Source organism: Salvia hispanica, chromosome 2, assembly GCF_029641045.1.
Source record: "Salvia hispanica isolate PSC_SH4W2 chromosome 2, Shi_PSC_v1, whole genome shotgun sequence".
Lineage (NCBI taxonomy): Eukaryota > Viridiplantae > Streptophyta > Magnoliopsida > Lamiales > Lamiaceae > Salvia > Salvia hispanica.
Window position 1 is genome coordinate 3,723,296 of NC_142693.1, and position 72,089 is coordinate 3,795,384.

The 72,089-nt window shown below is 34.4% G+C and overlaps 1 protein-coding gene, 1 long non-coding RNA gene and 1 pseudogene across 8 annotated transcripts; 2 read left to right on the forward strand and 1 right to left on the reverse strand.

The window, feature by feature from the left end:
• Positions 1-424: 424 nt before the first annotated feature.
• On the reverse strand, positions 425-3,001 carry LOC148931418 (putative pumilio homolog 10). Its single transcript, XM_089063548.1, has 6 exons — positions 1,741-3,001; positions 1,549-1,656; positions 1,263-1,475; positions 1,085-1,195; positions 932-1,006; positions 425-849 (listed from the first exon to the last, which is right to left on the reverse strand). The coding sequence occupies exons 1-6, from the start codon at positions 1,957-1,959 to the stop codon at positions 652-654; spliced, it is 924 nt and encodes a 307-aa protein (XP_088919674.1). The 5' UTR covers positions 1,960-3,001; the 3' UTR covers positions 425-651.
• Positions 3,002-11,293: 8,292 nt separating this feature from the next.
• On the forward strand, positions 11,294-14,783 carry LOC125193635 (uncharacterized). 6 transcript variants are annotated; one of them, XR_016135095.1, is made up of 6 exons: positions 11,294-11,708; positions 11,817-12,980; positions 13,076-13,133; positions 13,358-13,415; positions 13,832-13,870; positions 14,595-14,783. It is a non-coding gene; the product is annotated as an uncharacterized LOC125193635 (long non-coding RNA). The 6 variants fall into 6 exon arrangements; XR_007171608.2 differs by having other exon boundaries at positions 11,299-11,708; positions 11,817-11,894; positions 12,538-13,133; XR_016135093.1 differs by having other exon boundaries at positions 11,299-11,708; positions 11,831-11,894; positions 12,538-13,133.
• Positions 14,784-21,987: 7,204 nt separating this feature from the next.
• LOC125224253 (G patch domain-containing protein TGH-like) lies at positions 21,988-26,165 on the forward strand (annotated as a pseudogene). Its single transcript, XR_016135190.1, has 13 exons — positions 21,988-22,041; positions 22,242-22,345; positions 22,896-22,957; positions 23,037-23,111; positions 23,268-23,416; positions 23,502-23,577; positions 23,669-23,734; positions 23,828-23,902; positions 24,265-24,409; positions 24,529-25,015; positions 25,098-25,373; positions 25,462-25,589; positions 25,937-26,165. The product of XR_016135190.1 is annotated as a G patch domain-containing protein TGH-like (transcript).
• Positions 26,166-72,089: the final 45,924 nt, after the last annotated feature.

The following is a 72,089-nucleotide window of genomic DNA, read 5'->3' on the forward strand; positions in this document are numbered from 1 at the left end:
CTTATCGTGCACAGACCAAACATTGACTGGTACTCACGGTTAGTTGCAACTTCTAGGCTGTTGTTATTATACATATTGTTATGAATACCATTGTTGGCTTCATTTTCATATCATTTTCTTCTAGATTGCAGCTTTTTCATGCTATCTTCGGATAGAGACCGTGGAGTTATATCTCTACAATCTTAAAAGAACTAAAAGAATATGCTGTTTCCAGATGAACATAAATAACAAACGTGATAAATATAGGGGCAGAATATGCTGTTTAGCAACGTACGATAAATTTTTTTAATATTCCTTTTTTAATATTTATAAAAAATATATTAAATAAAAGATACTATTAACTAACAAAAAGTAAATATTCAAGAAGGCAGAGACACTCTCACAACACAGAAACAAATAAGTGTACAATACAGAAGCTCGATATATCAACAACCAGACACCTTCGTTTGACAAAAAATAAATGGCATAGGATGCCATTGAATTGTATGAGATATTATATACACTTGCAGAGAAGATAGAAGTATAGCATGAGGATATTTCTAGACAAAAGAGGAGCATTCATATAATACAGGCTCCCATGTTAGTTATCATTAGTAGCGTATGTTTAGCTCTACAGACAAAATTCAATGGTTTGAGATAAAACCATCACAGCTACACCATCTGCAGTAGGCATTTGCTTGCTTTGTCGAGCAGGAAATCGACACGATCCTTACGTTCACGCATCTGCGGCTCAGTTGATGAAGTAGCAACCGCGGAGAGGTCCAAGATAAGTTTGTCAAGCTGTACTTGATCACACTTATTTATGACATCCACGTACAAAAAGTTGGCAGTCTCTTCATTCATCAAAACCTAAACATTTTGTATCAAATACAATGTTAATGATGAGAAAGGTAATAAAAGATGGGTATAAACTGGATGGACGTTCACTTACCCCTACAACTTCAGTTTCCAGCAATCCATCCAAGATGACAGCAGACAAGGGGTGGCTGACATTATTCAATGCTGCCTGTTAAAATAAACAATGTGTTCAATAAATAGAAATCTGAAATAAAAAAAAAGATGTGAAGAGCAACAAAATAAGTACCCTAACAGAATAGCAACTGATCAAATCAGAAGATAATGTCACAAGGTGATCAACAATGACTTCCATAACCGTGACCACACTGACAGGGCAGATCATCAGTTTTAATATCTCCTACAACAAGTGTTTTAAGATTAGGTGATATTTCATTTATAGAAAACAACTACAAAAGCTTTCTAACCTGGACAACAAGGCAAGCATATTTATCCTTGATTATTATAACTGGATTAGCTTTAATTTCAGCAAGGACAACTTTCAGATGTGTTTCAGGAATAGTATGGAAACACATCTTCACAAAGCGGAAAGCGAACTGGTCTTTAAGGAAGTCAGAAATAGGAACAGGAAACAACTCGACCATACATTCCATCTGAGGTAGGTTCATTACACCTAAAGCCTTATACATGTAAAGGAAGAGATAATAAGTTTTAGTAAACCAAAAGCATATTTAATTTGCTATGATTTAGTACCTGTTGCAACACATATGAACCAGATTGGTTAACGCCCAGAAAACTAACACGATCTACAAGGTAATCCACAAGCAATGTCACTTGTTTGGACGAGCCATGGCTAAGAAGCTGGTTCAGCAACATTCAATATGCAGTTGTAAAACTCAATATTGATATATAAAGAAGTAAATAAAATAAAGGGAAAAAGACTACCTTCCTAACCACGAAGCTTCCAAACATATTTTCCGCCATTTCAAAGATATGTATTTGAACCTCTTTAAACACAGTATCAAGGTGAAAATCCTTAAGGTAATCAACTTTAGCCGCTTCCTCTACAAGTTCCTGAATACGTCGAGATCCAACTTGACTCTTACTGTTAAGAAAAAAGAGGGTCCATATTGTGGAAAACTTAGTCGAAATCAAACTAAGCATACAATGAAAACACTATTGAAAGAACAGAGGTACCTCAACATCTATATTGAAAAAGCAGAATCCACACAGAGAACAAAACCCATTCTCCCATATTGTGGAAAACTTAGTCGAAATCAAACTAAACATACAAAGAAAACACTATTGAAAGAACATAGATACCTAAACATCTATATTGAAAGAAGCAGAATCCACACAGAGAACAATACCTATTCTCAACTTACTAAATAGAACAAACATATATCGTGCATATTATTGAAAAAAGAAGGTCCGTATACTTGTTTACAAAGTCAAAAATAAAACAGACAACGACAAACAAGATCCTTATACTTGTATACACTGTGTAAAACCAGGATACATATACATAGTGTAGAAAACCTATCTTCAACCGATAAGTAGAACAAACATATCTGGACCATATCAGACAAAGAAAAACAGGATTCAAATACTAAACAAAGAGTAAAAAACCAAATCTCAACAGATTAAATAGTACGAACATATCTCAACCATATGTTGAAAAAATCAGGATCAATATAATTAAAGACACAGCCGAAAATACAACTAGTCACATAGCGTAAAAACCTATTCTCATCCGATTAAATAGATTAAACATATCTCAACAATATTAAAACCTAATCGCACAGAAAAAACAGGTTCTACTAGAATACATATCTCAACAATATTAAAACCAAAAACAGGATCCTACTAGAATACAGTCAAAAATAAACCTAATCGCACAGAAAAAAACATAACCTCAACCAATTAAATAGAACAAACATTCGTCCATATTATTGCAAAAAACATGAAGTTAGCATAATCTAAATCAGGATCCATACAATTAATACAAAGCAGAAAATACATCTAGTCACATAGTGTAAAAACCTACACACATCCGATAGAATAGAACAAACAAATCTCATGCATACTACGAACAAAAACATGATCGTACTTGATTACACAGTAAAAAATAAATCAAATCGAACAGAAAGTTAGCATAATCTAAACATGATCGTACATGATTCGTCCATATTATAGAAAAAAACAGGAAGTTAGCATAACCTAAATCAGCATGTTAAATGTTTTCACAGTTGTTACCTAAATACTTAAAAATGAATCTAAAAAACAAAAATAGAAGGCTAAAATCGAATTCCTATACCTGACGTGGCGGATAATGCCTTTAACATCACCAATGTGAGTAACTATACTCGGATTCTGAATGATTTCTCGCACCTTTTCAGAGAAGATCTATTGAAAACAAAAAGTAAGAACTAAGCAACATCAACTGAGAATCAATGGAAAAGTTAGAGGCATTAAAATCACCTCGTTTGCCATTCTAGAAAGCTTGGGAGAAAAGACAGAGTTTGAGGAAAAGAAATTTGAATGGAAGAATTTGAGTTTGAGTGGACTAATAAAAGAAATTTTGTTGCGGTGCTTAAGAAGAGATTAAAATTTGATTAACAACGCTGTTAAAACTAGCGCCACTTTCAAATATTGGTTCGTGGTAAGAATTTTACCACGGCCAGCTGTAAGAATACTTTTAACCGCGCTAAGACGGACAGCTGCACAATTTCTTTAACCACAAGGTCGCCAGCTGGAACTCCACGGCGTGGGACAGTGACTAAGGTCATTTCTTGGCCATGATGTGCGTAGAAATGAAAATTGTGTGTAAAATGGTATGGTGGAACTCGTCAGTAGCCAGCAAGAACTCGACGGCGTCGGAGGAGGTGGAGGGACGGCGGTTGGGAGCATCTCTTGACCTTGGTTTGTGTAGAATGGAAGAGTATGGTAGAATGGGAGAAAGTGCGAATATTGTGAATGCTAGTACTATTTAAAATGTGATGCAAGTGGAGTTCTAAGAGTCATAATTGAATTTTCAATTTTGCCGCCAATATATTCATACTATTTGAGGCTTTATAATTAATAATCACCTACTCCTACAAAATGTTCTTCCCAAAAATATTACTACTCCCTTTTTGTCACACACGCAATAAATGAGTACTTTTATTATACACCACCTATTCCATATATTCCATAGTACTTAATAAATACATTTCTTTCAATATAAAAATGAAAAAATAGAGAAATAAAGAGATAATAAAATAATAGAGAGTAAAATAATAAGAAGAAATGTATTAACTTTTACTAAAAAATGGAAATGATTCAACTATTATGGAACATATAAAAAATGACAAAATGACTTCACTACTATAGAATGAAGGGAGTAGGTGATAAAAAAAATACTACTAGTAGTACATTGAAAAGAATATCAAAAGTTAATTAATAAAATGTGTACAAATTAATTAAAAGTGAATTAGTGAAATATGAAACCTATTTATAAATTATAGTAAAAATAAAGTGTGATTCTTATTAAGAAATAGACCAAAAATAACAAAATATAATTGTTATTATAGAATTGGAGAGAGTACATTCTTTCATTTATTTTTGATAGTGTAGTTATTAAAGCATTGCACTTAAGGAGAATGATCCCACGACTTTTAGATGTTGTGACGTTCAATGTCGATTTCAATTTTCGATATTTGGCCGTTCCCTATTTTCTAGACTTTTAAATTCAATCTTATATAAAAATTAATATAGTACTAGTATTTATTAGTAGTCAATAAATCTACTTTTATGTTTATTTTTGATAGAGTAGTTATTAAAGCATTGCACTTAAAGAGAATGTTTCCGCAACTTTTCGATGTTGTGACATTCAATGTCGAATTCAATTTTCAATATATGGCCGTTCAATTTTCTGGACATTTTAAATTCAATCATATAAATATTAATCTATATTTATTAGTAGTCAATAAATCTACTTTTATGTTTATTTTTGATAGAGTAGTTATTAAAGCATTGCACTTAAAGAGAATGTTCCCGCGACTTTTCGATGTTGTGACGTTCAATGTCGATTTCATTTTTTATTCAAAGAACTGCACTATTTTTTATACTTGCCCGTTCCCTATTTTCTAGACTTTTTAAATTCAATCTTATTGTATCATTCCAATAATCTACTTTTTGGATTGATCAAATTTATGAATAATCTAGAATGTAAATAGTTTATTATTCATTCGGTTGTTGATTCATGGTCTATTACACTTATACACGAGACGCGGCTGTAGGGGGGATTTCATCTAAGTGTTTTAGTAAATAAAATTTTTACGGCTGAAAGGTTACACTGAGTATAAAGAGTAACCGATCGACGTGCAATTTAGCCGACTGAAAATCATAGAACTAATATTTTTTTATAGAAACGATAACTCAATTAACAAAGAATCTCTAGAATCATGGTAATTGAATTTATTTTAGGTTTTTATTATACAAACAAAAAATGATTCACTTGAAATTCAAAAATAATTCTAAGATAAACACTTTGTTAATGATAACTAAATACGATGATTTATATACATTAAAACATCACCATTAAACTGTGGATCTAATAATATCATTCAAAATATGTCATTTAAAGTTGAGGTCGTGTAAACAATATGCATGCATATCATATTGCAACCACTATTGATAGAAATAAAGAAATAATGATTATATTGTGTGTTTGAGTTGCCAAACAATAAAAAGGTAATGAGACTAAAGGTATGAGATTTGAATTCCTTATGACGCGACCTTGTTTATTTAAAAAAAATTGTAAAACTTATCTATTGCAATTGATCAGTCTATTCTAACACTAATCAAATATAGTACACTGATTTAAATTGATCAATCGGAGCTAATAACATTTAAATCTACTAATTAAATTTATCCAAGAATAATTTGAATCTAAGGCCATTAACAACTAAGTCTCTTATTCATCTCATTCTTTTACTACTATTCATTGGTCTCACACTACTTTTTTTACTTCTCTCTCTTAATTTATCTCTTTCCTACACCATTCATGGATCTCATTATTTTATTTTCTTTCCATATTCTATTTCAATTTATTTATTATAAAATTTAATTAAATAAGTTCTCAATTTAATTAATATATGAAATTCATTAAAAAGTAAAATATTCACATATACAGTAATTTTGATTGAAATTTCAAATTAATATTTAAATCGAATTGTTGTGAAACCATAGTTTTATTTTATTTTGAAAATTTTATCTGGAAAATAGATTTTTAAAAAATATATCAATTTTTTTATAATTAAAAATCAAAATTTCTACTCCTTCCATCCCCTAACAATTGTCCATTTTGATTCCGCTACGAGTTTTAAGAAATGTAAAGGAAAGTGAATTGAAAAGGTTAGTGGAATAAAAAGTGAGACATACTTACCATTTATGGAAAAAAAGTGAAAGTAGACGATTAAAGAATGACGGATGAAAATGACAAAAGTGGACAATTAGTGGGGGACGTGGGAGTAATAAAAATTTGTTTATAATTTTTTTTAATTGAATAAAAGAAGCTCACTCACAAGCGGCGATAAGATGGCTCACCATCTTTCTATCCAGAAGGAGACACTCCACGGAACGAGACAAGATTTGTCATCCACAACGTCAGCTCGTTGTTGTCTCGTCTCGGCTAAACAAGCTCGGGATACCGACGAGTTGCGTTGTGGATACCCGATGCCCTAAGATTTAATGAAATGTTCAGTTCAATGGCGTATATGCTTATTTGAAAATGTACTAATAGTATTGTTTTGATAATTAAAAAAAAACTTTCTAAAAATATTACTCCATATTCTTTCGTCATTTATTTTTGATAGAGCAGTTATTAGAATATTATGGCAGGCAAACCATCCAAGCCAATACTATCTCAGTATTTTTAAAATAGCAACTCTTTTTATTTTAATCTCCCTCTTAAAAATAGAAATTTTCAAACTTTCTATTTTAAAAAATATTTAAATCCATATACATAATTTATTTAACACTTATACCACTACTATAAATGGATCCTACAATCCACTCACATTAATTTCATTATTTTTTCTCTCTTTCATTATCAATTTTTCTTTTTTACTTTCTTATTTTATTAATTACACCCTCCGTCCAGAATAATTCATCTCACTTTGACCGAGCACGAGTTTTAAGAAATGTAATGAAAGTGAGTTGAAAAAGTTAGTGGAATGCGGGTCATACTTTTATATATTAGTTTTATACTCACTCCGTCCGCGAACAGGAGTCCCTTTTTCCATTTTAGTTCATCCGCGAATAGAAGTCCTTGTTCACTTTTATCATAAATGGTAATAGGGTCTGACCTTCCACTAACTCAATCTACTCACATTTCATTTAAAACTAATATATACAAGTGAGACCCCTATTTCACTAACTTTTTTCCACTCACTTTTCTTAATATTTCTTAAAATCCGTGTCACCTATGAATGAGACTCCTAATGGCAGACGGAAGGAGTAATAAAATGTGAGTAGGAATAAGTTAGTGAATAATGAGGTTTACTACCTAATATGAAAAAAAATTAAATGAGACAAATTATATAAGACGAACCAAAATAAAAAAAGAGATATATTATCTGGGACGGAGAGAGTATACTAAGCTTTGTGCCGTTTTAAAATTTGTATTTTTAAAGTACGAGTATGAAATAAGTACTCTGTACTCCAATCACATCCCTGCATAAACGACATGACACAATTGGTCACTAAAATTTAGATTTAGTGATTGGTAATGACTGCATCTTACTGAAAGAGAATGTTCCCGCAACTGATTTTGTGACGTTCAATGTCGTTTTCATCAGATTTTTTATTCAAAGAACTGCATATTTTCAATATTTGGCCGTTCCCTATTTTCTAGTCTATTTAAATTCAATCTTATTGTATCATTCAAATAATCTACTTTTATGTTATGAATATAATCTATATCTTTATTATTAATTTTCATATAAATATTAATATATATTTATTAGTAGTCAATAAATCTATTTTTATGTATGATAATAAATTAATAATCTACATCTCTATTATGCATTTGCACCAATGACGGAGGTTGGGTCGCGCGATTTTGCATAGAATATTGTACTTTTGTTAGTAATAAATATATCCCATGTAGTATATCATTGTCTCATTGATTACGATCACAGAGAATGAAAACATGGACACATTATTACATTGTTTAACGTATTACTCCATCCATCCACTAACAAAAATCATTTTTATTAATCTACCAATAAATATTTCATTTGTTTTTTACAACTTTTGGGAAAATAACCCACATTTCACTAACCATTTTCATTCATTTTCCACTACATTTTTCAAAATTTATGTGCGATCAAACTTGACTTTATATTAGATCATCTCTAACAAGGAAAGGTAAATAAAATATGTATCACTACACAAAAAAAGCGTATATTTGCTAACAATTGTAGTTATATGACTGCACCTTTCCATTTAACTCTCCCCTTGAAGATACTCTTAGAGAACGAAAGATCTATTAATAATTTTTTTTTGAACACGCATAGTTGTTTCACGTGTTTAAACACGTCTAGCCCATTTTCAATTTTTTTTATTTTGTTTTTTTAATTCTTTTAACTTGTTTCCATATTTTTTGGCTAAAACTAGAAAAAGCATATAAAAACATTTTTATTATAAAAATATATACTAAGTATTTTCGTTTTGAATTTTAGTTGAACGTAATATTCTTCATTCTTTAATTAATATGAGGGGTTATAATGTAAAACTAAGATACAATTAAAATAGGCAAGTTCCTTAGTTTTTGCATAGGATGGAGAATGACAAAAATACCCCAATTTTGTATACAATTTTATTAATTTATCATTACTCTTTGAAAATTTATAATGTAGAATCGCCCTAGAGTAGCAAAACATCAATGCAATGGCACAATTAAGTGCATAACACAGTAATCTTATCCAATTTGTTACTGTTCCATCAAGTTATATTTCGTCTGATTCTAGTGTTCAAGTTCTCACGTATATATCAGGAAATGGGTTTTTCATTTTTTTTTTTATTTATTTGAAGGGCCCCATCTTCTATGCTGCTCCTTTCTAAATTGCCCTCTCCAGTTAGCGGGTGATTAAAAAAATTATAGGGGCGAAAGGGTAATCTGAACTTCATCTGAAATTCAATGCAAGAAATGAAAAGCAGCTCATGCGGCAGTTTTGAATTAGGCCGTATTCCACACACAAACAGTGCGGGTACGTATTTTATCATCGGGCTCAACTTAATTAAATGTTGTAACTTGCACAGGTTAATCAACTAATGACGTAACATAGTATAATTTTTAAAATGAAGCAACTGACATATATTTATTACTGTATAAATATCAATCGTAGAAAACAGTGCAATTACTCTTTAACATTTCATAATGTTCAAAATATCAATATAAAATCATTATTACAGTATATAATAATAATGTTCAAAAATCAAACAAATAGCTATGCAACTTTACAAATTAACATCTTTAATAGTCACCAACCTTATCATTACAAATTAATATATTTAATTGTTCATACTCTAATCCAAAATAATACTCCGTAGTGCGTAAAACCACATAAAAATAGCTTAATTGTGAAAAAATATTACTATTAAAGCACAAAAATTTATTATTAATAACGTGGACCATCTTTGATGCTTGAACATGTAACTGTCACTAAAGCACAATTTTATTATTAATAATGATGCGTAACCAAAATAATAGTAATATAAACAAAAATTAAATTAAGTGGAGCAGAAATTATTCTTGAGTACGATTACCGAATTGCTAATAAAAGAAATCCTAATATTAACAATATAATTAATATCCATAACATAAAGATATAATACAACTTTAATTAACAACAAAAATCACTGATAATTATTGGACATCCAACTAATCCACCTTGCAAGTCGCTTCGTGAAAAAGAAAATAGAAGACTTCATATGCATGGTTTTACACATGCATGCTCATCCAACTTAGTGTTATTTAATACAAACATTACCTTCTTTTCTAGTTTCATTTACTTTTTCAAATCGCTAGAGCAGTAATACATTACCTTCTTTTCTAAAAACATTTCAAAGGTTTTAGTTTTAATCACACTTCTTGTCTTCTTGATATGAATTAACCATCTTTTACAGAATACTACCAAACCGGGATTTTTGTGATTGGGGCCAAGTTAGTGTAATAACTATAGGATAATTTTTTTTTATGTCAATGACGGATGTTCAATATAATCATTAATTTCAATTTTTACGTAAGTTTTTAATGGATGGAAATAATATTTTTATGATGTTCAAATGTCTAATTTACATTCTAAACGTCAATGCTTACTTGTTAAGTATCCATCGACGATGTATGTAGGTAACGACTCTTGTAAAATAGAAAATATAAATTATGTTAATAGTGTAAAATAAAATATAAAATGCAAAATAGATAAAAAAAAATAAAATTATAAATATAGAAAATGGGAACTTGTGAAATTTAATGAAAGGAATCGAACTTGGGTATTGCATATATTATACAGAATATAGAAGAAAGAAAATAGCTTGGGGCCCAGTGACCCTCCTGGCCCTGGCAAGGGGCGGACGTAGAAATAAATACTGATAAGGGCTGAAATTTCTAAATTTAATTTAAGTATATTTTCAGGTGTTTTAGATTAGCTATAAGGGCTTTTATATAATAATTTGCTTTAAACTTGGATAAATTTTAAAAATTTATATAAGAAAAATGCTTAAAAAATAATTTTGGTAAGGGCTTCAGCCCCACCCTAATTGAACATAGGACTATAACGCAAATCCACTTTTCCCTCTATTGCATTTTCGGTTTTCCTATGAAAATTATCTCTAAATGGCACGTCCAATAAGAGAGATTTAAGAAAAAAGGGGTCCAATACACTCACCTTTCGAAATTTGGCATTCAATTCGCAGACTTTTTGAAATATGGGATAAAGACAGCCGAATTTTTTAGAATAAGAGATTTTTATTTTTTTATTTCCTGTCTCTTCTTTATTTTTATTATTCATCTCCCAACATTTATATTTCCTGTCTCTGTTATGCATCCCAGATGGTTATCACTGTCTCAATACAAAGCAAGTATGAAAAAGTTAGCTGAGTTTATTTTGTTTTTGGGCCTCTAAAACAGGATGAACAAATTGTGTTGCTGCTAAATGATGTAAACACAGACTCTGACAGCTCAGGGAATGCTTGTATGATGACGGTACAAACATTTGTTTCCACATCAAGATCGTCCCCCCTTGGAATCTACACGAACTTAAGGTATGCGTGTGTGTGTCCACAACAACAATTATATTAGTACTCCTACTATATAAAGAGGCAGAATTAGAGACGCAATAAAAAAGAGACAAAATTAAGGACACAGACTAAAAGCGTTGACGATTAAACTAGTGCGTCTTGGAATATTTAAATTAGAGATGCATTCAAAAATGCGTCGTTAATTAAGGACACATTTTTTCCCATCTTTCATCTTTCGCATTCATTGCTCTCAAACAAACTCAAAAGTCAAAACACAGTAATTGTTCTGTTCTCCGGCGAAAGTTCGCCCCCCTCAACCGCGGTTTATCCTCCTTCCACCCTTAACTTCTAATTCAATATCTTTCTCATTCACGCAACTCTTCCCCAAATCTGCCCTCATTTTTCCTTCATTCATCTTCCTCAAAACCGATCAATTCCTCCTGAAATTCGGCGAATCCACAACTGGAATCCACCATCTCTCGCTTGAAATCTCTCTCCAATTCTACAGCGGCGAGTCTTCCCCGCTTTCATCACATTCGGGCGAACACCACCTCTCGCGAAATTGCAGTGTCTTCCTCCACCGCCTGAATCTAGGTTTATTCCTTTTTTCTTCCTAACACGACCAGGTATAAGCGTTTCCTTGATGATTCTGGTTCCTTTAGTAATTTATTTGGTGGTATACATATAAGTGATTGATTTTCCTTTTATCCTTCTCATTTTTTCGTTGCCGAGAGAAATTGGAGCACAGATTGATGATGAGTTCGTTCTCCAAAATCGAAAAGGTTCAGGAAGTTTAAGATAAGCTTCAGACGGTGAGTCCAAGTTTTTTTGGTTATTTTTTCTAAAATTGAAGAAACTTCGAGCTTAATTCTCATATAGTTCTTCTTACGGTTCTGCATTTTTTCATTGTGAGTGGGTGTGATAAAAGGAAAATTGAGCAAAACAATTTTAAGTGTTCAAGTTTGAGTATGAGTATGAGTTTGATCATTGGTCAATCTGGAATGTATTAAATCACGTAGAATTTAGGTATTTTGTATAACTATACTCTGTTCATACATGTCTTTATCTATGATTTGTGAATTTAGAAATTCTTAAAAATGTTTTGTGAAATAAAAAATGACTTTACAGCACTGGTATAGCTTCTGCAATGTCTTCATTCTTCTTATGCTGGGTATATTGGTTTTGTAATTTGATTATTCATCAAAACTGGTATAGTTTCTGAAATGTGATAGGTTTTATAATTGAAATTATAATATTGAGCATAATGAATAATTGAATTTATAATATTGGGACCATTATTTATAATAGTGAAAGCTAGACGTATGAAGGATGTTTTGATGAGACCATTATTTAAACGTTTTTCTTGTTTTAGGAGGATTTTTTATATGGTATTGTTTAAACAACATATGAGATAAAACCAGTTGAATGGACTGATGTTTTGTGATATCCGTCCAGAGCTTCTTACGCAAGAGCATACTGTTATGCAAGATCTTACTCACGCTTTCACTAACGTCTATATATTTTGCCGGTTGACCTCTTTCCAGAAAACAAGTGTTTTGGTTTGAGAGTAAGTATGACTTTGTTCACTTCTCTACGAGCTTCTTTGTTCATGTTTTTTTTGCACTTTAGCAATCTTAATAGCCTTTTTTAATGAGGAGAATCTTTGAAGCCCTCTCCAGGGACAACTTCACCTGATGGTCTTGACATTAACCTTGATAGTTGTCTCACATTCGGTCAGATGGTCGGCTTTCAGCCATGCTCTTCTTAATTCTATACTTTTGATCGGCTCCAGTCCTTGGATTTTTAGTCTTCTACATTTTCTTTACTGACAATGTCTGATTTTCTCACCGGCACCAAGGAGGAGCACAAGGAATTCTGGGATCAGATCGCTAATCAGAGTTTTGACTTAAAACTTACTCATATTACCATGGATTTATCTTTAATCCTCATTTCCAATCACATATATACATTTTAAATAAATTCTTGAATGCAGGATTGATAAAGATGCAGATGGAAAAAATATACTGAAGATGAAGTCGCTACTCAGTGAGGTACTCTTTTTTGGTTATTGTTATAGTGTTGATAAAGATGCAGATGGAAGAATCACATATATTGTTATAGTGTTTTAACAAGCTTGGTCATGTTCTTGTATTCTTGGTTAATTCATTGAGCTCATTGATAGTTTAAATTGAATATGAACCATGCATTACTTCTAGGAAATGATTGAGAAACAATAGAGTGATTTTTCATTTTATGCATTCACTTTCTACTCCAGGAGAAGAAAGGTCAAGATTCGGCTCCAATGTGGTATATTACTGCTAATGAATGCCACTGTAAGTGAACCCTATTAAGCAGTCAGTATATCAGCTATGATCTGGACTAAATAAACTTAAAATCACTTGAAAGCTATTCTCGTATTCAACCTTTTATCCGCTCATTCAAGCTAGTAGGTCTAAGATTTAACAACTTGTAGTATATGAAGCAAAGGCTCACTTTGGATAAGATAAATGCTGCAGTTGGTGACATGGCAGACAATGCTGAAGAAAATGGAGAAACTATAAAAAAATGATTGTCTTTAGCTGTTTTTTTGATGATATAATACTCCTAGTAATTATTTTGCTTACTGTTATGTATTTATTTGGACACATATATTCAATATTATTGTTTAAGTGTTGGTATTTTTAAAACTCAAGATCATGCCTTTCATTTGTAGTTCTTATGTTTTACCCATAATAGTCTTATGTTTCAGGGGAATTCTTATCATCATACATGGGTTAATTGAGCACAGGTACAACATTTTTTGGCCTCATCTTTTTTTTTTTCATGTGCCTAATACAAAAGAGAACTATTGATGCTAACTATGATTATTAGATATCAAACGTTATAATATTCTTCTCATAGTGGATGCTACAAACAACTAGTGTCTTGCAAGTTTGGTGAACATGCAGTGGAATGGATAGTTAATTGCTATAGTATTTTCTACCATCTTCTAGATCTAGCATTATGTATGCGTGTTGTTGGTCTATAACAAATGTATGTCTCAACTTAGTGTTTTTTAGTTTTCTCTTCCTCGTTGGTAATAATTTGTCTGCTTGAATATGATAGTTGACTCTGTTTATTTTTCAACTATTGCCTCAACAAAGGTTTTAGCCAACTAATAGAAGTTATACAAGTCGTGTTATATAAGCTAGGTAGTTTCTGCTATTTGATTGATAGTAGTAGTACTAAATTGAAAATGTCTGCCGGATGAGTTGTTGTGGAGCATTTGTGGCTTCATAGAGATAGAGCTTCAGCAGATCAATCATATATGTCTTACATTCAAGTCAGGTGAAAAATAAGTCTACAAATAATGCATTAAGAATTGTTTTGATGGTTGTATATATAATTTTAAGATCATTGAGCTTTAGCAAATTAATTATATTTGTCTTACATTCAGTCTCTGTGATAAATTATGTTTTAATAATGATTGTCTAAATAGGAGTTGTTTTGATATATGGATATCTGATTTTCAGATTTATGCACAAGCTTTGCTCATTGATAATTGGAAGTATTGAAGAAAGAAGGTAGAGATTTTATGAATCAAAGAAGCAGCTTAATGTCCTTCCAATCTCGATTAACTGTTTCTGAAGTTGTAATTTACATATTGCGGGGACGTGGTGTGTTTCAATTAATCAAATATTGTATTAGTGAATGTTTCTTAATTGTTGATCAATACATTTATAAATTAGCAAATAAAATTTGAGGTTTTTTTTTAAAAAATGAATTAACATTAGTGACGGATAAAATGTTTAGTGTAGTAGAGAAATCTAAAAACTAATTGCACAACCTCGGCAAGTGCGACTGATAAAATAAGATTGAATTTAAAAAGTTTAGAAAATTGGAAACGGCTACATATTGAAAATAGTGCATGAATTTAAAAGGCTTACCAAATTGGAAACGGCTAAATAGTAAATATTGAAAATAGTGCAGATCATTGAATAAAAAATGTAACGAGAACAACATTCAATGAAAAGATGTAAACACAAGTGATAATAGTAATATTGAATTAAAAAGGTTTAGAGTGGAAACGGCTAAATATTGAAATAGTGCATGAATGAAAAAGGTTTAAAAAATTGGAAACGTCTTATTAGTATCATTGTGTTTATATGTTACTTGGAGATCGTTTTTAGGAACATATTTTCCTTAAAAAGTTGAATCTAAACATCTGATTCTCAGCCTGCTGCAGCAATTATTGGATTAGAATGGGAAAACTAAGAGGGCTCTCCAAGTGGCGTGCACAGTTTCTGGTATTGGATCGTAAGAGTGGGAAACTTAATTTTGTAACATGTTCTCCCTTCATAATAAACTTAATTGAATGCTGGTGTAGTAGGGATACTTGAACTGAAGGAAACTTAAAACTCTGTTGGATAAAAAACTTCAAAATTGTGATTAATTATTGGATACTGGTTTGTGGCTGGTAATTAATGGGATCTTCAACTTGATTTTGAACATGAAGTAAACAAAAGAACTTGTTTGTACTTGATTTTGCTCGTTGTGTATGATTGACCTTGGGTAATATCCGAATTTATTTGGAACCACTGCCTAGGTGTAATTATAGTATCTCAACTCCATTCTCTGTTTATTTTTTCTAATGTTAAATGACTGGTGGCTTTTCTTTGCTCTTCTTGCAAATTCGTAGGATTCTTCAAAACTCAGCTGATATTATATTTCCACCATGGACCGAAAGTGTAACGTCTGTGTTCGAGCCGAGCTTAGATTCGGTCCCAAAATGTGGATACATAAGCCCTTTCTCGTTCAGTACTATTTTCTTGATATATAAGTCATTTTTCTCGGTATATAGGCCCTTATTGATACATTTTTTAGTAACTCGGCCTTGAAAAGGTCTGGGAGATTCGAACTTGTGACATTTTTGTGACGACTAGCCTAAATTATGAAGGATATGCATGGACATTGGAGGCTTAAAGGGAGTGAGCCAGGGGAGGATTTGTATGCATATATTTAAGTTGAACATCCAAAATATGGCAATAACTATTTCATAGCAACTTTGAAAGCCAAGAAAGTTCAAATTTCCTCTACAACACAAGATGATCTTGAAGCATTCTTTTGGTTGCAACCCCATAAAGGCTCACTTATTTCCTATTGGAATGTAAGTCATTTTTGTTTGACTTATGTTGCATTTAAAAATTAATGTATAATAGGAATATTAACTATGGAAAAAAAATTCTTAACAATTTTCAATTTCTTTTTGTGTGTTTTGTGAAGGGTGTGAAGCTTTGGTAGAAAAATGCTTATTTCCATGAACATCTGAGAAAAAGATAATTCAATAGAGAAAAGGCCTTAGAAATAAATCAAAAGATTCAATTATGCCCTGCATTTGGAGGCAATAACGCAGCGAACTCATCGACGTCACGTCGAAAACATGATAGGTAGCTCGATGAGCTAGCCAGGAACCATTTTCAGCTTTTAAAAGAAAAATCTTCAAAGAAATGTTAGAATGAATTCATAGTTCAAGTCTCGATTTCCAGAGGTGATACATTGTTTTTTATTTTTCAAATTCATACAATACAATTTCAACAAATCCACATAGAACTTATACATGCTCCATGTCTATGAATTCACGCACAACTGTCGACTTTGCCACGACACCGTCAGCAAACCTCACCTTCTTCACTATCGTCTTCAAAACCCTTAGTTAAGATGGTGTATGTTTCATCTCTCATTTCAATGTGTAAATCAATTTCTCAAGATAAATCACACGAATAAGAGCTTGTACTTATATACCATAAAAGAAACGTAAATTACAAAAACCATATGAAACTTGTGTATAATAGTATATAACTCCACTCCCAATAATGATGAATCAATAGAGTCTTATAAAACTGAGATTTGGATATATAAGTAAATAATTGTGTTGTCATCTCGTTTTCGACATATTAAAGATCAAAATTGGAACCAGATTTTGGCAAATATTTGTTTGTAGTATTATTCATTTAGTTCATGTAAATTTGAAATTGATATTGAATCTAGCAACTAAGTTATTTAAAAATTTCAACATAAACCAATCTTCCAAAATTAGAAATCTATCAATATATAAAGGAAGAGTTGTCGAGAAAATCACAGAAATGCCATTATGACCACTTTTGGCGGGAAAACCAGATAATAGAGAAGTGGAAGTGGGTGTAGGCGTGTAGTTATTTTGTTGAACTAGAAATAAGGCCATCCACAACGCTTGCCTCTTATCCGTCTCTTAACCGTCTCATCTCTTAACTATTCATGGGCCCCACTGTACTTTTCAGCTCATCTCTTAACTAAGAGACGGCACCTGCAACCCTCCATCTCTTAACCATCTCTTAACTATTCATTCAATTTCATTTTTTATTTTTAATTCCAACAAATTCAATTAATAAAAAACACACTTCATTATAAATAAAATAAAATTACAATTTAAATACCTAAAAAAATAAAAAAGACATAATTAAAAAACTAAAATTACAAATTGCACACTTAAACTCAAAAAAAAAAAAATGGAGGCAAAGAAGCAGAAGAAGGAGTTCTCTAGTGACGATCATCTAATGGTTGCCAAATTTTGCCCAAATGTGCTCCATTAGATCCTCCTGGAGTTGGGCGTGGGCGGTAGAATCACGTGTCCTTGCCCGAATAGACATCCGCTCGTGCAAAGACGGATGCACTCCCGTTCGAGGCGGACTACTTGCGGTTGAGCTTCCCGGGGTTTCAGGGTCGAACCAATTTCCCGCCTCAGGTCCTTCGTCGGCGACAATCATGTTGTGCAAGATTATGCACGTATACATAATGTCGACCATATTATCGATAAACCACGTACGAGCCGGGGCTTTGATAATGTTAAATCGCGCTTGGAGAACCCCGAACGCTCTCTCCACATCCTTGCGAGCAGACTCTTGCTTCTGCGCAAAAAGAGACTGCTTTGCGTCCGTAGGCCTGTTGAACGTCTTCACGAAGGTTGGCCACTTCGGATAGATGCCGTCGGCCAGATAGTACCCCATTCTATACTGCCGATTGTTAGCAACGAAGTTGATGGCCGACGCTTTACCATTCAGAACTTTTCAGCGAAGAGGTCGGAGTTGTTGAGCACGTTGATGTCGTTGTTCGAGCCGGGGACCCCGAAATACGCATGCCAAATATGGAGCCGGTAGTCGGTGACGGCCTCAAGTATAACGGTGGGGTGGGTGCCTTTGTGGCCGATCGTGTAAGACCCCCTCAACGCCACAGGGCAATTCTTCCATTGCCAGTGCATGCAATCGACACTCCCGAGCATCCCGGGGAATCCGTGCACTTGTTCGTGAAGACGAAGCAGAAACTGACAATCTGCGGCGGTTGGCTTCTTCAGAAATTCGGCGGTGAAGGCTGCCCGGACGCCTTTGCAGAATTCCAACAAACAAAGTCGCCCAGTGGTGTCTCCGACGTGCAGGTATTCGTCGAACGCATCCGCCGTTTGTCCAGTAGCAAGCTGGCGGATCGCCGCAGTACATTTCTGGAGCGTCGTGTGGCTAGGACGGCCAACAGCGTCGAACCCTTCTCTGAAGAACTCTTCCCGTGCCGCCAATGTATTCGCGATATGCAAAAATAGCGGGCGTGACATACGGAAACGGCGACGGAAGTAGATATCTCCCCACACCGGGTTCGGACTGAAGTAATCACGTTCCAACCTTGCGGCGGCTTCCTCCCGGTTACGGTGGATGTATGTCCGGCGTCGCCTAGGAGGCGCGGCGGCTTCTTCCTCCCTACGTCGATCTTCTTCTAGCGATTCTTCCATTATTCGACGCATTTGCTCAAATGGATCCATAATTGATTAAATTTGGGAGAAGAAAAAAATGAAGGAATGATTTTAGAAGTGATTGGAGAGGAAAGAAAGAGAGATGAGAGAATAGATGTGTGTTTGTGTGTAAAATGGAGAATGGAGAAGAGTATATATAGAATATAAAAAAATTTAAAATAAAAAAATTAAAAAAAAAATATTACCGTTCAACGGTAATATTACCGTTTTTTTTTTAATTTTTTTTTTTTGAAAAATTCTGATTTTTTTTTTAAAAAAAAATTGAATTATGACGTCATAAATCCGACGCCCACTTGCGGGTCGGCGAGTGGGCGTCACGCAAGCAGCCCGCGCGCGCCACGTGGCGCCGGGCGCGTGTCTCGCGAGCTCGAGGCTTGCCTCTCCGGGACGCGTCGGGCGTCGAGACATCTCGTCTCGTCGAGACGAGACCGAGTCCGCAACGAGGCAGCGTTGCGGATGCTCTAAGAAATCTACACCCTCTAGCTGTAGCTACACCGAGCATTCTCTGTCAAATTCTTTTGTCTCAAAATCTTGAGAAAAGTGAAGAGGAGATTAATAAGCAATTATATATTGAAACTAGCTTTCACATAAAGTTTTGAACTACAATTATAAAAGTCCTGCGAAAATAGTGTAAGAAATATTAAATGGGTGATTAACAGAGAGAAAGGAGAAGAGCGCAGAGCAATGCCCGATTGCAGTTTCCGACAGACCGAAATGAACTACATTATGCTCTTTCTGTCTTATCTTTTCTCTATCGGTATATGTATATATGTACATATGTAGGTGTGCAGGGGGGTTGGACAAGGAAAGTACGGCAACAATGGCAACATCGATGGAGGATGACTGCGAAACCATGACGGAGCGAAATCGGAGAGACAGAATAAAGGTCGATGGAGAGACAAACAATGTCAGCTTAAACATCAAATGGAAAAAAATTATTCATAAGAAAGATAAGATTTTGTTGTCAGCGCTAGATTTCTCCCTCCCATTTGACCTCCAAATTCAGATTTTTTATTGTTGCCAGTGCAAAATTTCTCCCTGCAATTCCAGATTTTGTCGTCACTGACTCTATGCCGGAAACGTTGCAGCTTCCTCAACGAAGAGTCATCGTATCACCACTCCACTCCACTCTGTTAAGAAGGCCGATGGCCTCTCTCTGATCCGCTTCTTCCGTAAGAATCCAGACGCCTCCTACCAAGCCGGTTTTGAATCTCCAAGGTCAAAGAAATGGGGATTCCCACTCGCCGGAGCATCCAATCGCTGCGATTCTTTTTTTTTTAAGCACCACCTCAATTTCTCTACTATTATAGGGTAACTCAATGTTGCATTGATAACATGAAATGGGGCTTCAGTAAGCATTGGATCTTAGTATGAGGGCCTGATGTATTTCAAAGCCCAATATTTAATACTCATGTTAGGTCAATTTCTAAAAAGATAAGGTTGTAGTCATAGACAATTGTACGTTGTATTTTCAAGAGTCACGAGATTTTAGTCTACAATGACGAGGTTAAAGTTACTTTATGATGAGGTTAAAGTTACTTTTGATTCTATTGTTATGTTGTGTTTACTAAGATGTTATCCATAGTTTAGGAACTATATGCATCACGAGTATTATTTGAAGATATATAAAACTGAATTTCATATATGAAGGTGATAGTGATAATTTTTTATACATTTAACTTTATTTATTTAGATTCACGTTGTTTGACACGTTCTGATGTATTGTAGAGTCATACACTTTTTTTTTCAATTTCTTCACCACATTCGGATTTGGAGGAGGTCAGTTTGTAAGCAGTTATTCTGCGTAAATTAGAGACCGATTGCGATTGAATAAATGGTATTCGTGTGAAAAAGTAGGTTAGGCATATGCAATAACTATTAATAAAAGTAAAGATCAATCGCTTTATCATGTTGGATTGTTTTCAATCTGGTGATGAAGCTTCAAAATTTAACGATTTTTTTTCTTAGGTTGCATCTATTGGTAATGGTGTTATTGGTGGTCCAAACAATAGTGAAGTGAATATTCATTTTCCTTGGGATAGAGGGAGAATTAAATTGTGTGAGGAATAGGAAATCTTTTTTTTAGATTAGGACAGAGAATCATGCTTATTTTTAATTATTTACAATATGCAATCATTATTTTAAAATTGTATGGCCCGTGCGTAGCGCGGGTGTTAACACTAGTTTAATCTAACATGGGAGTTTTAGGAACAAAGCAATATTTTATTACCAAAGAATAAAATATTATTTTCATAATGAAAATAGTTAGGGCCGATCTCTTTAGATTAATGCAAATTAAAAATGTCTCCAAAAATAACGTGCTTGCTAACTTGTTAGCATTACAATTCATTCAAGCATATCATCGAACATTTATTCGAAGAAATTACACAGCAAAGAAGAGGGGAAGAGAAGAAATGGCGAACGACGAAGAAGATTTCGTGTTCTATGGAACACCGATCGGAAGGGAAGAAGTCGGTGGCGGAGGCTTCCGGTCAGCTCAGAACCGCTCTTCCTCCGTGGAAACAAGAGGTGAAGGCGACTAGCTCAAATATCCCTGAATTTCTGAAATTGAATCGTCGTGCATCCTTTTGCAATCATAAAAATTTCAAATTGATTAATAATCATAGCTGTTGTCACACTCTTACTTGCATTAGCTTAATTGCTTGGAAACGAATTAACACCCGCAATTTTCAATACGATGTTTAAATTGAACGGCTGGAAGGATTTGTTAAATGTGGCAGTGGTTCTCACAGAATGAATATTGATTATCGTTTTAGTTTCTGAGCTGCTGATATGGGGATTTTGCTTTAGATTATGCCTAATTTGTTTGTGGGAGAACTTTTAGGTGACAGATGAACAGGGGGGGAGGAGGTTTCATGGAGCATTTACTGGTGGATATTCAGCTGGTTACTACAATACTGTTGGCTCCAAAAGAAGGTGTTCTACTGTTCAGTCTGTTCCGTTATATCTCTCGATTGAGTTGTGTGCTTGTGTGTGTTATATGTGAACAGACACTAAAAGTGTATATTTGTTGCTGCTGGAACTTGCAGGATGGATTCCACAATCATTCACATCATCTCGGAAGAGTCGGGCTGAAGTCACAAAGCAGAGCATTTTTTAACTTCCTGGATGAGGATGAGAAAGCTGTATGCCATGTCATCATTGTGTTTTGTGTTTCCTTTATAATCAGAAATACAGATTTTAATCTTCCATTTTGCGAGCCTATCTCTATGTTGTTTTATTAAAGGATGATAATATGATAATGTTGAATTTGATGTTTGGTGATTGTGGGTCATTCTGCTGTCTTTATTCTCATTTGAAGGTTCCAATTTTTTATTCAATGTAGGATTTGGGAGGTCGCTCCTTGGGGTCATCAATGCAGTTCGACACATTTGGGTTTACAGCAGCTGAACTTGCTCGGAAAGAGGCTGATATGGACCAACAGCAAAGGTTTCTCCTCTTAGATGCAAATTCTGATCCTGTAAATATTATTTATGTATATTTTCTGCATGTTTTTATTGCCTGAACTCTGAACTGTGGACAATTTAATTGATATTGCAATGTGAGTTTATAAATGGGATTGATAGGTATATCAGCAGTTTGTTAGGATCCGGTCTACTTCCTAATGCTCTCTTGTTAGATACTATGTGATTCGGTAGATTATTTTTAAGTGAACTTAGTCATCTTTGATGCAAACTCTCTAATTGGCATGTTTAACTGATTTGCACCTTTGCTTTAACCAGCTTATGTCACTGAAGATGGGTGTACAGATGTATTGTGTACATGGTCTGGATGGAAAGGAATTAGCACGTTTGCATTTTGTCTTATTTCTTTGATTCTTTTTTCCAAAATCTTGTAAAGTCCCATGTAGCATTAATTACCAGCCTATGCCTGTACATATTCTACTTACCGCTTTCATTTTTATTTGGCTTTGGCAATTCATTCTATAACTTAAGACTCATGGCTCTAATCTATATTTTTTATTTTATTATTTATTTAGGCCTTCAGCAATTCCTGGACCTGTTCCTGATGAACTAGTGGTTCTGGCAACAGAATCTATAGGTCTGTGCCAGATATTGTGATATGTGTTCTTGCTGCATGTTGTTTCATCTTTTTGAGTTCTCTTCCTTCTTTGCACCAGGTATCAAACTCTTGATTAAGATGGGATGGCAGCCAGGACTGTCCATAAAGGAATCTAACAGGAATTCACTTGATGGTAGGCCTCTTACAAAGCTACATGTCAAGCTCTTACTATCATGTTCTAAATTTTATCACCACGGATGATTTCCTGTATGAGGATGCCATATTGTGCTACTTAAATCATTCCTAGGCTTATTAACATTGTTTTAACATATGATTCATATTGTTGAAGTTGCTCGTGGAGAAGCTAGGAAAGCTTTTCTGGCACTCTCAAGTGATGCAGGACCGAACACTGTGCACTCGAAGCTGACTGAAGAGGACACTGGAAAGGATCTGGATTTACCAGCCAACGATGATGACCGGTTCTACAAAACCGTACTGGTTAGATTTTATATTGGTTTCCCTAACTTCAATAAAATTGTTGATTCCCATTGGTTTGTTCACCCTGGGTCTCCATCTTTTTCAGGCATATGTAGTCGACCCCAAGCACGATTTGTATGGTTTAGGCTATGATCCTTTCAAGCAAGCTCTGGAGTTTAGGGGTATGTCACTTTCTGGATTTAGATGACTAGTTCTATGCAAGTATTTTTTTTTTAATTAATAAATTTGACCTCTTTTTTTTTCATCTTATAGAAAAGAAAAGACAAAGAATGTCTGGGAAGGGGAATATGGAACCTTTTAGGTCACTTACTTCAAAAGGTGAGTTTTACTTGTGGTGTTAGTAATTATATCATCTTTACATTTATTTGTGCCTAGACCAATTCTAATTTTATTATTTATATATGTGTTCAGGAAAGATAGGCCCAGGTTTCGGCATTGGAGCTCTTGAAGACTTAGGTGCTGAAGATGAAGATATATATGACACTTGTAGTGATTTTTTACAAGTTTTTGCTACATATTAACTGATTTATGCTGCTTTTCAGCTCAGCTTGATTACTCAGTATTTGAAGGATGGGCTGATTTGGGTTGAATTGTCATTTTCTAGTTTTATGATAACTTCCTAGTCGCCACTTTGCAGCTAAGAGCTTATATAGTTCTTATCAAAATATTAGCTAACATATTTAAAACCTTTAAAGCATCAATCGTTAAATAATTAATATATGTAACATTGACCCACCCCCTTTTCTTGTTATAGTTGAGTTCCTATACAAGTTTGCAACTGCTTCACAAAATTGTGTACGTCTTTCTTGTGAAGTCATTATGTCTTCTCACAGATACTCTTTCAACAGGTATCGACGTTCAAGATACTTATGTACAAGAAATTGAAGAACCTTGGGTTGCAAAGGTGGATACTTTGCGGATATTAGACAAAAAGAAAGATGATGTTCTGCCTGGGTTTAAAGCTGCATCAAAATCCGAGCACCAACTAGAGAGGTATTCGTTTATGCAACATTCTTCCAACTTGGAAGCTTGACACCCTCATTTACAATTTTTTATAGCTTTGTTGTAAATTTAAGTAGTATAACATGTTTACTTGTGTTGGATATTCGCAGATTTAAACCTCCCTCAATTCCAGAGGATTTTGTTCCCCATCATAAGTTTCCTGCTTCTGCTGATAATGACGGCAAGAATGCTGAAATCCCTCCCACCGAGATCCCTCCGCCAGAAGATCACAATCTTAAGGTCTTGATTGAAGGGGTTGCAACTTTAGTAGCTCGTTGAGGCAAATTGTTTGAGGATCTCTCCAAGGAGAAGAATCAGTCTAACCCACTATTTGCCTTCCTTAGTGGTGGAAATGGTTCTGATTATTATGCAAGGAAGCTCTGGGAAGAGCGCCAAAAGCGTGGCGAACAACACAAACTATGGGAAGAGAAGAAGCTGAATAATTCAGAAAAGCTGACTGCTGAAAGACGTGGAGCAATTCTAGGAGAAAAAGCACTCGAGAGAAATTCAAGAGATTCAAGCTCTATGGTGGCTTCTTCTGCATCTGTAAATGTTCAAATAAAACTGTCAGATACATTCACCAAACCTACATCCGTGGTGAGTACCATTTTATGTTATCTCTGTTAGCCGGGATACTGCTACATGATACTGAATATGTATTTTCTGATAGAATGAACAGGCAGATGTCAGAAAACCTTTCCAATGTGACCCAGCGAAACAGATCAGATTTGAACAATTCTTGAAGGAGAAATTTGAAGGAGGTCTTCGAACTAAAGACTCTGGTGGTTCCAGCGATATGTCTGAAGCTGTTCGTGCTCGTGAAAGATTAGAATTTGAAGAAGCTGCAGCTGCGGTGCAGAAAGCAAAGTTAGGTAACGAAAGGCAGGTGAGCAGTCAGTTGCTTAAGGACCTGTCAGCTGTTTCAGGATTACAGTTCACTACTGGTGGAGTAGAGGTATGGATAGTAGTAGAAGATTTGGCTGCAGGTACTAAGTTAATTACGTGCTGACCATAATGCATCGTGGTCATGAATGGTTATGCAGAAACATACATCTTCCCTTGAAGATGAATTAAAAGCTAAAGCAATGTATCCGAAGAGAGAAGAGTTTCAGTGGCGACCTGCACTATCTTATGCAAGCGTTTTGATTTGATTGATCCTTACATGGGCAAGGTAAGTTCATGTCATTTTTGTATTTTCTGAAGTTTGGAACATTTTTACAACTAGAATATAAAAATTCGATCTATTTTTTTTTGTAGTTTATAAAATTCAGAATATTTTGCAAATGGCTCCAAAGTTCGGGTTGCATGACACAATTAACCCTTTTTACGAACTTAGTCAATAATACCCCGTTTGTTTAGCTGAATAGCCAGCTGATTAGCATTTCTATAACTTGAAGACGGGCCTTAATTCACCTGAGGTTGCTCTGTTATGCATCCCTGATGGTTATCACTGTCTCAATACAAAGCAAGTATGAAAAAGTTAGCTGAGTTTATTTTGTTTTTGGGCCTCTAAAACAGGATGAACAAATTGTGTTGCTGCTAAATGATGTAAACACAGACTCTGACAGCTCAGGGAATGCTTGTATGATGACGGTACAGACATTTGTTTCCACATCAAGATCGTCCTCCCTCTTGGAATCTTCATGAACTTAAGGTATGCATGTGCGTGTCTGTAATATGTACATTGTATATATTCTACAACATATGAATAAACAGACACCTCCGTATGTGTTGCTGTTGCTTTGTATTTCGCTTTGTTATTCCCACCCCAGTTTATAATTTCAGTAGCAGACAAATATATATGTAAACTGAAAATAAATGCTTGGAAAGAAACTCTATCCTCCCAAAGAAAATGGAATAAGACAAGTTGTTATCTTGAAAAGAATGTCATTCTTGAATCTTGATGCAAACAGCTACTCCAGCCTAAGTGAGACATTATGTTTCTATTTTGGCACACGAATTTAGGCAATGATATTTAGTGAATTAAATTGTAAATAGTATACTAGGAGAGGAAATAAAGTAACAAAGAGAAATAGAATAAAGTAAGAGAGCCAGATAAAGTAGGAGAAATAAGAGGATAGAGAAAAGTGAGTTAATTATTGTTTAGTCTCGATTTTAAAAATTGAATCGAACCAAAAAATAAAATATGCATTCTGAAGAACTAATATTGGAGCATTAGAAATCTGAAAACAAGTGACCATGGATTAAAAAAATTACATGAGCCAACGACACATTACATACACATTGTATTTTATTTTATTTTTGAGTGGGAAGTACTTGCATGGAGGACAACAGTTGAAAATGTTTAGTATAGTAAGAGAAATCTAAAAACTAATTGCACAGTTTACGTTTTATTTAATTCTTTGAGTAGCTACAATTTTTGCACCTTAAATATAATTATGAGATTGGATATGGTTATCGTACAATGAAATTTAAGATAAATCTGCATCACGTATTACTCGAACACCGATTTATTGTTTAGAGTATTTTTTTAATTAGATTTAGCCGTTTAGGTTTGTTTGGATTGGGATAAGTTAATTATTAATTACAATTAATTGGATAACTTTCTCTAACATCTACTCACAAATAAGTCAATTTTCCAACTTTCTTCAGTTATATGTATCTATTGCATTGACGCCAACATATAACAACACATACACGTCTCATTGTCGCTCGGTTAAGTCACTGTTTGCCACGCCAATACAATCAGCATTTTAAAGTTCATAAAAAGATATAATCAACATACAATACAAAATATATTCTAAAAGAATAAAGAGAGTTTTGCTATAAATGATTTGACATGGAATATACTTAGGGGAGGATGTATTCTTTAGGCTTCGTTTAGTACACGGAATTGGAATTAAATTAAAATTCAAATTATATGAATTGAATTGGAAGAAATTGAATTCCTATATTTGATAATTGACATGGAATTGAATTTGTGCACAGTGTGTGAAGTGTGTTGTAGATATATAGTGAAAATATGTAATTTTATAACTATTTGGAATTCCAATTTACTACTTTTGATATAGAATTCTTATTGTGGAATTGAAAGATTTCCAAATCCAAATATTTTTGTGTGGATTTTGATTGAAGGCTCCAATTCCACACCTCCAATTGCATGTTCCCAAACATAGCCTTAATACTTTTGGAGTATCAATTTTTTCACTATAAATAGGTTTTTGCAAGCAAAAATTAATCTGTATAAACACTATATCATTTTATGTGGAAATATCATCATACTAACTGGATCACTTTTTGGTTTCCAAATGGAAACCAAAATAATCATATTAGAAGAAAAAGAAACACCTTAGAGACTCTTACAAAATATATATATAAGGAGACTGCCTAAGAAGATGATTACGTACAACATTAGTATGCTTCAATCAGTAATACAGTAATACTACTTCTAAGGTGAAATCAAGCCTTCTTCGTACTCAATGATATCAAATGAGGCCGAACACTTAGGCTTCATGAAACGTGAGATGAATTTCTGAGCACAGTAATCATATAAAATTACTTTTTTCACTTTTCTACCACTGAAAAGCACACAATTATCGTTCTTATAAATAGGAATATGTCTTTTCTAGTTTGACATTATTCACACTGTTCCAAATAAGCTCACTTCCTTCACTTCTCAATTCATAAACCTTCAACATCCCGTTTACAACAAGGATAACAAAAGAGCAATCATCCTTTGCGAGGATTGCAAAATTATTACTAAAGGGGTAATGTTCTATTGTGATTGTTCGAAACACTTCATTCTTCATATCAAAGCTTAGTATGATCCTCTCATATGGCCCCCTCCTCCCTTCCCAGTGAGCAAAGGATTTATTCTTGCACACCGACTTTATGGGTTTCTCGATAACCAACTCTTGATCAACATCTAATTCCTTCCAAGAATTTGTCCTTGCCGAATACAGATTGGCGTGCAAACCGCGCGAGCAAGGCAGTAGCTCCAACACTTTGTAATATTCGTCAAAACCCAGTCCCACAGTGTGATTAAAACATTAGACTCCGGAGTGACTAGAACAGTAAGGAGAAAGTGGTAGCATCCTGGATTGACCTAGAAAAGGATTGCATATTGCAATTTGTAACGCATAACTAGAAGTTAGGCATAGTAGACCTTTAACCGGCCCAGATACTACATTTAGTTCCGTAGGCAAACGGCCCACACGAGAAGGAAAGTAATGCGACTTCAATGACTTCCGGCTGTCTAAAAGATTCATTGATATTTTATAACTATCTGGTCTACAATTGACACCAAATCTCAACTCTAGATGATATACCTTGTCATCTTTGTTGTGCAGTTTTTAAAACTGCGGAGAAGCAATGATGTTATACCACAATTTGGAGACACTTATGAATCTTAAGAGGGATCGAACAGGAAGATGCAAGAGTATCTCGAACACCACATCGTTGTTCATAGCTCTATGTATAATTGTTAGTATAATTTGTTAGGCGATATATACATATATAGTGTTCTTAATTTCTTATTGTATTTATGTCAAAGATTGAGAGTCTGATTTGATTTCCTTCTATATTAGATTTGATTTGATTTGATTAGGGTTAGAGTTAGGGTAGCTTGTTGACATGAGCACTTTTCATATTTCTAGGTTGATGGCCTCTTTCCTTATTTCGAGACCTATTCAAATATTTATTTCCGTATTTTGATACTTTTTTCTATACAAATATTGATTTAGTTTGAAACTTTTTTCTATGCATATATTCATTTCCATATTTCAAGATTTTTTTCATTATGCAATATACTCAATCAATTGCTATGCAATAAATTACTACCGCTTAATTATTATATTGCTCTATCTAATTAATGATACACATTTAGGGAGTGTAAATCATTGTAAAGTTGGAACTAATTTTTCAGATCGATGCTAAATATTTCATTGAGGAAATCTTTATTAGTCAAGATTGTATCCGTGTATATATATATATATATATATACGATTGTGATCAATTGAGATTTTTTATGCTAATTGAGAAATGAGATGCAATATCAGCCACTCATTTTTATTAAATGAGTGGTCCAGATTTTTCCACATGGAAAATATATTTAGATTAAATAATTATAAAAGGGCAGAATGGTAATATCATAGTAAATTTTATTCAATAAATAATTTTTTAAAATTTTTAATTTTAATTTTTATTAATTTTTTTAAAAATATTTTAAATTATTTTTTATTTATTTTTTTAAAAAAAAATTTTAATTTTTTTTTTAATTTTTTAATTTTTTTTTAATTTTTTTTAATTTTTTTTAATTTTTTTTTCGTTTTTTTATTATTTATTATTTTTTTAATTTTTATTTTTCAACTACATATACAATTCATGTCAACTACACACATATAATGTCAACTATGTGTACAATCCATGTCAACCACACACGCAATTCATGTCAACTACACACATATAATGTCAACTATGTGTACAATCCATGTCAACCACACACACAATTCATGTCAACTACACACATATAATGTCAACTATGTGTACAATCCATGTCAACTACATATACAATTCATGTTAACTACACAATATAATGTCAACTACATGTACAATTTATGTCAGGTTATTGAATAAAGTTGTTGACATTTGATGGGTAGTTGACATGAATTCTACATATAGTTGAAAAAAAAAATAAAAAAAAATGAAAAAAAAAATAAAAAAAAATAAAAAATTAAAAAAAAATTAAAAAAAAAACGAAAAAAAAAATTTAAAAATTAAAAAAATTTAAAAAAATTTAAAAAAAATTAAAAAATTTTTAAAAAAATTAAAAAAAATTAAAAAATAATTAAAATTACAATTGTGCCCCTCTGTTGACATAAACTACATATTGCTGACATTTCACAAATATTTTGGATGAGTGGCCCATATTGCATCTCATTTCTCAATTTAGCTAAATAATCTCAACCTAACAAGACCATATATATATATATATATATGTATATATATAAACATTAGGAGCAGTAAGAAATCAAATTCTGAGATTTGTTGTGGAATTTCAATTTGGAGAAAAAAAATATGGGAACTGCTTGGGTAAGCAAGAAATCCAAAACTATGGTGGAATCTCAATTCGATGAAAAAAAATAAAGGAGAATAAACTGCAAGGTAATATTGATGGAAATTTGGATCTTGAGTAAATTGGAGGTCGTTCATACTTAGAGAGGATAGTGGAGATAGAGGGATACTGTAATTTGGAAAAACGTAGAAGAGGAAGAAATTGAGGAGAAAGAGAAAAATACAAGAGGTAAAAAATATTTATTCAAATAATTATTATTTCAAGAAGTAAAAATATTTAAATGGAGTAATTTTTTGAAAAAAAAAATACATTAAAATTTAAGTAATACTATTATCTTTCATCATACACTTTAGTTGATTCTTAATAATATCCATATCACAAATTTACATGCGTACGGATTGTTCGTATTCTAAAGTATTTTAATTTCTAAATTTGTAATTTACGAACACTATCTTGTCGATTATCTTTTTTGCCAAAGTATATAGTACTAATATGCAAATACAGAAGACCAATCCTAATAAAACAAAGAAGGGATGACTTAAATTGTACTCCCTCCGTCCTATAAGAATATACACTCTTTTCTTTTTAGTCCATCCCACAAAAATATGCACTTTCTAATTTTGGAAAGTCTCTTCTCTCTAATAAGGTGGGACTCATTCTCCACTGATAATATTTTACTTACTTTTTTTTCTTTACATCTCTCTTGCTTTACCAATTTTACATTAAAACTCGTGTTGTCCCCAAAGTGCATATTTTTTGGGGACCGAAGGAGTAATAAAAAACTATTATGTAATAAAATTTGTATTCAATACTTATATTGTATTTTTTATTGACTTAAATAGACTAAATATCCGTAACACCAAATTTGAAAATTGATAAAATTAAAATACTACTACCTCTGTAACTGAAATTTGTCCTATTTTTCCATTTTCGTCCGTCCCCAAATATTTGTCTCATTTCACTTTTACCATTTTTGGTAGGGACCCCATCTTCCACTAACTCACATTTTATTATAAAACTAATATATAAAAGTAGGACCCACAATTAACTAACTTTTTCAATTAACTTTCTATTACATTTCTTAAAACCCGTGCCGGGATTAAAGTGGGACAAATTTTGGGTATGAACATAAATAATGATGATATTTATTCAACTGTGATGATTTTCATATAAAAAAAATTCGATTAAAAAAAAAAAAAACTTAATTTGTGGAAGCCCAAATCCCCACATCTTTAAAGCCCAAATCTAAAAGAATGAAAACCGAACAATCTTCCCCAAACTTCTCTTCTGCAAAATTCTCACTTCTCCTCCTTTCTTCCAAATTTTTATTGAAATCTTCCAACTTTTTATCTACGATAACGATGTATATGTATATCTCTTTTCTTCATTGTTTCTCTAATTTTTAGTTTCACTGTCTTATTTGCTTCGGTTATGTGGAGAAGGCTGCCATGGGGTCGGAGGGTGGTTTTTGAGAGTCGGCGCGCTGAGTAGTGGTATTTTGCGGTGGTATTCATGGACCCACGGCGAGCCGACCCCACCTGGATCCGCCGATGTATGTAGCATATCATTCTGGCGCGAGAAAAGGAATAAACAAGAATAAGCGCAATGGAGAGTGAATAAAATGTTGAATGGGTGCATGCAACACGTGAACCGCGCGAGTTGTGTCACCATACCCAAGTTATTTAGGTAGTTAGAAGTTGTTACTTACGCATGAGAAGCTATATAAGTTGATCATTATTGTAATTTGAAGTTTATGTGAATGAATTGATGGAATTTACTTCCCCTTCTTCCCTCTCCTCTCCTTCTAGTAGTTCATTGCGTATTGGTGGAATCTTGGTCACTGTTCCGGCCACCGGAGACCCCGATTCTGCACCACATTCCTTTATGTCCTTATGGCTTATGCCCATATTAACTTTCTAATTTTTATAGTGCGCAGGCTTGTCAAATTTGAAATTATCATTTAAGATCCATCGATTATAAGTTAATAGTAATTTTTTTTTACTATTTTCAAGTTTTTCTGAGTGAAAATACCTTCCATGCAATTTGAAAAACTTATGTATTCAATCCAATTATACTAAGGCTTTACATAAAAAAGCGAATATAGTGATACATTCACTCTATTGTAGTATTAATCTTATCACATACTCATGTCTTTTAAAGGATTATCAATAAATTAGTAGTCGAAACGTTAATATTCTTTCTAGCTAGAATTAAAAAGAGATAAAAATACTAGTCTATATATAGTACTTATTTTATTGCTATTATCTGCTAGTAGGTATTGTTTGTATTTTTCAACTAAGACCATCTCCAAGGATACACTAAAACCTAAAATGAGATAGGTTAGCTCCAATAGTACTCAAAAACTAATCCTATTTTTGGTTTTTAAGAAAAATACCTATCTTTAGATTTACACTAAGTCAATACCTAAAAGTTTTTCAAATTTTGTGAATAAAAAAGGTATAATATAGAGAATATTCTTTTAATTTTGAGTTTAGTGTAAATGATTGGAGTAAAATCAATATTTAGTATGAGATTTACACTAAAATGAATTTAAATTTAGTTGAATGGTTGGAGATGTTGTAAGGACACTAAAGAGTTAAATTCGGTGTCATTGACTTTTGAGCATTGATCGTGGCCAATAAGAAGTTTGACAACATACAGTATTCACTATTTTTTCTTGTCTCTTAGTATTTCTAATTATTTTTTATTTATGATTTTCAATTAGAGTAAACTTATGCATTAACAAACTAAATTTCATTAAAACAATTTACGTTGCTTTAAGGTAGTTGATTCATTTTACTTAAAGTAGTTGATTCATTTTACTTTTTGGCAAAAATATTTATCATCTCTTAGACTTTAATTTTTCTTATTTTATTCTCTCTTACTTTACTCTCTTTATTTAACCTTTAACATATTAATTTCTTAAATCTCGTGCCCAAAAGAAATATTACTACTACCTTGGACTAATGGATAAAGAATTAAATTTTTTAAAAAAACTACATAATCAAACCTTTAAAATAAAAATTGGCAAAGTGTATTTATAGATGGAAAAATGAGAAGTACTATAAAATATCAAATATCAAAATCTGTTTTTTTTTTTAAAAATTATTTGTGGTTTTGGGGTATAATCCACAAATAGCCTAATTTTAGGCTTTGTTTGCTTTTTATACATTTAAATGTTTGTAAAACATCTTATAAATGTACAAGAAAACACAATGTAGTAATAATATTGATTCAGTTTGTGCGAAATACTAAATTGGGTTAAAAATAAATGGTAGAGTTTTTTATAGAATCAAGATTCTATTTGTGCTCGAAACATGCAAACCTAATAGTAGTAATTATCTGTTTTTTTAATACTATTATATTGGCTATATAATGATTATATTTATGATAGTTACTCTATTTAATATCCTAAATCTCTCAAATTGTACTTAATAATATAATATTCCCTCACTTTTTTTTTTAATTTTTTCTAATTAAAATTATTTATCACTTAAAGTAGAAATATATTTATTTATACTTTATCCTTTGTTAATTTTTATTTCTCACTTAAAACACAAAATAACACTGAAACGAGAGAATAATAATAAGAAGATAAACAAGACCATCCTCGGTGTCGCCCACCCCTGCTTCGGAGCTCGTGTCCACCCTATCATCGTCATCAATTACTTTAAGAGCTCTGAGCTATTTTCCACGACATCATCGTCACCAAAATAACATCGGTGTTTCACTATAATTGCGGCTGCTTTGGAACGACCATATGTACAGTATTCATCCGGAAATATGTTTCTGAACTGCCCAATCAACTCTACAAACTACGTAAGACATGGTAAACATTCCAATTAAAAGAGACAACACAAAATTTTATTAAGGTGCCATACATGTACTGTATTTATTATAGATATTGAGTATTTAATATACTTGGATTTCGATAATAATATTGTGCCACGTATAGTTATGCGATTCCGATTTGATATTTCTACGATTTATATTTTAAATTTTTCAACACGTCACAACCATAATAATATCAGCCATCGTTAAATTCAATGGAACCATAAATTATCTACTATCTAATTTTAAACGATGCTAATTTATTGTTATAGAAATTGATAATTTTAGGACTCTTCATAATTTAAAAAAAAAATTATAAAAATGATGAATATTGAGTATCATGTAAATTCCAAAGCAGTTAGGTCATGTGATTCACATTTAAATTACATCAAGCTTAATATAGAAAATTTTAATTGGTCGAAAAGTTTTGGGTTTCAAAGCAATGATAAATTGATGCAATGCGAGTCTTTTTGGTATGAGTACGTGGAAATGAAATTTTGGTACACAAAAAGTAGGTACATATGTAAAAAAACAGAAATGTTTGTTTGGTTCAAATTCTTGTGCACATTTAATTTCTAACTGAGACCATTATTTTTGGAGAAATAAAATAATTATCATGAGTATAAGTTGAATGGTGGGATGTCTAATCTCTAAAGTTGGCATATATTTTGCATTTCAATTTATTCGAACGAATAATATATATTTCTGAACCATATTAATTTTCAAGTTTGAATATTTGAAATTAATTAATTAATTAAATTATGCCACAGATTGTCAAAAAGTCGCTTAACTTACAGTATATGAATTCAATGGGACTCTCTTTATTCTCGAAAACATTATTTTGTCAAACAATTAGAAATGTCACCAAAATTCATAATCTCATCAACTTTGAATTTACGTAAATTTAAATTTATGTCCCATTTTTTCATCAGAAAATTAACGTGACGTGCCTCATCAGTGCTGCATGGCAAATTATTGCCCTATATTGATTTTTTATTTATCAATTATAGTCCTTTTTTTATTTTTAACTCATTTAATTTAATATTTTTAATTGAAAAATGAAATAAAATCTCGTATATTAACTGATATCAAATATTAATGCACCTATATTTTTTTGAGTTTAACTCAAATGCTGAATTTACTATTTAGAAATCGTCAAAGATATTGAGACTGAAAAATAAACCAACACCTAGGCAAAAATCATTTGACCTTTGAAAACGTATAATTTCTAGTCAAATCTCATTTATTTCTGGCCTTCCTGTTTTAACTGATTTTCATGACTTTGAAAATAAATTATCATAACAAAATATTTAATTGTTGGCATTGCTTAAATTGCAGTCATCACGTCGTTGTTTCAATCAAATTTCAAAGTTTCACTATTTTCTTCACACTAATACAATAATTATTTATAAATAAATCATACATAGTTGAAAATGTTTAATCTTTCACGTTCTTTTCATCTCATTGACACTTTGTAGTTGTTAACTCATATCTAACGTGTGTCTACCAACATATCTTTGCACAAAATTACCACCATTATTTTTGGTAAAAAATGATCGACGTATATTTTCATTTACTTTATTTTATCAGAAAAAAAGGGTTTGGGCCAGCATGCGGCGAGCAAAAAGTTAAACCGCAAAAACCTAAAATTGAAATTTACAACAGAAACTCAAGCAAAGGCTATACTATATGTTGTCTTTACTCCAATATCTGATATCTTTCACTTGATCAATCAACAACTCTGTTGTGAGTGGGGGGTTCAGACACCCAATTCTATTCCACAACGTAATGTAAGTTGCTAAACAAAGTCTTATTTTTTTGGTGTTGTTTGACTTAAACCTTTGAAAAATTATTTTATTTTATATGTTCCAAATCGATTATAATATAGTACCAGTATCGAATGAAAATTTACACCATCCTATTAAACTTTTGAGAGGGTATCCAACCAAGAGAGGAAATGACAGGGATTGAAATCTAGTTCTCATTATCAACATAAATTATTCGCATTGTTTAAATGATCTGACAAAATTTTCCAACTATCTATTTTTAATATTTATTGTGGACCTTCTACATATTAGAAGCAAACATTATATTAGTACTGTTTGCCATATTTTTTGGGCTAGTTGCTTATAAAATCACAAAATTTTATTGTCAAATTTTGATTTATTTTGTCATTCAAAATTTGATGATAAATCATAATATTTCAAAGAAATTATAGTATTTTTAAATACGTGTACTGTTAAAGGGCTTCGAAATACCTTTTATATAAAAATGAGAAAGTCCGCGAAATTATGTTGGATATTGTTTGCCATATTTTATGTGTTTTAACTTAGAACAAAACTTGGGCGTGCCCATTTTCATATTTATGATATTAATTAAAGGAATTAAGCATTAAATAAAAAGAAATATTATCATTTAAATCATAACTTTTGGTTAACTTAATCGTATAGTTTATAAAAATAACTAATTAAATCACAACTATTAAGTACATTTCTCAATTGTCTCGTACAATTAAAATTTTGATGAAATTTGTTGCGAATTTTGTACATTTCATCATTATATCTTTACCACATACATAATAATCATCTAAAATTGACCAATATAATGTAGAAGAATGTGAAATTTATTTACTAGTACTATAAGTTAAACCAAAAATTATGATTTAAATGACCAATTTTATCAAAATTTAATCATATGGGACAGTTGAGAAATGAGCAAAATTTATAATTTAGTTTTATAAGTTATGAGATTAACCAGAAATCTACTAAAAATTATGATTTAAATGACAATTTTTCCTAACACTTTCAAGATAGTGCACACATAAAAAGTAAGTGTAACACCATACAAGAAGTGTCATGAGGAAAATGAAATTAAATTCATGTCTAATAAGAAAAGTGGAACACATTTAGAATGGATGATAGTGTATGATAAAGTTAAGAACAAGGTAATTAAAATAAGATAGGATAGTATTACTATTAGTAATAGGACAAGTTGAGACAAGAAACATATAAAATAAAATTGGAATATTAAAAAGGGTATAAAAAGGGTAGTTTCCTCGCAACTGTTCTAATCATAAATGATACCCAACTACACTTACATGGTCAACCACACGCCACTTTTTTTTTCTCTCTCCTATCATACACACACACAAAAACACTTTCTCTCTCCTCTTCTCCCCTCAACTGCATGAGCTGGAGGGAGATTCCGTGTTTTGGGATTCTAGCTGTAATTGAAAGCCCCTTTTCCCATCCTCCATATATACTTGCATCCCCACAACTCCTCCTCCTCATCTCAACAATCATTTCAACAAACAATTAAACAACACTCCCTAAACAAAACACACGAATATAAAGCTATTAGTGTCTTTTATTTCCCACATTTTACTTTTCAACAATTACACCACGAATACAGTTCTCTTGCTTGCACCATTGAGATTGTGGACGATGTAAATGCTGCCATTAATCATATACATCAAGCATGAGCGGGCGACGCTAAGTAGTTAACAATCGTTTACACTCCCGATCGACTGATGTCTCGTTGATCGTCTGCTAGTAGGTACAATAGGCATCACGTCGAGTTGTGCAGAGGAAGAACAAGTCACCTCAGAGTATTATTTGTGTATTTTTAATATTAAAGGGATGTCAAAAATTGGTGTAGTAATCGTACATATAGCGATAATAAAGTGATAGTACCAATATTTAAGCACAGTTCTTTACTTTTACTTAGAATTTGTGAGACCAATTTTATTCAAAAGCATGAATTGAACACTTTTAGAACATATCATGATGCAATTTGGTTCTACTGTACAACTTCTATTTCCTTAAGCACAAACTAAACGGTATAAACACTACGTACGTCGTGTTATGTGGAAACATCCTTATAGGGATCAGATTAGTCTAGATTCACTAATTACCGAGACCTCTTTGTTCTTGTACAAGAGAGCTCAGCCAAACTCTCACCCACGCGGCTGATATGTCTATAGATTACAAGACAAAACCCTTACAACTATTACAATTACAGTAACTAGTTCTAGCTAGGGTTCTTGAGTAATCTTGACATCTTGATACACCTGCACACTCAAGAAGATTGTTAGTATAACAAAACAAGATCCTTGCGGATCTAAACAACAATCAACACAGTGAAGTAAAGAGAAAACTGAATAGATCACATAATATGGCTCAGAGCCCGCCACATAGCCCAGATCTATTCAACTAGAACCAAATCCAAGGGAGCAACGATGAATCGACTGGAGTCTACCCTCCCACCGTCACACCTTCACCAAACCGCCCCTCCTCACCGGATTAGGTCACTGGAACCACCTCAAGACAGAAACCCTAGTTCTCACACTATCAGCAACCGAAGAAGTTGCCTTTCCAAACAACCCAGAGATCAAGTATCCACACAAGAGCAGTGAAAGAACTCTAGAACAACCGGAGAGGCAATCGGAAGTAGAGAGAAGGAAGAGAGTCTCAGAGAGTAGAGAGAGAGAGAGTGTATCGAAGAATGAAAGAGCAGAACCGGTTAGACTCTCACATAAACAAACACACATCACAAACCCTTAATCCAACGGCTGTAGTGCACAATCCAGGTGAAGAGACACGTGGCAGCATCTGGAGTGAGAGGGAGATGCAGCTGGGCTTCTGGGTCAAGTCCACAAATGGATAAAGGCCCAGACACCAATTAAATCAGGCCCAAGCAATAATAGTCCACAAATATTCAACATACTCCACCTTGAACTCTTATTCTAGGAAACCAACCATGGGCTAAAGGCTTAGGCATTTTCATCATAGCCCACAAGGTTAGATCCTGACACCAGAGAGCATTAATGCTCATTAGTCAAGGAAATAACCAAAGCATTGCCTAGCAAGATCACAAGTAGATCACCAGAGGTAAACCAACTAGTCTTGTAGGTCTTTCATGCCTAGTGATCTCAAAGAACCAAGGCTCACAGAGTCATCTAGGACTTATCCCCGGGACATGCACATGCTAACCACAATCAAAATGCAAAATCCTAATGCAAGTGAGTAATTTATCAACAGGTAAGCATTTAGTCCCCATATCAGCAGGGTTTTTGTCAGTGTGCACCTTTTGAAGAAAAACTTCACCTTTTTCAACTATATCTCTAATGTAATGAAATCTCACATCAATATGTTTTGTCCTATCATGGAAAACATGGTTTTTACACAACTGGATAGCAGATTGAGAATCAGAAAACACAGTAGGAGATTCATTCACAAACTTAAGTTCAGAGAGAACTCCCTTTAACCAAATAGCTTCTTTCATTGCCTCAGTAATGGCAATATATTCTGACTCAGTAGTAGACAAGGCCACAATATGCTGCAGCTGTGATTTCCAACTAATACATGACCTGCAAACAGTAAACACATATGAGGTAGTTGACTTCCTCTTATCTCTGTCATTAGCATAGTTGGAATCCACAAAACCAGTTAGTAAAACACCATCATCACATTTAGAGTAGCACAGCCCATACTTGGCAGTGTGCTTAAGATATCTCAGAAGCCACTTCAAAGCCTCCCAATGATCAGAACCAGGATTTGCCATATATCTACTAAGGCAAGACACAGCATAGGCAATGTCAGGCCTAGTGCTAACCATTAAGTACATCACTGATCCAATAGCATTAGCATAAGGGACTTTCTTCATGGCATCAATATCAAATTGAGACTTAGGGCACAAATCTTTACTCAACATAAAATGAGCAGCAAGGGGAACAGAAGCAGGCTTGGCATCAAACATGTTAAATTTCTTCAACACTTTATTCACATAAGGCTCCTGATGCAAAATAAGAGAATGATTCTTCCTATCTCTATCAATGCATATGCCAAGAATTTTCTGAGCATCCCCTAGATCTTTCATGTCAAAATTTTCACTCAAGGAAGATTGCACAGCCTTAATAGTTTTCAAACAAGGACCCATAATGAGCATATCATCCACATATAACAACAGAAACACAGGAACAGAGTCAAGATCTTTAATATACAAGCATGCATCAAAAGTACTTCTCACAAAACCTAACTTATGCATACAATTGTTGAACTTGATGTTCCACTGTCTAGGAGATTGCTTTAACCCATACAAGGCCTTTTTTAATAAACACACATGATTAGGGAACTTGGGATCAACAAAGCCTTCAGGCTGCTTCATGTAAATAGGTTTATCTAAGTCACCATGCAAGAAGGCAGTTTTAACATCCATCTGTTTTAATTCCCAGTTAAAGTGAGCACATAAGGCAAGCATTAATCTCACAGTGGTAAATTTAACAACAGGGGCAAAAATATCTGTATAATCTACCCCCTCTTGTTGGGTAAAGCCTTTTGCCACTAGTCTAGCCTTGTACCTAAGGCCCTCCACTTCATTTTTCAATTTGTAAAGCCACCTGCAATCAACCACAGATATACCAGGAGGCAAAGGTACAAGAATCCAAGTATGATTAATAAGCAGAGAATACATTTCCTCCTTCATGGCTTTATGCCATTGTTCCCAAAACTTAGATTTGATAGCTTGCTTGAAAGATTGGGGTTCATCCCCATCAGATTCATGAACATTGAAAGCCAGACTAACAAGAGCAACCAGGCCTACATGGCCATCATACCTTACAGGTTTATTCACATTAGTTCTCCTAGTTCTATCTCTAGCAAGAACATAATTTTGCAAGTCAGGCACATCAATGGCATTCTGAATGCCAGCAGGGCTATTAATCACATTCTGTACAGGAGCAGGGGAAATATTTCTGACAGGAGTGGCATGCACATTAACACCAGTATTATTGACATTTTGGGGAGGCATCTCATCAATCACATTTAGGTTTCCCTCATTGGGTGTATCATCAGGAGTGAAGACAGGGTAAGAGTTCCAGAAAGGTTGCTCCACCTCACTTGGAGTATCACTAGGGTGCTCCACACCAGTGAGAGATTCTGTGGACTCCACCTCCATAAGAGGCTCATTGTCCACAATAGCTGGAGTTGGGTTATCAGGTAACTTCAAGCAAGGAAACTCAATTTCATTAAACACAACATCCCTGCTAATTACCACTTTAAATCCAGGTTGATCTCTTAGCCAGATCCTATATCCTTTAACACCCTCAGGATACCCTAGAAAAACACCCTTTCTTGATCTAGGGTCAAGTTTATCAGTTTTTGTATGCACAAAAGCAGAGCACCCAAACACTCTAAGATGAGAAATATCAAAAGTTTTTCCAGAGAAAACATATTCAGGGCATTTCCCTAATAGAGGAACAGAGGGAGACCTATTAATCAGATAAGTAGCAGTCAACAGACATTCACCCCAAAATTTTTTGGACAAACCAGATTTGGCAAGCATGCATCTCACTTTTTCAAGTAAAGTTCTGTTCATTCTTTCAGCAACCCCATTTTGCTGGGGAGTATAAGGCACAGTTTTATGTCTCTTAATCCCAAAAGCAGCACACAATTCATCAACATGTTTATTACAGAACTCTAAACCATTATCTGTTCTGATAGCCTTAAGTTTCTTTCCAGTCTGAGTTTCAATAAAGGTTTTCCAAGAAACAATTTTAGTAAACACCTCATCCTTATGTCTCATAAGAAAACACCACACTTTTCTTGAAAAATCATCAATTATGGATAAGAAATACACAGCACCAGAATGAGTAGACACAGAAGCAGGTCCCCACACATCCATATGCACATATTCAAGGATATTCTTACTGACATTAGCAGGAACAGGGGTAGGGAAAGAAACTTTGTGCTGTTTTCCCAGCACACAGGTATCACAAAAAGGTAACTCACCATGCACCTCAGAATCAGATAAGATAGCATGCCTTTTTAGAAGATCTCTAAGACCTTTAACACTCATGTGGCCTAGCCTATTGTGCCAAAGCACAGTTTTATCAGTTTTTACAACATTAGCATAGGCTTTATCACAGGTTACAGGCACAGCATTGCAGACATATAACCCACATTTCTTTTTAGCTTTGAACAGACACATGGATCCTTTGCAAATTTTCATGCAGCCTTCCCCCCATTTTCCCCCCATACCCTCATTTTCAAGAGCAGTGCATGACATCAAGTTATAGCATAGATCAGGAACATATCTGACATCCTTCAAGTTGAGCACAAAACCATTATCTAACTTTAAACATACAGTGCCAATGCCAACAATCTCACATTTTTTGTCATCAGCCATGGACACAAAAGTATTAGTCACAGGTCTTAGCTCAGAGAAAATCTCTTTAAAAGGACTAACATGATAAGTACATCCAGAATCACAGAGCCAGTCATTTGAAGTAAAAGGGCAGGCAGGAGAGGCATTAACAAATTGAAGATTATGAACCATGAAAACAGAATCATTGACATTGTCATAGGTGGCCACATTCACAAGGGTTTCAACCTGGGAATTATTGTTGGGAAACTTGTTCTTCTTAGGCTTAGTGCATTCTTTCTTATAGTGACCAACATCCCCACAGTTAAAACACTTCCTATAGGTCCTAGGGTCTTTACTTCTTGACCTAGACCTATACTTCTTCTTCCCATTATTACCAGAACTAGAGCCACCACTAGATTCATTCCCCCCTCTGGATTTGGACCTACCTCTAACATTAAGAACTTTGTTATAGGCATTCTTATCAGCAGCCCTTTCCCTAAGTTCAAGTTCCTTAGATTTTAGGGAGCTAATAATCAATTCCAGAGGAGCAGAGTCCCTGCCATACTTGATGGCAGCTTTAACATCACTATAGGAGTCAGGAATGGCATTCATTAGGGCTATACTGGTATAAGCATCTATTGTGGTGTCACCAGATCTTTTAATGTCTTGAACAAGTTTCTGGAACCTATCAACATTATCATCTATGTCCTTAGCAAGATCAAGCTTAAACTTAAACAGTTTTTCAAGCAAATACATCCTTGAAGACATAGAAGTTTCAGTGAACAAAGTATCAAGCAATTTCCACATTTCAGAAGCAGATTCAACATGATCAACCTTCCTAATCACAGAATCAGACAAGTTTAGCACAATAGTAGCCCTAGCCAACTCATTCATTTCTTCTTTTCTATCCTGAGCAGTGTCCTCAGGTAAAGAATCATCAACAACCTTGAAAACCTTTTGTTGAATCAAAATGCACTTCATTTTCTGTTTCCAAATAGCAAAATCATTTTTACCATTATAAGGAACCAAACCAACAGGCTGAGACATTTTTGCAACAATTTTTACAAGAAAACAGGAGGCAAGACTGAAACACACAAACTTACACACCTGAAAACACACAGACATTCACCAGCAAACACAAGAACAGGTACAGGGCTTTCACACACAACAGAAAGGACCTCAAATCCTTGACTGTCACGAGCAACACTGGCCAAGGCTATCCCAGCTCGCAATCACTCACTTGTGGAGGGCGCAGGGGGTCACTTGGGCAGTATAGGTGCTTGGTGGTCAAGTAAAATGAGATCACACGATCACAGAGCACAAGAACCAGCGGAAGCAACACAGAAGAGACACAGAAAGCACAGAGAGACCTAAGTCTTTGCCAGAGACTATCTACCAGAAAACAAGATCCCAAGCCTATAGTGGCACTAAACAGAAAGTTAAAAGGAGAACAGGAGATCAAGCCAATTTACCAGAGCGAATCCCCTCTCGAAGGAGGATTCCACTTGCCCACCTCCTTAAGCGACTCGACGTGCTAGACTAATCCCCCCGTGGCTCTGATACCACTGTAGGGATCAGATTAGTCTAGATTCACTAATTACCGAGACCTCTTTGTTCTTGTACAAGAGAGCTCAGCCAAACTCTCACCCACGCGGCTGATATGTCTATAGATTACAAGACAAAACCCTTACAACTATTACAATTACAGTAACTAGTTCTAGCTAGGGTTCTTGAGTAATCTTGACATCTTGATACACCTGCACACTCAAGAAGATTGTTAGTATAACAAAACAAGATCCTTGCGGATCTAAACAACAATCAACACAGTGAAGTAAAGAGAAAACTGAATAGATCACATAATATGGCTCAGAGCCCGCCACATAGCCCAGATCTATTCAACTAGAACCAAATCCAAGGGAGCAACGATGAATCGACTGGAGTCTACCCTCCCACCGTCACACCTTCACCAAACCGCCCCTCCTCACCGGATTAGGTCACTGGAACCACCTCAAGACAGAAACCCTAGTTCTCACACTATCAGCAACCGAAGAAGTTGCCTTTCCAAACAACCCAGAGATCAAGTATCCACACAAGAGCAGTGAAAGAACTCTAGAACAACCGGAGAGGCAATCGGAAGTAGAGAGAAGGAAGAGAGTCTCAGAGAGTAGAGAGAGAGAGAGTGTATCGAAGAATGAAAGAGCAGAACCGGTTAGACTCTCACATAAACAAACACACATCACAAACCCTTAATCCAACGGCTGTAGTGCACAATCCAGGTGAAGAGACACGTGGCAGCATCTGGAGTGAGAGGGAAATGCAGCTGGGCTTCTGGGTCAAGTCCACAAATGGATAAAGGCCCAGACACCAATTAAATCAGGCCCAAGCAATAATAGTCCACAAATGTTCAACAATCCTCATGCTAAATGGACACCAAAATAATCACACTATTAGAAAGATAGGAATAGGATTAGTGTTCTCAAATACCTCCCTTTTGGAGAATGGTTTTTCATGAAAAGAAGACAAATATGGTACTTAAAAGATTTTACCTCTCTATTGATGGAGAGGTAAATATACTTCTTCAAAATGGAAAAAAGTATAATACCTTCTTATATACCCCTCCCCTTAGGAGAATGATTTTTCATGAAAAAAAGGTATTTGTGGTAGCTATATGACTTACCTCTTCATTTACCGCTCCCTTGGAGATGCTCTAAGATAGGGATAAAATAACTCTATATATTGTACAAAAAATTTCAACACAATGTCAATAAAATATCATTAGTTGATATTGCTTGTACAATATTTAAAATTCATATTTATAATTTGCGCTTAATTACATCCCTATTGCACTAAATATATTTTTGGCACGAAAGATAGTAAATTCGACAATTCCTTGGCGAATTGACTCGTAATTCCATACAAAACTATATACTATAAATCAAACTCTTTGCGAAATTAGATAATAATTTTGAAAAGACAAAGTAAGTTTGACTATTTTTTCTGAAAAACGTTGAAGTTGGCTGCGAACTTAATTAATCCTATTTAATTTAGTGTGCTTATATTTGTCAAGTAGTTTGATTTTATACAGCCACCTGCCTACCTTTAATTCAATTTGGAAAGTTTGTATTCAATTTTAATACTCCTTCTGTCCCTTAAGAATATGCACTTTGGGTTCAGCATGGATTTTAATGTATTATTGATAAAATAAGAGAGAGACAAATAGAGAATTTTTTTTTAAGTATTATTAGTGGAGAATGAGTCTCACCTCATTAGAGAGAAAAGTTTCCAAAATTGAAAGTGTATACTCTTTGGGGACGGAGGGAGTATAACTTATTAATTACTCCATCCATCTCACGTTACTTGAATCGTACTCCATTTTGGGTAAGTTACTTGAGTCATTTATCTTTTTGGATGAGAGGATGATGTTCGAAGTTTCCATTTTCACCGGGACATGTTTTGGAAAACTTTGAGGATATCAAAAGGTGGGCAAGGGGAACGAACCCACGTAGAAGATGACTTGTTGGGGAAGTGCTTGTTTCTTCTCCTGATTAGCGCCTGGTGTGATTTCGAGTGGTCCGTGGACGCTAGATGCTTTGGTGTTACCGGTTAGTGTTTGGCTTTTCCTCCTCTGGCCTTGTCTCTTGTTGTCTTCTCTTCTTGTCAGCTCTTTGGGTTTTGTCTTGTCGTTTTTTGTTTGTGTCTTTCTTCAACTCCCCCTCACCACTTTTGTGGTTTGAGACTTTGATTTATTAAAAAAAATTGTATGTATTTTTCATATACCGCAAAATTATGGTATATATCTCAATTTTCGGTATATAACGTTAGTAAATACGAGCATACCCAATATGTGTGTATATTCATATATATATATATATGGATGTGTTAAGATGACAACCCTCTTTATTGTAACACCATACCACCATTTTAGGCCATTAGATCTGAAAATCGTGTGCTTATCACACTGCCACATGTAAAAACACGGAGGGGTAAAATTGGAAATTTCTAATTTTACGTTACCAGATTGCAGTGTTATTCATTGAATATTGCAGTCTTACCACAACAACATTGCAGTTTACCACGACTGCAATATCTAATAAAGTAGATTGCAATATCTAATACAGTAGACTGCAATCCGTGTTCTGTTCACGAAACTTAATCCTAGGCGTCTATAGATAAGATCTAACTATATTGGTGGTATGATGTTATTCTATCTATAGTGGTACCATAGTGCAACCCTATATATATATATACACCATATCTATAATATTATAAATTTATTATTTATAATATATAATACTCCTATATTTGGAGTATTGTATATTTTTAAAACCAAAGCCCTAACCCTGTTTTTATATAATTTGTTTGACAAATGCAATTTCATAGAGTCATGGTTGTAAAGTGATCGAGTTTGAGGTAATGAAGCTAATTATTTTTTATTTTGATATTGGAATATTATTAATTTGAAATTATATTAATTTTGAATGTTAAAACTACTTTGATTGTGATTGTGGTTTACTCTGAATGCCACAAATAATTATCCTATATATTATTAGGCTGGTTTTTGCATGCTCTAAAGTTTTTAGACAAACATTTTCAACCAGAATCTTTTCTTTGCAAATGTATTTGCCTATTTACATGGTAGATGTCTCATTGTTATTATCATGGAGTAATTGACAACTCACATGTAGTCGTGAAGTAATTGCTTTGAATCTCTTTTCACGGCTTCTCTATAATTTAGTATGTCATCCAGTGGTAGCTAGTGGGTCTAGTTTTAGTTTGGGATTACGGAATCGTACAACAAATAATTATGATATAAATAAATAACATTATGTCTTAAAATAATTTAAAATAGAAAGGATTTTTTTTATTTGAGGTACAAGTTGTACTAAACATGATAATAGTACTCCCTTCGTCCATAAAAAGAAATAGACAAGTTTTACCATTTTGGATCGTCCATTAAAATTAGACTAATTTTAAAAATGAATAAATAGAATAATGAATATCTCTTTAATATATAAATACATGGAATATGAAGAAACTTTTCATATAATTTAATGTTTGCATTGTTTATATATATCTAGTTGGAAGCATGACTATATATATTTCCATTTGTCAAATAGGAGTATCTATTAGTAGGGCATAGGCATACCAAATAGGATGTATATATATTTAATTTCTTAATATTTTCACTTAATTAGTTAATAATTATCATGTCAAATTCCAAAAAAATTGTGAAACAAAATTATACGTACCATGATATATTATAGAGAGAAAAAAATTAAATTGGTAATAGTCAATCGTGTTCGTTTATTTTATTATATATACATTTAAAAATTTAAAAATATCTACATAATTATAGTATTTAATTTCTAGCTCTATAACTCAACTAATTAATTATTATTATTATTATTATTATTATTATTATTATTATTATTATTATTATTATTATTATGTCAATTTTATTGATGATTGCCATGCACATTGCTCGAAGTCTAAAAAATCTGAAAGATTGAAAGACTCAATAAAAATAAGTTAAAAAAATTTCAAGACAAATCAGCCATGAAAAAATAGTTAACAACTTTTTTACGTACTGATCATTATATAGATTTGTCAAACAAAATTTTACTAAAAATATCGTGATATCTTTGAATATACGAATTTGGCTAAAGGCTAAAGTCACGAGGTTTCCATAATTTGTAACACCAAATAATAATAAAACTTATTGAGTGATATGATCACAGATATAGAGAGTTGATCTGCTGCGCACCCTTTGTGAGCGACGTATGGGCGACAGCTGTTTTCATCGCCTTCTTCCCCTTCCCTTTCCCTATTTCTCTTATCAATTTATATCCCTTCCCTATTTCTCCTATCTATTTCCCTCATTAATCTGCAAATCTTAGTTTTATTGGGTCTTTCACAAAATCAATTTTTCAATCTCTATTACTCCACTTTCGATGAAAAAATTTGCTTTATTCATAGATGTTATTGCAAACCGAAAAGGATTCCATAGCTGGTTACGGTGACTATGAAATTTTCTCTGCAATTTTTTCTTAAAATTAAAATCCCTCTTGCATAATTGAAATTGATAAAGCTGTTTGACTTTCACAAAATTTCAGAAAGCATTTGCATTTGCAGAAACTCATTTGGTGAGAAAAAATATGTGCAGAAACTCTACAACAATTGTAAGAATAGTTTGTTTCATTAAATTGAGGGAAGTGGCAATCTTATGGAGAAAAAATTCATTGATTACATTAATATATTTAGTGAGGAGGAGAAAATTTATAGAGAGATTAAAGGTTTGGTGCAATCCATCTGCAATGGCGGCGACAAGGTCACAAGAACAAGAATTTGATAATGGAAGAAATAAAAATATTATAGGCAGAAAATTAATGGTACGACAGTGAAGGATCGAGATATTTAGCTGGAAGAAACTACAAATGGGGTGAGGAAATATTAAGGGAAAAAAATTAATTGTGAGATTGCCACATCAACATAGGCGCTCATAAATCGCGCATATATAGTCGCGCAGCACTTCATCTCTCCACAAATATAAAAGAGCATTTGGCAAGCGCATAATAAGTTGTTAAGAAAACCAGTTTTATTTATGGGTTTAAAATTTAAGGGTATTATGTATATATAATTTGTTGAATTTATCTGTACTCAAATGGAAAAATGAGGAGTGTTTAAATAAGGGAGAATTGTGTGAATTTGTGTAAAAAAAAAAGAAAGAAGCAAAACATGTGTTTAAATTGCTGAGGGGCCCATGGCTCCCAGTCGATGATCGAGGAGTAGCTTTCTTCATTATTATTTTAGTTTTTGAAAAATTGTAATGCATTTTATTTCTCTTGTAATGCACATCTTTTCGCCTACATTTTATGTTTTCAATTCTGTTAGAATGCATGGTAAAAGAATTTATTACAACAAAAAAGTAATGAATTTGGTCGGACTGCCACAATGATTTATTTATTGCCCTCCCAATAAGAAAAATGGTAGATCTCAAGAGTGCATAGTGGGAGGGAGAAGTGTTGCTACAATTGAAGTAGCCAATGAGAAATAGACAAATTAAAGTTTGATAATATATATAATCTTCATAATTTAATTTAATAGTAGTAGAGTAGTACGCTAGGCGATGAAGCCACCAACTCCTTGCCTAGTGATATTAGGCCATTGAATGCCCTCCTAAGTTAGCACCTGTTATTACAAAAAAACAAATTAAAACGGTGGGTGATTTAATGCTCCCAAAGGTACACACCCACATACGAGCATAACAAACTCTGGGGAATCGGAAAGAGAAAAGATAGCTTAGCCCAAAGTGGCAGATTCTTTCCATGCACCGAAATTAAAGATCACCAAATGAATCGGCTGCAATACATACATATACCAAACTCAACATCCTCTTTTACTGTTCTACTACAAATCTAACTTATTTATTATCAAGAGAGAAGAGCTCGGAGTGGAATAGCAAGAGGATCGATCAAAACAGCACTAGGTAATGTAATGCTTTTAGTTGTTTCAATTTCATAATGTTTCACCATTTTAGTCTTTTCAATTTCATAATGCACTTTGAATTAATACCAACCATGCCTACCGCATACGCAAAATCAACTCTACGGCTATTCAATATTAAATCCACAAAGCATGAACTTCCCTAAAATTAAATCAACAAATTTCCGAAATGGACTAAAATACAAGGAAAAAGCTTAGCTTTTATCTACAACATATTCTCGTATCTATCTTTCCTATTTCTTGATCATTAAGTTTGGTTATTAATTTCATTCAAGAAATACAACTCGGCGGAGAAAACCACCGTGCAGATCCCCAATCATTTTAGTAGTCTATGATTTTGGGCACTTTGGCCTTTGGGAATACTTCTTTTAATGTTAAAAAAAATAATACTAAAAATAAACATTGGAACTAGGCCTAGAAATATAGTGAGAATTGGGTTGGGAGTTAGTACTTCTTACTTGGGCCAACTGGACTGTGTTGTTAAATTTCATTATTAATTAATTCCCACTAATCAATTGACTTAATCAGTCTTCGGATTTAATTGAAGGGACTCTTCCATATCAAAGATCCAAAGGGGCTGGCTTAGGTCGATATTTGTTTTATCATCTTATTGATGATTAGCATTCATCATTTCACTTTTATTATAAAAACAAGATTGAGATGCTTTGATTTTCCTCCTTTCCTACCCAACGTAAGCTGTTCGATGTTTTAGCCTTGGCAACAACGTTTTTGCTTCCATTTTTTCTAATTTTATTTCCTCAAAACAACTACTCATTGCAATTACTCTTTAATCTTGATATATACCATTTGTACACACTTCTGAAAGCTTAATAACTTATTACATATTATATTTGATTTATAGTCTGTTTTTTTTTTTAATTTAGTTCTCCGTTTTTATAATACTCCTAGTAGTTATTATTATTCTACCTACTCTGTTTTTCATTTTTTATACTTTAATTATAGTGTTTATTTACTTATTATTCTACTCTATTTTTTTTAATTTATTTTGAATGATACATATGTAATTATTTTAAAACATAAATACATTGCTAGTCTATTTTTTATCTAATTATTTTAAATCACAAATATTTGATTATCGATCAAAAAATATGGAGAGCTTCACCGAAAGGATGTTGTAAGATTTCAAATAATGAATGTGTGAAAATTGATAATATATGCTTTATTTGATGTTACAATGTATAATAGTTAAAGAGAAACACTATTAATAGTATTTAAGACGGAGATACTATCATTTTAACGACGTTGTCGCAATTTTGATATCATGACTGATTTCTACTAAAGTTGTACTATATACTATAATATCTAGTTTTTAACGCTACTATTTATCTCATTACCATCTCTATCTTTCACTATACCTCCAGCTAATGTTGCAGCTGTTTACGGGGACATTAATACCGACGTCAAAAATAACTGAAAAGACCCCACATTTTAAGAAAAAAAAAAGTGACTATCTCTCTAAAACAGGGCAATTGCATTTGATTTAACCTCTCCCCATCATCTTGTTCACCTAAGAATCTTCACCTTTACTTTTTTTCCATCTGCATGCTTCACATTTCCAAAATTATTAGTACTACAAATTCAATTCAAATTTATTTATTTTTTCTTAAAAAAAAAAACCATGCCTTCGTCCCTGCTTACGATTATTTTGTTAATGGACACAATAACTGTTTATGAAATAGTATCATGTATGAATGTTGGGAAACCAAAGTATCCCACTTATATTCATGCTAAGGTTTGTACTTGGTACAATCTAATTCCTGAATTTATATTCTTAGCGTCAAAGTAGTTGTCAAAGTAGTTGTCAACTTGGGCCCTAATCTAGCCCGAGCCCACTGGCAAAATAGACTGGGCTTTTTTCTATAAATTTGGGCTAACCAAGACCACCAGAATATCTATGTTGCATAGAAATTTATTTTTCTATCTTGGGTTTGTAGTGAATATAAACGTAGAACAAAACAAAGTTATATGAACATAGTTGTGCTATCACGTTCCTTAAATTATTGAAAATAAATTAATCATTATTGTTATATATTGAAGAAAAAAGTGGTGCGAACTACTGTTCACATTTATTGTGAACGACATATTAGACATTAATTCTTCGTTCGAATTATATTAATAGTTATCGTAGAGAGAAAAAAACGACGACATGAATTTTTCCAGAATGGGATGGAGGAACATATGAGAACTCAACTACGAAGTCCTATCCCCTGTCATTTTAGATGGTTTTGGGCCTAGATTTAACACATTATGTTAAAACAATTCATCTATAATATTCAACATTAATTTTGAATGATGAAAGTCATATAAGTAGTAACACTAAATTAAAAATAATTCACATTTATTTACAATGAATAATCTTAAATAAAAATACATATAAAAATTTTGATTGAGAGAATAAATTAAAGAGAAGAAAAGAGATCAATATTTTGAAACTACAAATGGCTACAATTATTTATCGTACCCCAAATTGATATTCTTGAATCCACCACCGTATTATTTCATTATTGGGGCATGTGTAGAGTTGTTAACGAGTAGTTTTTACTAGTTTTATGATAAAAAATATATGTAGAGTTGTATAAACATAAAATCTTACAAATAGTTTTATTCTATAAGTATAACTAATTTTTAATTTTTAATGGCTAAATACTCTTTACGTCCACAAAAAATAGAGCAATTGGTGTATGACACGAGTTTTAATATATAATTGGTAAAGTAAGAGAGAAGGGAAAAAAGTTAGAGAGAATGACAAAGAGTAAGTAAAAGTAGTGTTAGTGGATTGATGTGTAGGGTTATTATTGGCTAAAAACATTCCATAAATGAATGTGCTCTATTTTTTTTGGACGGCCAAAAATGGTAAATGTGCTCTATTTTTTGTGGACGAGGGAGTATAAAATTTAAAAATACATAAGAAACTTTGAAAAAATCGTAGTATGAATTTTTTTTTTCTCTATACAACTTGGCCTGTCCAATTCACCGGTGCGCCCTGACCAATTCACCGGTGTACACAAGATCCAATGACTAAGATTTGCTTTGACTTTTGAGCTCATCCGTATACTCATCCTGCTCCAAATCTTCAATTTCAGCTCCCCAAGCAACTAGGTCATGTATCATCCGCTAAATCATTTATCTCTATCCAAGAAATGAATGAACTGGCTGAGGAACATAAACCTTCATCATGCTGGTGAAAAGGGCAAAAAGCATAAAAGTGAAAAAAGTGCAAATTTCTAGGTTTCAAATATCAACACCTAAAAAAGCACAAATATATGATTATTTTTCCAACATATCGCAACAAATTATCAGCTTATATGTAAACTAGCTTCAAACAATACGACTACAAAAACCAAATCAGAACTAACTAACACCTCAAAATCAGAGAGAAATGGAGAAATCACAACTAAAACAGTCCAATTTAGCTCCAACTCTACCTTGAGCAGCTTCTTCACGCGATTCTTCACCATGGCCTCGGAAAATCCAAGCGGCAGCATCGCGTCAACCGCCGCGTCCATCCGCGTCAGCCGCTTCTGAAAAACCGAAACCCTAGAACTGTTAGTACACGAAAACAGCCCCCAAAAAACGCTGTGCAAAAGCAAAATACAATTGAGAAAGATGTGTGTACGCACGATTCTCCTCGGTCTCCCCCTTGGCCACCCCATCTTGACTGTGACGGACTGCGCGCACAGCACGCAGCTAATCGAGAAGAAAACTGAAATTTTGAATTTTTTAGAGGTGCAAATGGGAAGAAGAAGCAGAGGTTATTTGCTAAGAAAAGACATGCATGCTTCAACTTCAACTGTGAACATACATGAAGCATATCAGTTTTGGGTAATTATTCTTTTAAACCATGGTTTACTTCTCTCAAGTCTCAACCAACCATGGCATTGCAGGTTTTGTTGTATACTTTTATATCAATGATTATTAAATCATTTTTTATTCAAATTAAAAGCAAAATTTGTGTTGATGTGCAATACAAATAGAGTGAACTGAAAAGAAGGACCATATATAATTAAATTTTTTATTAGTATAGATAGATCTTGGAAATAGAGGATAATCATATATTTTTCCTTCATAAAATTATTGTGTTTACTTTTTAGACCGTGAAGTTATTTTAGTCTATTTATACATCTTCTCTTATTTATACCTCTTCTCTTTCTAGTAATCTTTCTCTTCTAACATGACATACTTTCCTTTTTAATTTGTCTCATCCAAGATGACACACTTCTATTTTTTATAACTTTCTTTCTCCAATTAAAGCACCCAACAACTTTTTTATCTTTCCAATTAAATATTCAATTCTCTCTCTCCATTTAATACTTCCACACACTCTTTCTTTCTCCAATTAACCACAATAACCAATAACTTTTAAAATCCCGTGCCGACTAAGAAATGCTTCATCTTAGCCGGGACAGAGTGAGCAGTTGTCTCTATATGTATTAACATTTCGAAAGTTGGCCTTAGATGAATTAATGCCATTTGAAAGGATTTTACACTCAAAAGTTGTATCATCTGACTAGCATGAGCAATGCACACTCAATGACAACTCCAAGATAATTGCTCCAGTAAAAATAGTAGAAAAAGTTCTTTAGGTGATGTTAACATATGTTTATAGCACTGTTTAGTTCTCTACTAGTTGCATTTGTTCATTGAGGACATCAATTACAATATTACAATTTTGGTGGTAATGTGTTTGTGGAAACAAGTTTGGTTGATATGTATTCAAAATTTGGGTGTATGGGGATTGCGAGGAATGTGTTTAACAATATGTCTGTGAGAAATGTGGTCTCCTGGAATGCGATCGTTTCGGGATACTTCAGTAACGGATATGGAGGGAAAGCGTTGCAGATGTTCAATTGGATGAAAAGGAATGGGCTTCCAGGGGATATTTTTACGGCGATGAGCTTGATTAGTTTAGAGGATTTTAGAGTTGTATAAACGTAAAATCTTACAAATAGTTTTATTCTATAAATATGACTAATTTTTAATTTTTAATAGCTAATATAAAATTTAAAAATACATAAGAAATTTGAAAAAATTGTATGAATTTTTTCTTCTCTATACAACTTGGCCCGTCCAATTCACCGGCGCCCGAACCAATTCACCGGTGCACATAAGATCCAATGACTGAGATTTGCTTTGATTTTTTACAGAATTACACTTATTGATTTGATGACATCCCTATATATTTAGCGATGTCTTTACTCTAAGTAGACTGAGTATCAGTCATAGGCGTTTCCCAAGAACCTTGTTTTTGCGAATTTTGTTCCACTCATTTCCTTTCGCTTTATCTTTTTCACCCCAATTAGATGTATCAGGCCGTTTCCGCCAATCATTTCCATCTGAATTGGCCTTCATACATGGAAGTGCTTTCCTTGGTCTTTTTCACCCAATCATTTTCCTCACATCGAACAATTTTGCTCCATGAGCTTTGCTCAGCTGTCGTACTACCAAAGCTCTGTTTAGAATTTTTAGTCCAATTATTTTCTAAAGAATCAACTATTTTAGCCCAAGTGCTTTCTTCACCTTTGTTTGACTTTGCCCAACCATTTCCTTCAAAATCTTCTTTTTTGCCCCAAGTGCTTTCTTCAGCCTTGTTTGACCTTACCCAACCATTTTCTTCAAAATCTGTTTTTTCACCCCAAGTGCTTTCTTTAGTCTTGTTTAACTTTGTCCAACCATTTTGTTCAGAATATACTTTTTACCCCAAACGCTTTCCTTAGGCTTGTTTGACTTTGCCCAATCATTTCCTTTAGAATCTGTTATTTTATCCCATGCACTATCTTCAACTTGTGTCGCCCAATCGCTAACCCCAGAGTCAGCCTTTCCCCAAGACTATCCCCCATCCTCCTCAAAAGACATGATATATTAAAAATACATTCATCACAATTAGGGTTGGCGTAAAATACCGAAATACAGAAATACCGGTCTTATAGTATAAAAAAAATACCGAATTTTCGGTATACCGTTGTTGGTGCTGGCAGCGGAAGCGTGCGTTCATAATAAATCACATAATAATCAGATCTATTTAGCAGATTATTTAGACAAAATCTATTCGCGTAATTATCACATGTATCATGCTCATAACTTGAATTAATCATGCTTTAAGAATATTGAAAACCTAAAACATGCTTTTCTACGGAGTAGAAAAATACCTAATTAATTCTCCAAAGAATTGAAGATGGCTAGCTACTTCTCCACGTGATGCTTTAAGTACTAGACCACAAATATTCTCTCTGGTTCCCGAACTGTACTCCAATATCAGTGTGGGCTGATCTTACTAGAATACTAGGACTTAAATAAAGAAGACAGAAGAAATCCTTTTTGGAATAGGACTGAAATTCGAAATTCTCCTCAGCTTGGGAGAGGGATTTTCGAAAATCACAATAATGAGAAAATTGTGTTTTCTGTCTCCTTTATTCTCCTATTTATATTAAGTTCCTTTTGGGCCCAGACAGGGATCTATGGAAGGCTTTGGATATGGGCTCATCCAATTTACTTTTTACTAATTAAATTGAACCCACAATTTAATATAAGTTATAATTGGAATATTACGAGCAGCCACTACAGAAGTAATATTGAACTCTCCCCATCCAAATCCGAAATTATAAGTAATCCGGGTTTCCGTTTATCTTTCATTTCCCGTGCTTAAGATTAATATGTCCATTAATTAATTAATGTCTGCTATTGACTTAATTAATTAACTTCTTATTAATTCCAAGAGTGGACTTAGCATGAAACACTTATTTATTATTCATAGAGTAATCATACTCCAACTAGCTAGGTTCCGAATAATAAAACTTCGTTTCGCGCTCCTCTTGAGGACATTATCAAACGAGACTCACCTCGTGCACGATTCAATATAATAGCAATTCTAGCACCGCTAGATATCGATCACCACTGCCCAATATATCAGGATAATTGGGCTACGAAAAACTCGCACCATTTGATAAGTCAAAGCAATGCATAATCAATACCGTATGCTCAATGCTAACCTACATTGATTAAGAAATAAATATTTATCAAGACCTCGCCTTTCAGTAGATAGCCTAAGGCAAGTCTTGCTGTTAGATCCGTTCAGTGCTATACCACACCAATGTCATCTTATTTCAGTAAGGCTTAGAAATATGCGGACTGACATTGCAACCTTTCTCGATGGGTAGTCTAATTCCATCTAGGTTGTGAAATTCATATTTTTTTTTCTTTGTTTAGAACTGACCGTATTACCTTAAAGTGGACGACGCCCACAACCGGTCTACTGAAACAAAGACTTAGACTTTGTTAAGTTAACTTATACATTTAAACATGCATTAACATCCATTAAATGTAAAACATAACAACATTATGACAAAAATAATCTGTTTTATTCATTGGAAAATAAAATAAGAGTTTTACAGTATTCAATCACTCGAAACGTGATTTCTAGTATACAAACTCTAACAATCTCCCACTTATACTCAAAACACTTTCGAGTATACAAAAATGTGCTAACACGTCTAAATCTCCCACTTATACTGAAAGCGGATTGAGGTCTTGAATTAGTCGAACTCCCATTCCTTCAACATGGCTTTCATACGGCTTTACCGCTAATGCCTTCGTGAAAGGATCTGCCAGGTTGTTTTCTGACTCAATCTTGACCACTTCTATGTCTCCTCTCTGCACTATATCTCGAATGATATGATACTTCCTCTCTATGTGCTTGCTCGCCTTATGAGCCCGTGGTTCCCTCGAATTTGCCACAGCACCAGAGTTATCACAATAAACGGTGATGCTCTTGGGCATATTCGTAACCACAGCTAAGTCCAGAAGGAAGTTCTTAAGCCATACAGCCTCCTTTGCAGCCTCCGAAGCAGCTACATACTCGGCTTCCATGGTAGAGTCTGCAATGCATTTCTGCTTTACACTCTTCCAAACTATAGCTCCACCTCCTAAGGTAAACACATATCCGGAAGTTGATTTCCTCGAATCTAGATCAGCCTGAAAGTCTGAATCTGTATATCCTAAAGGACAGAGCTCGGCTGCATTGTAAACTAGAACATAGTCCTTAGTCCGATTAAGGTACTTGAGTATGTTCTTTACGGCAGTCCAATGTCCTTGGCCGGGATTTGATTGATATCTTGCTACCATGCCAACAGCAAAGCAGATATCAGGTCTGGTACAAAGCATAGCATACATGAGACTACCAACTGCCGAGGCATATGGTATTCTTCTCATCTCTGCTATCTCAGATGCTGTCTTAGGACACATCTCTTGAGATAACTGGATGCCATGTCTGAAAGGTAGGAAACCTTTCTTGGCATCTTGCATGCTAAAGCGTCTAAGTACCGTTTCGATGTAAGATTCTTGGGATAAGCACAACATTCTCTTACCTCGGTTCCTAAGAACTTTGATACCGAGAATGTGTCCCGCATCACCCATATCTTTCATCTCGAACTGGCTGGACAACCAAGTTCGCACTGATGACAACATCTTTTTATTGTTTCCAATTAGAAGAATGTCATCTACATACAAAACTAAGAACACAACATTTCCTTTTTCAACCTTCTTATACACACAGCTTTCATTAGGGCATTTTTCGAATCCAAACTTTTGAACTGTTTGATCGAAACACTGGTTCCATGATCTAGATGCTTGCTTGAGGCCATAAATGGCCTTCTTAAGCTTCCAAACCATGTGTTCCTTGCCCTTTACTACATAGCCTTCTGGTTGTTCCATGTAGATGGTCTCCTCAAGACTCCCGTTTAGAAACGCAGTCTTAACGTCCATCTGCCATACTTCCCAATCCATGTAAGCTGCTATAGACAAAAGTATACGGATCGATTTGAGCATGGCCACTGGGGAGAAGGTCTCATCGTAATCGATGCCTTCCTTTTGGGTATACCCCTTAGCCACTAGTCTTGCCTTAAAGACTTTAACTCGTCCATCGGGTCCACGTTTACGTTTGTATATCCACTTGCTCCCAATGGCAGTACAGCCTTCGGGTAGGACAGACAAATCGTAGACGTCTTTGTCTACCATTGATTGTAGTTCCGAATCCATTGCTTTCACCCATTCGCAATGATCGACATCTGCCTGCGCCTCTGCAAAATTCCAGGGATCAAGTACATTGCTGACCGAGGAGTGATCCATGCACTCACCCAAACCAATGTATCTGTCGGGCTCATGAGAGACCCTCCCACTGCGGCGCGGCACTACAATATCTGGAGTATTAGTTGAAATTTCTGGAATTGTTGTTACACTAGGTGATTGTTCTTGGTTAATGGAAGTTGTAACTTGAGTTAGCTCTTCAAGAGCAATCTCACTGCTGGACTTATGATTCATTACATAGTCTTCCTCTAAGAATGTGGCATGGGTGCTCACAATCACTTTCTGATCTCTGAGACTATAGAATTCATAAGCTTTCGTTCCTCTAGGGTATCCTATAAACACGCAAACCTCAGTCCTAGACTCCAGCTTAGTTGGATCCTTTTCCAATACATGAGCCGGACACCCCCATACTCTGAGATGTTCTAGATTGGGCTTACGCCCATTCCACAACTCATATGGGGTAGTAGGAACAGATTTAGAAGGTAAGATGTCTAAGAGATAGTTTGCAGAAAGCAAAGCATGACCCCAAAACGAAACAGGTAACCGCGCATAACTCATCATCGACCGGACCATATTTAATAAGGTCCTATTCCTTCTTTCAGCCACGCCGTTCTGCTGGGGTGTTCCCGGCGCAGTCGTTTGGGATTCAATCCCAGCTACTGATAAGTAGTCCAAAAACTCGGCACTTAGGTATTCGCCTCCGCGATCAGATCGCAGGCATTTGATACTCTTACCATGTTGCGTCTCTACTTTAGCCTTAAACTCCTTGAACTTGTCAAAAGTTTCAGACTTGTAGCGCATCAAATAGATGTATCCGATTTTCGAGTAGTCATCTGTAAAGGTGACGAAATATCGAAAACCACCCCTTGCCTCGGTTGACATTGGTCCACACACATCAGTATGAATGAGCTCAAGTACTTCTTTGGCCCTATTCCCCTTTGACCTGAAAGGTCTCTTAGTCATCTTGCCTTCGAGACAGGACTCACACTTCGAAAACGGTTCCTTCTCAAGACCTTTAATAAGATCTTGATCAACCATCGCATGAATCCTTCTTTCGTTGGCATGACCAAGTCTAAGGTGCCATAAGTACGTTTCATTCATTGAAGTTGAAGGTTCTTTTCTTTTCTTAGAAATTTTCGATGTAGCATTGAGTTCTGATTTACGTTGATTAAATTGTGTAGAAGTGATCGTGTACAGATTGTTTTCCATGATACCACGACAGATATAAGAACCATCTTTCTTAATAACGCAATTGTCATTAAAAGAAATCGAATATCCATCAAAAGACAATTTAGAAACTGAAATTAAATTTCTTCTAAAAGAGGGTATCAACAAAACATTCTTCAAAATCAAAAATCTATCACTAGAAAAACGTAAATAAACGTCTCCCACTGCAACGGCCGCTACTTTCGTAGCGTCGCCCAGCTAGACCTCAATCTCACGATCATGTAGCCGTCTTGTCACCTGCATTAAGTCAGGATCAAAACATATATGATCAGTTGCTCCAGTGTCAATAACCCAAGTATGAGTAGATGTCAAAGCCAAACATGACTCGACTACTAGAGCATGGTGCATACCTGTAGCCTTGTCCTTTTTAGGACAATCTGGCTTCCAATGACCTTTCTCTCCACACTTGAAGCATTTTCCAGTTTGCTTCTTGTCACCCCGCTGTTTCTTCTTTCCCTTAGCATTCTTAACTGCCACTTGGTTCGGTGCCTTTTTCTTTCCTCTTCTAGCCTTAGAGCCAGAGGAATTAGGCGCCAAACTCAACATAGCTACTTTAGCTTGAACCATAAGGTCCTCCGCCGACTGAAGTTCAGTCAGCAACTCTGCCAAAGTGTAATTCCGCTTGTTCATCTCAAAATTGAGCTTGAACTGCTGGAAGCTAGGGGGAAGACTCTGAAGGATTATAGTAACTTGGGACTCGGGATCGATCGTCCCTCCCAATACCTCAATCTGGTTGAGGTGACTCATCATCTCGAGGACGTGTTGCCTCACAGACGAGCCTTCCTTCATAGACTTCGTCATGATACTCCGAAAGGCTTGAGACTTAGCCGTTCGATTCTGAGTACCAAAAAGATTTGCGAGATTCGTCATGATCTCGGCGGCAGTTTCCATGGCTGAATGCTGATGCTTGAGTACTGATGACATAGAAGCCAACATATAGCACTTAGCCATCTCATTCGCCTTATGCCACCGTCTATGCGCATCTCGCAATGCTTGCGCGGCATTGGCAGCCGGCACAGCTGGGCGTGGAGTAGTGAGCACAAACTTGTACTCTTCGGCTGTGAGAACGATATCCAAGTTTTGTTTCCATTCGATGTAATTTTGGCCTTCGAGTTTGTTTTCTTTGAGAATGGCAGAAAGAGGATTAAAAGACATCTTGACGGATTTTATTGCACTGCAAACAGAAGATTTTACTATTTGTCATAAACTTATGTAAGGAAATTGAGTAGATTAACCATAAAACTTTTCAAAATCTTACAACAGCAAAATTAATAAATTGTATCCTCCTCTGGAGGTTAATACGCATTAAAATTTCGACAATTTACTGGTCACAACACCGACATATCAATAGCTTCCTCCTCTGGAGGTCGACATATCTAATGCTGCCTAAGCACGACCATCTGGTTTAGCATTACAGTATTTTATTTCTACAACACACTCCCATAACAATGTTCATGTGTTGATAACAAAATCAAGCTATCTCATAAATTCTGATTGAACCCTGAAACTCGCAATTCCTTAGGATTATTGTCCCTACTCTGTAGGTGGCGATAATATTAGGAATCACTTTCTAGTTCATTCTATTTATTATTTGAGAAGTCCGCCCTTATGAACTTACTGTTTTCGTAGGATTATTGTCCCTACTCTGTAGGTGGCGATAATATTAGAAAATCAGCTTCACAAAATTTGGCAGTCCAACCGATGGAGACCATATATAAACTATTAGTTCATAATTATCGCTTAGATATTTGGGTTATGGTTTTAATTAATTATCCTTTAGCCTTAAGGCAGATTAAGACTAATTAAATTCTGTTGGTATTTAATTTACTGGATAATTAAATCTTTTATAATCTTTAAAGTCTTAGTATAGAAATTATTAATCTAGAATTTAATTCTTATTCATGTCTTACTATAAGATATATCTAAAATAAAGTACATTATTTATAATCTTAATTAGACATGAAAAATTAAATTCATATAATTTCCAAGTTCAAGATTAGGAAGAATATTAATTATATTATTTAATGTAATCTTACATATATCTTATCTTATTATAGATTCTAGATATATTATATTTAGGAAACTATTAAATTATTCTTATCTATATCATCTAGGATATAAAATATTCATAGATATAGAAAATAATCCAAATATTCCTAAAATCTAGGGAAATCTTCCCAAAATATTTTATTTCATTAAATAATATTATTTTTAATGATATCTATTAATTAAATAATTAAATAATCATTAAAATAATCTTTCGTCAATATCTAGAGATTCGAGGTTGGCACGAATCTCCACAACGAAGATACGAACATATCCACCGGGGACTCTAGCCGGGTCGGCGAGATCACCGCCCGACAGCCGCCGGAGTTCGTTCGCGCCGATCGGCGCGTCGCTCCCTTCTTTTTCCTCCCGGCGGACAAACCGCCGAGTTTTCTCCCTCCGTTGTCGTCAAGCCAGAAGGCGCAGCCGAAGCCACGACCTTCCGGCGATCTCCCACTGCCCGACGAGCTCGCGCGCTCCAGCAGCCGGCGGCTGCTCTCGGTCGCGCATCGCAAGGGCTGGATTGACTAGGGTTTCGGTATTAGGGTTAGGGTTAGGGTTAGGTGGTGTCTCGGCAGCTCTCGGACGAGCCACCACGCCGGTTGATCGCGCGACAGCAGGTTCCGGCTCGGGGTCGCGGTCTCGATCGGCGGCGCGCACGAGCCCATGCTCGCCAGCGCGTCGCCGCGTGATCGTCGCTCCCGCGGCTCCTGCTCGATGTCGCGACGGGTCGAGCCTGAATTGGTGCCGGCTAGGGTTTGGCGGGCTTGGCCGGTGGCGCGCGCGAGCCCTTGCTCGCCGGCGCGTCGCCCCATGCCCGTCGCCCTCGGCTCCCACTCGATTGACAACCCTCTTCGATCGATCATAGCGCGATTCGTCCCGGCGCAAGCGCCGACGAATCGCACATCTAGTTCGTTCGAATAATTCAAGTTCTATGATTCGAATGTTCTTGAGTTCAACATGCATAAACATAAATAATAAAAACACAAGAACATGCTTCGTAATCAATTAAGACATGCATACATGAATTTCGCGAAATTTAAATCCAAATAATCAGAGCCAAAGACTGGCTCTGATACCAATTGTTGGTGCAGGCAGCGGAAGCGTGCGTTTCATAATAAATCACATAATAATCAGATCTATTTAGCAGATTATTTAGACAAAATCTATTCGCGTAATTATCACATGTATCATGCTCATAACTTGAATTAATCATGCTTTAAGAATATTGAAAACCTAAAACATGCTTTTCTACGGAGCAGAAAAATACCTAATTAATTCTCCAAAGAATTGAAGATGGCTAGCTACTTCTCCACGTGATGCTTTGAGTACTAGACCACAAATCTTCTCTCTGGTTCCCGAACTGTACTCCAATATCAGTGTGGGCTGATCTTACTAGAATACTAGGACTTAAATAAAGAAGACAGAAGAAATCCTTTTTGGAATAGGACTGAAATTCGAAATCTCCTACAGCTGGGAGAGAGATTTTCGAAAATCACAATAATGAGAAAATTGTGTTTTCTGTCTCCTTTATTCTCCTATTTATATTAAGTTCCTTTTGGGCCCAGACAGGGATCTATGGAAGGCTTTGGATATGGGCTCATCCAATTTACTTTTTACTAATTAAATTGAACCCACAATTTAATATAAGTTATAATTGGAATATTACGAGCAGCCACTACAGAAGTAATATTGAACTCTCCCCATCCAAATCCGAAATTATAAGTAATCCGGGTTTCCGTTTATCTTTCATTTCCCGTGCTTAAGATTAATATGTCCATTAATTAATTAATGTCTGCTATTGACTTAATTAATTAACTTCTTATTAATTCCAAGAGTGGACTTAACATGAAACACTTATTTATTATTCATAGAGTAATCATACTCCAACTAGCTAGGTTCCGAATAATAAAACTTCGTTTCGCGCTCCTCTTGAGGACATTATCAAACGAGACTCACCTCGTGCACGATTCAATATAATAGCAATTCTAGCACCGCTAGATATCGATCACCACTGCCCAATATATCAGGATAATTGGGCTACGAAAAACCCGCACCATTTGATAAGTCAAAGCAATGCATAATCAATACCGTATGCTCAATGCTAACCTACATTGATTAAGAAATAAATATTTATCAAGACCCCGCCTTTCAGTAGATAGCCTAAGGCAAGTCTTGCTGTTAGATCCGTTCAGTGCTATACCACACCAATGTCATCTTATTTCAGTAAGGCTTAGAAATATGCGGACTGACATTGCAACCTTTCTCGATGGGTAGTCTAATTCCATCTAGGTTGTGAAATTCATATTTTTTTTTCTTTGTTTAGAACTGACCGTATTACCTTAAAGTGGACGACGCCCACAACCGGTCTACTGAAACAAAGACTTAGACTTTGTTAAGTTAACTTATACATTTAAACATGCATTAACATCCATTAAATGTAAAACATAACAACATTATGACAAAAATAATCTGTTTTATTCATTGGAAAATAAAATAAGAGTTTTACAGTATTCAATCACTCGAAACGTGATTTCTAGTATACAAACTCTAACAAAACCACCCCTTGCCTCGGTTGACATTGGTCCACACACATCAGTATGAATGAGCTCAAGTACTTCTTTGGCCCTATTCCCCTTTGACCTGAAAGGTGATGGGGTTTGGTGCCCCTTGCACAGCGGAAGACTTGTACAAAACAAATAAATCAGATACGGATCTATTTGACTGATTATGCGATTAATCAATTCACATGTTAAACAGATAATTGCATGCTAGAACGCAAATAATTCATGCTCTAAGAAAGTAAATCCTAAAACATGAATTCTACGGTTTAGGGTTACCGATTTGATTCTCCAAAGAATCGTCGATTGCTCGCGCCTTCTCCACGTGATGATCTTCAATACTAGACCACGGATCTTCTCTCTGGTTCCCGAACTGTATCTCGATATCAGGGTGGGCTGATCTTATCAAAACACTAGGACTCGAATAAAGAAGACAGAAGAAATCCTTTTGGGAAAAGGAGTGGAATTCGAAAATTCCTACAGCTGATGGGGCTGATATTTTCGAAAATTTCAGTAATGAAAATTGTGATTATTCTGTCTCCTTTATTCTCCTATTTATATTAAGTTCCTTTTGGGCCCAGACAGGGATCTATGGAAGGTTTTGGATATGGGCTCGCCCAATTAGCTTTTTACTAATTAAATTGAACCCACAATTTAATACAAGCTTATATTGGAATATTACGAGCAGCCACTACAGAAGTAATATTGAACTCTCCCCATCCAAATCCGAAATTACAAGTAATCCGGGTTTCCACTTTTATTATTTATTTCCCGCGCTTAAGATATAAATGTCCATTAATTAATTAATGTCTGCTATGGACTTAATTAATTAATATCTTATTAATTCCAAGAGTGGACTTAGCAAGAATCATTTATTTATTATTCATAGAGTAATAAAACTCCAACTGGCCAGTTTTCCGAATAATAAAACCTTGTTCGAGCTCCTCTTGAGGACATTATCAAACGAGACTCACCTCGTGCACGTTTCAACATAATAGCAATCCTAGCACCGCTAGATATTAATCACCACTACCCAGTATATCAGGATTATTGGGTTGCGAAAAACCCGCACCATTTGATAAGTCAAAGTAGTGCATAATCAATACCGTATGCTCAATGCTAACATATGTAGATTAAGAAATAATATTTTATCAAGACCTAGTCTTTCAGTAGATAGCATAAAGACACGTCTTGCTGTTAGATCCGTTCAGTGCTATACCACACCAATGTCAAATTATTTCAGTAAGGCTTAGAAATATGCGGACTGACATTGCAACCTTTCACGATAGGTAGCCAAAGCCTATCTAGGTTGTGAAATTCTTCTTTTTCTTTTGCAAAGCATTGCATAGATCTGACCGTGTTACCTTAAAGTGGACGACGCCCACAACCGGTCTACTAAGCAAAAGACTTAGACTTTGTTTACTTCTTATGCATTTAAATGTTTGTAAAACATCTTATAAATGCACAAGCAAACACAATGTAATAATAATAGTGATTCTATTCGTGCGAGACTGCTCGAATAATACTGAATCAGGTTAAAAGTGGATTATAGAGTTTTACGTATACAAGCAAGATTCTATTCGAGCGAAACTTGCTCGAAACATGTTTTTCAGTATACCAAACCTAACAATCTCCCACTTATACTCAAAACATGCTTTCGAGTATACCCACTGCCAAAAACTCTCCCACTTATACACAAAGCAGGTATTGATACTAGATATATCGAACTACCATTCATTTCACTAAGTGAAAGAAAAATCTGCTTGGTAGTTCTCTGATTATATCTTTGTCACCATAATGTCTTTGCTGCGTACTTGATCTTTAATTAATTTCATCCCCATATGTGATTGCTTAGCTTAATAAACTCGTGTGTCCTTTGAGTTAGCCTTCACTAGAGTAATTAAATATAATACTTATAGGCATACTCAAACTTACGATTAAAGCTATTAGGAAGATATTCCTAAGGTAAACACATAATCAGAGGATAACTTACTCGATCACTGATTAGTAATAAAACTAAGACAGTGTAACCCCAAGGACATTACATGAATGACTGGTAAACTAGAATATAATTACTAGTCTTTCTCAAGCACTAGGGTATATTCATTACCTCAATCAAAATCCTTTGCCATGGTTAATATGATATATACTTGCTATGCATAAGCACAACTAATATCAAACTTAGTACACATTATAGCATACATGAGACAACTATCTCCGAAACTAGTCTCATAATTCTTGATCTCACAAGCGTCAAACGACACTTGACTAGAGACAAGACAATTCCATCTTGAGAGGTATAAACCTTTTCATGGAATTTCTAATGCTTAAATGTTCCAAGCAATGTGTAGATATAGGATTCCTAAGAGAATGTCAACATTCTTTCTAGCGATCTTAAAAGGACTTAGATGCTAAGAATGTAATTAGTTTCTCTTAAATCATTTATCTTAAACTGGGTAGACAACCAGTTTCCTACGCCAGATGTCAGTCTTAGTTGTTTGCAACTTTTGTAGATTTCATCATCGTAGAGTACCAATAATACCATACATAATGCACTTTCAACTTCCTTGTGCTTACAACACTGTTAAGGACATAAGTCAAATTCCAAATATTTGATAATTTTGATAAAACACATATACTCTGATTTAGATGCTTGCCTAAGACCACGAAGGTCTATATAAGCTTCCAATCATGCGTTTCTTGCCCTTAATTACATATCCCATTAGAATGTTCTAGTAGATGATTTCCTCAAGACTTCTATTTATAGAAGGCTGTCTTGACAATCATAATACATACATTCTAATTTATGTAAGTTCTAATAGACAATAGGATCAAATAAATCATGGCACAACGATAGCGAGAAGATAATTCTCTTTGGGCATAACCCATTGTCATTGTCTAGCCATTTGAGATCCATATTTACACTTGCAAATATACTAGCTCCCACTGACTGACACAGCCTATAGGTAGTTTTGCAAGTCTTGTAAAACATGTTGTCTATCTTAGATTGTAGTTTGAAATCTATCACCTTTTCAAAGATGAATATCCAAATGAACCAATACTACATTGTAGTTAAAGGGATTATGTTCAAGTTGATCTAAGACTGAGTCTTACGACACTCTTAGACCCATGAACTTGTTGTGTTCCAGTGGAACGCTCCCACTACGATATGGTTCTTACAATCTTAGGTACTGAAGTTGATTTTATTAGTGCAAAAGTTTCTAATGGTATGACTTCTTGGTAATGTGGAAAATCCGATATCTCTCTCTTTATTTTGAGAGTTATCACGCTGTTAGGCTTGTAGTTCATCTCTTGATCTTCATACAAGAATTATATCTTTGAAGATTACAGAACTTATAACCTTACATCATTTGGGACAAACCTTAAAACATGCCTCAGTACTCAATTCCAATTTCTTGGACACTTTTCCAACACGTGTTGGAACAACATTCCACCTTGAGATGTGCTAGACTAGAGACGCTCTAGTCCACAACTCGTGTTTTGTAGAAGGTACTGATGTTGGTAGTTTCTTTAATGTTTATCCCATCAATGATAAGATTTTAATGAGTACAACTCATCACTTAATCAAACTTGTCTTAGAAAGACTTTGATTCCTTCTTACATAACTATCCCATTCATTAGATGAATGCTTGGATTCGTTAATGGAGATTAGACTCCCACTACTGATCATAACCCTTTGCTCGTCTCCTTATGGTGTAAACCATTAAGACTTGCTAGTCTTTCTATGTTGCACTTCTATAAGTATTCTGAATCTCTTGAAAAATCAAATGATTCTAACTCAAAGTGCATTAAACAGACTTTCTCAACTGTCAAGCTATTTAACGAAATGTTAAAATCTTGATAGTCTAGATCAGTTCGAACAATTTCTAAGTATTTTCTTGGCCTTAAGACTAAGAGCAATAAATACTTTATCATTCAATGATTAAGAAGTTGATGTGTTGTTGAATACTCAACCTTGTCGCACTTATATTATTTTAATACTATGATGCCCTAAGCATCAACCATAAAATAATAGTTGAGCATTAATAGCTCCCACTGCAACAAAAACCTAACTGGATCAAGATCTCTTATTTAGAAGTTGCATTGTCATGTAAGTCATTGTCCTTCTATAAAATAGGTCAATCCAACTCACAAAGCATCTTTACTCGCTTTAAACAAACTTCGATGACAATCCAGGCTCTCCCATTTCCATATCTAGTCTTTTGTTCAAATGACCTAGGACTTAAGAAAAATGCAGCCTTTATGAATTCGTCATCTATCATGTTGCTTTCCTCTAATAGTAACACAACGACTATTATTCTGAAGATTTTCTACTTTTCAGTTAAACCTTCTTATAGTCATTTCTTGTTACTTTAGGCGATGACTTCTGTCAGAAACTATTTGAGTGATCAAAAGATCCTCAAAACATTCTGTCACTTAGGATATTCCAATCGAATCATCTTGACAGATTCTATTGATATCCATCTTTCATCGTCATTAACCAAGACTTGTCGAGCTACTTAAAGGAAAATAGCTTGACCTTATTCCTCAAAGAGCTTGTCAAGTACATGTATAATGCATTCTCGAACATTCTTCGTGGAATTATGTCGAGGAAATGGAGGACATGAATCATTGAGTATAAACTCCAAGCTTTCAGCGATGAGAATCTTATCCACTTTCGTTTCCGGTCTACATAATTTAGGCATTCGAGTTTTCTTTCTTTAAGGATCGCAGACAAATATTAAATGACATTATGAAGATTTGGCAAATAAACTTATTATCACATACTCATGCTCAATACATAATCACAAATAACCACAAAACAATTATGTATCTTACAACTGCAAAATTAATAAATTGTATCCTCCTCTGGAGGTTAATACGCATTAAAATTTTTGACAATTTTACTGGTCACAACACCGACGCATCAATAGCTTCCTCCTCTGGAGGTTGACACGCCTAATGCTGCCTAAGCACGACCATCAGATTTAGCATTACAGAATTTTATTTCTACAACACACTCCCATAACAATGTTCATGTGTTGATAACAAAATCAAGCTATCTCATAAATTCTGATTGAACCCTGAAACTCGCAGTTCCTTAGGATTATTGTCCCCACTCTGCAGGTGGCAATAATATTGGGAACCACTTTCTAGTTCATTCTATTTATTATGTGAGAAGTCCACCCTTATGAACTTACTGTTTTCGTAGGATTATTGTCCCTACTCTGTAGGTGGCGATAATATTAGAAAATCAGCTTCACAAAATTTTGCAGTCCAACCGATGGAGACCATATACAACGCACTTGTTGTAATCATCACTTAGATATTTTTATATGGTTTTTGCATAATTATCACATAAGCAGATAAAACAGATAATCCACTTAAAATAGATGAACACCAAATAAACAGATAAATCCATTTAATGCATGGTATTTAAACACACTGGATAATTAACGACAATTATTTAATCTAGTCAAGGGAGAATCAACTAAATAATTAAGTTTTATATTGGATCATAATTATCCAATTACTGATAAGATTTATCAAGATAGAGTTAACTATCTAAATCCATTTAGGATTATTCCAGATTTTATTTCGATAAAATCAAATCCTACAATTCAAGATAACGTTGATCTAGGATTATCATTATTTAAATCGTACTAGGATATTACTAGATAGAAACACTTCCATCATAATCCTTAAGATAAATAAAATCCAATCAACCAAGATTCATACAAATCTTGATTCTATTTAGAATAGACATCCAGAATATATCAAACATTTCTTAGGATTTCTTAGATAAATAAATTTATCTAAATCCAATTAAATAAGGATTTCTTATATATCATCTTTATCCTAATCTATCTAGGATATACATCCAAAAGATAAGGATAATTTGGATTAATACTTATTTTAATCCATCTAAGATTTGTCTTAATAGAATTAAATCTATTCAAATCTATAGGATAAAATAAATTAATATAAATGTTTATCCTAATTCATCTAGGATTTATCTTGAAATAAATCCATACAAATCCATAGAATAAGATAATATTATATTATAATCATTCAAATCTATCCATGATTTATCTAGGAACAAATCCATATAAATCTATAAGATAAGAATAAAATATTATATTATCACTATTCAAATCCATCTAGAATTTATCTATGAATAAATTCAAATAAACTCATAGGATAAGAATAAAATAATATTATTTTTATCTAAATCCAACTAGGATTTGTCTAGGGATAAATCCACATTAATCCATTGGATATAAATAAAAAATTAGATTGTCATTATCCAAATTTAACTAGGATTCATCTAGGAATTAAATCCCTACAAATCCATAAAATAAGGATAAAATCTATAATTAATCCATGATTTAATACAAAATTAAATCTTATATAATATATAAAATCCACAAAAGATATATCCAAATCTTATTTCTAAATTATTCTTGAATTATTTCCAAATTTGAATCCAAGGATTTGGAAATCCTAATCTAAATTTGGAAAGCGAAGTCGTGAGACGAGACAAAACGACATCACGCATATGGAAACTCTAATCTTGCGTCGTCGTACTCCCACTGAACCGCAGCCGCTGCTGGGCTCCCACTCGTCTCGCGAGCTCTCCGAGCCTGACGTCTCCGACGCTGCTGCATCGACGTCGCTCCTCCGGAGCTGCTGTTGCTGCTTCTCGATTCTCTCCGGCGCTGCTGCTGCTGCGTCGACGTCGCTGCTGCGACGTCGCCTTCGCAGCAGCTGCTACTCGGTGAATCCAGAGCTCTCACTGCGCGAAGACCGCCGACGTTTACCACCGGCGCTGCTCGCTGCTGCTGGGACATCGCTGTCACTCCAGCTGCCAGCGCCGCCGCTTCGTTTCATGGCTGCTGCTGCGACGCTGCCTGCGCTGCGGCTGCTGTCTTGGTGGTTTTCCGAGCCCGGGAAACTGCCCACAAGGAGCTCCCATTCGAAACCCAAATTCTGCTGGCCCGCGATCGTCAAAATTTCAGCAATTTCGGTGTCCGCCGATCAACAATGATCAACCACCGCAGCCGCAATTACAAATTGAGAATTAAGCAATTCTCGTGCAGCAGCAAACAATTAGAGGTGGGAGTCATGTAATCATGGCAATTAATCATTACATAGTAATTCAAAACAGGTCAATTACATAATAATTAATTTTTGATTACATCTAATTTGAAAAACTTTCCAGCACATC

Excerpts from the sequence above, each read along its gene's own strand:
- LOC148931418 (XM_089063548.1), bottom strand. The coding sequence starts at position 1,959 with ATGCTTAGTTTGATTTCGACTAAGTTTTCCACAATATGGACCCTCTTT. Across the intron at positions 1,476-1,548 it reads GTTCATATGTGTTGCAACAG|GCTTTAGGTGTAATGAACCT; the intron begins GTACTAAATCAT and ends TACATGTATAAG. Across the intron at positions 1,196-1,262 it reads ATGCTTGCCTTGTTGTCCAG|GAGATATTAAAACTGATGAT; the intron begins GTTAGAAAGCTT and ends CACTTGTTGTAG.